The sequence below is a fragment of the Canis aureus genome, chromosome 6, assembly GCF_053574225.1.
Source record: "Canis aureus isolate CA01 chromosome 6, VMU_Caureus_v.1.0, whole genome shotgun sequence".
Classification (NCBI taxonomy): Eukaryota; Metazoa; Chordata; class Mammalia; order Carnivora; family Canidae; genus Canis; species Canis aureus.
Window position 1 is genome coordinate 39250298 of NC_135616.1, and position 68471 is coordinate 39318768.

General features: G+C 53.2%; 3 protein-coding genes and 2 long non-coding RNA genes across 23 annotated transcripts in view; 3 read left to right on the forward strand and 2 right to left on the reverse strand.

Moving 5' to 3' along the window:
* The first annotated feature begins 8443 nt into the window (after positions 1-8443).
* LOC144315846 (uncharacterized) lies at positions 8444-13863 on the forward strand. Its single transcript, XR_013381589.1, has 2 exons — positions 8444-8754; positions 9130-13863. It is a non-coding gene; the product is annotated as an uncharacterized LOC144315846 (long non-coding RNA).
* Positions 11171-55504, reverse strand: ARHGEF2 (Rho/Rac guanine nucleotide exchange factor 2). Of its 12 annotated transcripts, none has more exons than XM_077901031.1 (27): positions 55488-55504; positions 50089-50369; positions 48726-48843; positions 40590-40707; positions 39987-40026; positions 38546-38639; positions 27284-27428; positions 25174-25241; positions 24814-24877; positions 24109-24238; positions 23775-23884; positions 23524-23670; positions 22736-22986; positions 22457-22582; positions 22001-22118; positions 21557-21805; positions 19770-19846; positions 19054-19223; positions 17776-17843; positions 15238-15435; positions 14847-14966; positions 14688-14755; positions 14528-14563; positions 14306-14356; positions 13685-14128; positions 13268-13451; positions 11171-12358 (listed from the first exon to the last, which is right to left on the reverse strand). In XM_077901031.1, the coding sequence occupies exons 2-27, from the start codon at positions 50346-50348 to the stop codon at positions 12285-12287; spliced, it is 3528 nt and encodes a 1175-aa protein (XP_077757157.1). In that variant the 5' UTR covers positions 50349-50369; positions 55488-55504; the 3' UTR covers positions 11171-12284. The 12 variants fall into 12 exon arrangements, with proteins under 12 accessions (XP_077757157.1, XP_077757156.1, XP_077757158.1 ...); XM_077901030.1 differs by lacking the exon at positions 55488-55504 and adding an exon at positions 50526-50543 and having other exon boundaries at positions 23524-23664; XM_077901032.1 differs by lacking the exon at positions 55488-55504 and adding an exon at positions 50526-50542 and having other exon boundaries at positions 13268-13385.
* On the forward strand, positions 50200-53480 carry LOC144315845 (uncharacterized). The gene is made up of 2 exons (XR_013381588.1): positions 50200-51211; positions 51426-53480. It is a non-coding gene; the product is annotated as an uncharacterized LOC144315845 (long non-coding RNA).
* A 5792-nt stretch (positions 55505-61296) lies between the features above and the next one.
* SSR2 (signal sequence receptor subunit 2) overlaps positions 61297-68471 on the reverse strand; it is an 11194-nt gene continuing 4019 nt past the window's right edge. Inside the window, exons 1-7 of one of the 7 annotated variants that reach the window (XM_077901045.1) lie at positions 67663-67783; positions 67021-67175; positions 65851-65949; positions 64712-64820; positions 62936-63013; positions 62397-62483; positions 61297-61853 (exon numbers count right to left, since the gene is read on the reverse strand). In XM_077901045.1, the coding sequence (XP_077757171.1) occupies positions 61743-61853; positions 62397-62483; positions 62936-63013; positions 64712-64820; positions 65851-65949; positions 67021-67175 (639 nt within the window). In that variant the 5' untranslated portion in view covers positions 67663-67783 and the 3' untranslated portion in view covers positions 61297-61742. Of the gene's footprint in view, positions 61898-62396; positions 62484-62935; positions 63014-64711; positions 64821-65850; positions 65950-67020; positions 67176-67519; positions 67565-67662; positions 67784-68471 lie in introns of those variants that run through there. The other 6 variants (XM_077901048.1, XM_077901046.1, XM_077901047.1 and 3 more) reach the window with 6 other exon arrangements.
* Positions 67842-68471, forward strand: part of LOC144315843 (uncharacterized) — a 6839-nt gene continuing 6209 nt past the window's right edge. For both annotated transcript variants that reach the window (XM_077901043.1, XM_077901042.1), the window contains exon 1: positions 67842-68350. The gene's annotated coding sequence lies outside the window, so the exon portion shown is untranslated. The remainder of the gene's footprint in view (positions 68351-68471) is intronic.

Here is a 68471-nt window from a genome sequence, read left to right on the forward strand (position 1 = left end):
GGCAGGAACTGTGTCTGAGTCATCTTTGTGTACCCCATGCCTGCACAGTGCCTGCCACTTACCAGATGCCTGAGAAGTGCCTTTTAGATGAAGATGTGAAATATGAAGCTAGCTGAGGACATGCAAAAGGATTGCTGAGCATCACTGAAGCCTCACCTGAGCCGGACTGCAGACTGTAAGTTGTGGTACAGACCCCAACGTTAGTGTAGAATATAGCAGGGTGTCCCACTGAGGACTTAACTAGCAGTGTCAATTGCTGAAGACTTAAACACTCGTTTTAGGAGAGTGACCCAGGAAGAGCCTCTGCTTAACCCCATGGACAGGAAGCCATCTGCCCCTCCCCTCTTCTCAGGAAGCTGAACACCCGACATCTGAAATGGAAACTTACTCGTGTTTATGGCCTCCAGGCACTTAGAGCTGCAGCCTGGGCAGCCCGTGGAAACATTATAGAGTAAACCTGGGCCAGAGCAAATGCAGTTAGCACCCAGCAAGGGCCGGAGGCTGCGTCCGGAAGGACTTGGCTGCAGTGTGGACAGACCAGCAGTGCTCAACAGGTAGGGAAGAGGAATGGATGCTTCCATGAGGTGAACAGGGAGGGATGGCAGCCTTGGCTTGGCAGCCATCAGGACTCTTTCCTCCATGCTTGTTGGTGTGCGCAGCAGTAACATACCCTGTTTCAGTGTTGAGTGGCATTCCATTGTATGGATTCACCGTTATTTATCCATTCACGTGATGGATAAGTAGGTTATCCATTTGACTTATTGAGCACGTTAAGCTACGTCAAATAGAGAGGCTGTGCACATTGGTCTACAAGTCTTTATGTGAAGGTATATTTAATTTCTCTTGATAAATACCTAGGACTAGAATGGCTAGGACTTATGAAGTGTATGGTTGCTTTTTTTTAAGAAACCACCGAATCATTTCACAAAGTGATTATATCATCTTATTTTATCACCAGCAGTGCATGTAAGTTATGCTACCGCATTTCCTGTCTAGCACCTGGTGTCATCAGTTCTTCATCTTAGGTGTTCTTTTTTTTTTAAGATTTTATTTATTTATTCATGAGAGACATAGAGAGAGAGAGGCAGAGACACAGGCAGAAGGAGAAGCAGGCTCCATGCAGGAAGCCCAATGTGGGACTCCATCCCCAGACTCCTGGGTCACACCCTGAGCCAAAGGCAGATGCTCAACTGCTGAGCCACCCAGAAATCCCTGTCTTAAGTGTTCTAATAGGAATGTTGTATTAGCTTGTTGTGGTTTGAATTTGCTCTTCTCTAATGGCTAATGACGTAGAGCATCTTCTCATGTGCTTATTTGGTATCTCCATATCTTCTTTGGTGACGGATCTGCTTAAATCTTTTGTCCATTTAAAAAATAAAGTTGTGTTATTACTGAATTTTGAGAGCTCTTTAGATGTTCTAGTAACATCCTTTATCAGATCCCTGGTTTGCAAATATTTTCTCTCGGTCTGTGGCTTGGCTTTCCATTCTCTTCACACTGTTTCTCAAAGAGCAGAAGTTCTTAATTTTGGTGAAGTCCAATTTATCAATTTTTACTCTTATACATTATGTTTTTGATGTGTGTAAGAAAATCTCTGCTTACTTAGCTCAAGGCCACACATTTTCTCCTTTGTTTTTTTCTAGAAGTTTTGGATTTTTAGCTTTTATATTTAGATCTATTATCTATTCTGAGTTCATTTTTGTGCATAGTGTGAGGTAAGGATTGAAAGTCTCTTGTACACACTCTTTTTTAAATGTGGATATTCTACTGTTTTTTTTTAAAGATTTTATTTATTCATCTCACACACACACACACACACACACACACACACACACACACACAGGCAGAGACACAGGCAGAGGGAGAAGCAGGCTCCATGCAGGGATTCGATCCTGGGTCTCCAGGATCATGCCCTGGGCCAAAGGCAGGCACCAAACCGCTGAGCCATCCAGGGATCCCCTATTCTACTGTTATTGAACCATTTGTTGAAAAGACTATGCAGGGGCACTTTAGTGGCTCAGTGGTTGAGCGTCTGCCTTTGGCTCAGGTTGTGATCCCAGGGTCCTGGGATCAAGTCCATCATTGGGCTCTCCATGGGGAGCCTGATTCTCCCTCTGCCTATGTCTGTTTCTCTGTGTCTCTCATGAATAAATATATGTGCTGCTGAAGCGAGCACCCTCATGAATAAATAACATCTTTTTTTTAAAAAAAGGCTATGCATTCTTCAATGAATTTTCTTTGCACTTTTGTAAAAAAAATAAAAATAAAAATCTGACTTGTAAGAGTGCCTGGATGGCTCAGTCAATTGGGTGTCTGACTTTGGCTCAGGTCATGATCTCAGGATCCTGGGATTGAATCCTACATCGGGCTCCCTGCTCAGCGGGGAGTATGCTTGTCCCTCTTCTGTCTCCTTCTGTGCACTCCCCTCATGCCCTTTCTGTCTTTCAAATAAATAAAATCTTTAAAAACAAAACAACTGACTAGATGTGTGGGTCTATTTCAGGACTCTCAATTCTGCTGCATTAATATATGTCTGCCTTTTTGCCAATACCATACTGTCTTGACTACTTGCTTTTTTTTTTTTTTTTTTTTTTTTAATTTTTATTTATTTATGATAGTCACACAGAGAGAGAGAGAGGCAGAGACAAAGGCAGAGGGAGAAGCAGGCTCCATGCACCGGGAGCCCGACGTGGGATTCGATCCCGGGTCTCCAGGATCGTGCCCTGGGCCAAAGGCAGGCGCCAAACCGCTGCGCCACCCAGGGATCCCAAAGGATCCAAGTTTCTTTCTTTTTTTTTTTTTAATTTTTTAATTTATTTATGATAGTCACAGAGAGAGAGAGAGAGGCAGAGACACAGGCAGAGGGAGAAGCAGGCTCCATGCACCAGGAGCCCGACGTGGGATTCGATCCCGGGTCTCCAGGATCCTGCCCTGGGCCAAAGGCAGGCGTCAAACCGCTGCGCCACCCAGGGATCCCCTACTACTTGCTTTTTATAGTAAGTCTTGAAATCAGGTAGTTTGAGCACACTAACTTTACCTTCTTGCAGAATTGTTTTGGCGAGTCTATGAAATTGTTTGGCTGTTTGTTTCCATATGAATTCCAGAATCTGCTTGTCAATTTCTATTTCTAAAACGCCTGCTACAGTTTTGATTAGGATTGAAATCTACAGGGCAGCCCTGGTGGCGCAGCAGTTTGGCGCCGCCTGCAGCCTGGGGTGTGATCCTGGAAACCCAGGATCGAGTCCCACATCAGGCTCCCTGCATGGAGCCTGTTTCTCCTTCTGCCTGTGTCTCTGCCTCTCTTTCTCTCTGTCTATGAGTAAATAAATAAAATATTTTTAAAAATAAATAAAATAAAACCTTTAAAAAAAAGGATTGGAATCTACAGACCAATAATAATGAGAACTGACATCTTGTTGAGTCCCTCGGTGCATGAACTCAGTATACCTCTTCATTTATTTCGGTCTTTTTTGATTCTTTATTTACTTAATTTCCGTACGTAAGCAGTCTCTACACCCAGAGTGGGGCTTGAACTCACAACCTGGAGATCGAGAATCAAATGCTCTACTGACTGAGCCAGGCAGGCACCCCGATTCAGGCCTTTAATTTCTTACAGTAGCAGTTTGTCATTTTCAATGTACCAGGATTGTACATTGTCACATTTATCTCTGTTTTTATTTTTTTTTTAATTTTTAAAGATTTTATTTATTTATTCATGAGAGACACAGAGAGAGAGAGGCAGAGACATAGGCAGAGGGAGAAGCAGGCTCCATGCAAGAAGCCCGACATGGGACTCGATTCCGGGACTCTGGGATCAGGCCCTGGGCCGAAGGCAGGTGCTAAACTGCCACCCACAGATCCCCAAGATTTTTATTTTTAATGCTCGACCAGCTTTATTCTTTTTAAAAGATTTTATTTATATGACAGAGAAAGAGAAAACAGGAGCGGGAGAGAGGGGCAGGAGAGGGAGGAGCAGGGAGCCCAATGCAGGGCTCTATCCCAGGACCCCAAAAGCATGACCTGAGCCAAAGTCAGACAGAAGCTTCACCAACTGAGCCACCCAGGTGCCCCAACTGCCAGTTTTATTTTAATGTGGACAATGAAAGAGATGGGTGACAATCACTGCCTTTGTAATGTTTTGTAAGTCTAAACTATTCCAAAATATAAAATTGAGAGAAAGAGAGAGATTGATTTGGAACTTGCGCATGAGCACTGAAGCTACCCACACCCCTTATCGAGACCACAGGATTTTCTGCAGTGGGTCTCAGCAGACATGTGGAGGAGCGGGGAGGCAGCTGGCTGGGTTGATGTGAAGGGGGCATTTGGATTAGAGTCAGGTCTCCTGCTCCTACCATTTGTAGTCCCTGAACACCTGGAGGATCTGTCTCCACCACAAGTGCAAACACAAAGCTTCTTTCTCCTTCTCTCCAGGGTCCTTCCTGCCTCCCCAGTTCCTCTTTGCCGAGGTTTGGGAGTACAGGTGCAGGGATGCAGAGCTGGAGCCCCACAGAGACTAGGGGAAGGGGGGATAGTCAGGTGACCGAGGGGGAGGCCCAGCCATTATAAGTCCTTTTCCTGTTGGGCAGACACCATAATCTACCTCTACAGGTCCTAGGACTCTGAGAGAGAAAACCGGGCTGGTAAGGTTCTAGCTGCTCCTCTTGCCTAGTAGTTGTGAATGAAAACCAACTAGAGAGGAGTTGTCACTGTCCCTCTGGCCACATCCTGGTGCCGTTCCCCTTGGCAGCCTGGGAGCTTCCCAAGGGCAGGTACTGGCACTTGAGGCTGAAGGGAAGGGGGAAGAAATGCCTATGGAATTTTGCGATGTTGTGGAGAGAGCCAGATTCCAGGAGTCAATAGACCTTTATGTCAGATCTTGACTCTGCCGCCACTTCTCTGGGGGCCTTGGCCAACTTACTTTCCCTCCTTATAAACAGAGAAGTTGGGAATCCCTGAGTGGCTCAGCAGTTTAGCGCCTGCCTTTGTTCAGCCCAGGGCGTGATCCTGGGGTCCTGGGATTGAGTCCCACATCGGGCTCCCTGCATGGAGCCTGCTTCTCCGTCAGCCTGTGTCTCTGCCTCTCTCTCCGTGTGTCTCTCATGAATAAATAAATAAAATATTAAAAAAAAAACAGAGAAGTTGAACTAGATGACCTTAGAGATCCCAAGCATCTCAAAAAGCGTATTATACTTTATGAGAAGACCATATATTTGTGATTGTCTCCCCAGCATCTAGCACAGTGCCTGGCACATAATACAGGTTCAAGAAACGCTGGGGTTAGTGAATGATTGAATGAACAAACCTATGAACTAACAAAATTAGTAGAAAAAAGAAAAGGATCCAAAGTGGAGTTCTTGGACGAGCCAGCTGGTGGCATCACCTCTCTACATAACCGCAGGGGTGCAGCTAGTTTCAGACCAAGGAAAGGATTCAGATTAGAAATGAGTAAAGAGAACAAGAACAAATGGTCAGAGGACCTGATATTTCAGATGGATAGCAGACCCCTGGAATCCTTCCATTCTCAACCAAGAGAAAAATAAGTCCAGGGCATGAAATAGATGTCTTTGCTGCCAGACTGGTGAGGTGATGCTGGGCAGCTGGAAGAGTAAACACAGCCCTAACAGAGGGACTCACGGAGAGTCACACAGGAGCAGTCCCTAAGGCCAGGAGGGAGCCCGTGGGGCTTGGACGGGGCATTCCCCTTCTGCCACCCTCTGCACACCCATCCCTTGGTGGAAGACCCAAACATCCTGGCACCCAGTCCAGGTCTCTCCTACAGGGCTCATCAAACCCACTGCTGCTTGATTGTCCTGTAGGGCCCCTCTCCTCCCCCAGCACCCCAAGGAAATCTTTTTTTTTTTTAATTTTTATTTATTTATGATAGTCACACAGAGAGAGAGAGAGAGAGAGAGGCAGAGACACAGGCAGAGGGAGAAGCAGGCTCCATGCACCGGGAACCCGACGTGGGATTCGATCCCGGGTCTCCAGGATCGCGCCCTGGGCCAAAGGCAGGTGCCAAACCGCTGCGCCACCCAGGGATCCCCTAAAGATTTTATTTATTTATTCATGAGAGACAGAGACAGAGACAGAGATGGAGGGAGAAGCAGGCTCCATGCAGGGAGCCTGACGTGGGACTCAATCCCAGGACTCCAGGATCACGCCCTGGGCTGAAGGCGGCGCTAAACCGCTGAGCCACCCAGGCTGCCCAACCCCAGGGAAATCTTAATTAGCCGGCAGAGAGCCGGAAGATTTTGAATATTTTGGAATCCTTGAAAAGGTCTCTCTCTCTCATCTCCGCGCCTCCCGCCTTCTCTTTTTTCCCCATCCCAGCACATTCTGCAAAGGGTTGGCATATGTGCACAAAAGGGGAAGACCCAGTATGGCGTTTTTTTCCAGTTAATACTGAGATCATGGGGAGACAGGATGAGGCATGGTGAGGGTATATCTCAGGACCCATACCTCTGACATGAGCTTGGGGATCGGAGGAGAGGGTGGGCGTGCCTAGGCCTCTGACTCCAGACTGGAGCAGGAAAGGATGACATGGCAGTGGGATGAAAGGCTGGCAGGACTGCTTCATACCCAGGAGCAGGCACAGAACTGAGGGCATGCCACTCAGCTCCCCAAAGGCTGTGCTGGGGGTGGAGGGGCAGGAAGCTGTGACTTCCTCTGCCCTTTCCCTCCCAGCCCTCACCCTCGAGGTCAGTCGCTGCAGTGAATCCTGACCTGTGTTTTAGTTGGCACTCTTCCAGGGGCATGGTGACAATAGATATCTATGCATGCCCAGCTCCTTTCCACGATGGACACCCCAAACTTTCCCTTGGGAATAATCACCATTCATGCAAATAGCAGTGGACAATGTGCTTTTTTCACATCTTTTATCTCACAATTCACACCAATCCTGTAGAGCAGAGATTTTTGTCTGAAAATTTTAAGAAAACTGAGGCTCAGGGGGGTAAAGTGACTTACCAAAGCCACACATGTAGTGAGGAGCAGACCTGGGACCCTGGAATCTCTGCTCTCTTTCGGATCCCATCCTGATTCCATGCTTCCGGGTCCCCCCACCCCTGCCCCCAGGCCCCAAGGGAGCACTTTCTGCAAAGAAAGGGGCCTCTGTCCATGGTCAGGAAGAGGGGGCTCCAGTTTGGTTCCTGGCATTCCTCAGACGGGGTATGTCTGGCCCCTCCCTGCGTGGAGGCCATGGGTGCCCCCCACAGTGGGTAATTCCCCCTTGGCCCCTCCCACTCTATCAGGCAGGGCCCAGCCCCTGCGCAGGTGCACATGCACCCCGCAGCGGTCCTGCTCCCTGGCAGGGTGGGGCAGGGGCAGGGCTCACCATCACCCTGGCCCCCAGGGAGGCACCTGCACCCCAGCCCCCGACAGGGACACCAGGGCACCAGCTCTCACCCCTGGTGGTGCCCACCTCCAGCAGCTCTACCCTGTTGCCTGCAGCCTGGGGTGACGCCTCAGAATCAGTGTGCTGAGTACCGGCCATTGCTGAGCCTGTCCAGTTCCTATCCCTGAGGGTTGTGGTCGCCCTGGTCTGTGGGCCTGGTGGTGGGGCCAGCTTGCTGGGAACCTGACCACACTCTGGGTGCTGGGCAGTTGCGCTCGGGGAGCTCCCAGCCCCCTTCTGACACTTTTGTCTTCCACTTGATCTGGTAGACAGGGCAGGCCATCGCTCTCCCCTTTGGGGCAGCTGAGTCTACCCAGGACTAATGCTGGCCCTTCAGAGGTGCCCTCTGTGACATGGTCCCGAGGGTCAACGTCCTCAACATCCATGCCAGCATCTTCCTCACTCCCGCTCGGTGTTGCCTGATACTGGCGATGGCCACAGCTGCAAAACCAGATGCCCACCCCTCACCCTTCCGGGCCTGTGTGACCCCCCAGGCAGTGTGGGTGGCGGCTCTCCTGGTGACAGTGCCCCCAGCTGTCTTTGGGGCCCTGAGCGGGGTGTCTACTAAGCTTCCCCAGTGGGTCCCATCTGGGGGCCCACCAGCTGCAGAGGACAGTGGGGGCCCTCACGGGTGCCCCCCTGAACGCCATCACCACCCCTGCTGCTGCCGGCCTTCCTGGGCGGAGCTGGGATAGGACAGCAGGTTTGTAGCCCATTCTGTCTGAACCCCGGAGGCCTCCTTCCTCTGCTGCTTCCCTGACCATGTGGCCCATTGCTGGATGTCCTGGTGACATTTGACCTGATGCCCTGGGATGGCATCTTTCTCCACTAGCCATGGCTACATCTGCCCTGTCACCACCTGCTGGCACACCTCCTGAGGCAGGAGGCTGATGGGCCCCAGCAGACGCCTTCAAGAATCTGCGAGCCAGGCTGTGGCCGTGGGGCCAGCGCAAGGTGGAACTGGGGCCCCCCAGGGACACAAGCAGGTGGTGGGTGGAGAGCGCACCCCCCACCCTCAGCAGAGGGGCCCTCCTCCCGTGGTCACCTGGTCACCCTGCTGCTCTGGGCTCTGCCAGCACCAGAACCATTCACCTGGGGAGGGTTGGCATCAAGGCGTGGGGGAGTGTGGTGGGCAGGTCCGGGTGGGGGCCCAGCTAAGCCTAGGTCTTCCTCCATGTGGTGGAGTGCATGGCAACAGGGAGGGGCTTGGAGAGGAAGCCTCTGATCACCCACGACGACGTGTGACCTGTCACGCTTCTACTGTCACTGCAGGGCGGATGAAAGGATTCTCTGTCCGGTTTCTGCCTCCTGTGAGAATTCTCAGGAAAATTTCCCAGGGGTTCCAGAATGACAGTCCAGAGGTTAGTGCCTGTTTCCCTCTGTCTGTCCCCTCACCCCCACCATCACCTTCATCATGGTATTCCCTTGCTCTTGGTGCCAGAGCCAAAAATTCCCCCGCCCTGGCATCTCCACCTCACGCACCTCAGTGGTGCCTGCAGACCTCAGCGGAGGCAGCTGGAGCCCCTGCAGGGACATGCCCGTGTGTAGCCCAGCCCCAAATTAAGAGCTCTGCTTACCTATCCTTAGGTGGGGCTTAGAGAAGTGGAGAGAAGTCAAGGATTGGGGGCATAAGGAGGGGAGAGGTGGGCAGGGATTGGGGGAAGTGGGGCCACAGGTGTGTCCAGAGAATGGGAACCCAGGGTAGGAGACTGGTGTGCGCGTCCCTCCTTTCCTAGTGCGCAGCTCGGATCCGGAGCACCGGCTTCACGTCCCAGCTCCAGCACTAACCAGGGAGGGACCTCGGTGAGTCAATCCACTTCTCTGTCCCGGTTTTCTCATTGGTAAAATGTGTTGAGGACTCAACAGTGCCTGAAGTGGTGTGTTGGCTACTGTTCTTAAAACTGCACATAAAATGGAATCCAAGAGGAGAAATAGGGGACCTCTGGGAACCAGAGATGTCTCATCTGGAACGATGTGTATACTCTGGAGTGAAATCAAAGTTTTAAATCAAGAACTGAGGCATTGGCCCCTCGTGTCCCTCTTGAGGTGTGTTTTCCAGGGCAGCAGGTTCGCCTTTGGTTTCCAGATCCATGGAGACCCAGCAGTGATAAAGGAGAGTAATCAGAAGGGATTTTCTGGGGGTCAGCCCCTGGAAAAAGCTAGACGGGGCAGAGCTCCTGCTTCTGTGGCCCCTAACACCATCCACCAGGCCACCCCCCCCCCCAAGGGCCGCCTCTGCACCAGCTCCTTTGAGGCACCCAGCAGGAGAGACTCCCAACAGCCGCCCAATTCACAACACATTCAGCAATGTTAACAAGATCTAATTAGTTTCTTGATGTTTAATTTCCTCCCTTTCATGTTTAAACTAGTTCCCAAACAGTTCTGTTTCCAGCCAATTCAGGATGGAAAATCCTAAGTAACCTCCCTATTTCTGGCCACCCCCTGCAGCTCCTCTGCGGGCTCCCCTGGGGGGATCTCTGCAAATGGGGCCAGGAGGTAAATACTGACGAATTTAATCAGGTCCGAGTCCTAGATGAGTGACAGGCTGCACACCTCCCCATGGAGAGGAGAGGTGTAGGGGCAAGGGAGGCCCAGCAGAGGACCGGGCACCAGGCCAGGTGCTCCTGGGAGTGGAAGGCAAGTGTTGGGGCACAAAGCTAGGCCCTGGCTCCCTGCAGTGAGTAGCCAAAGAGCTTTAAATCCCAGTGGGAAGGTTGCAGGCCGACTGGGGCTTCTGAAGGCTTAAGGAGGCACCTTGGCCTGAAAGGGGAATGCCACAAGAGACTCCTCCCCAGAAATAGCCACATCAAGAAAGGATGTCATGTCTCGGGTCAAGGAGTGGCAGAGGGACAGTGCTGCTGGGAGCCACCAGTGCTGACCCCTGAGCTTCTCCGCACCTACTCTGGGCCATGTCTCCACACGACCCCTTCTCTTCAGGCCAATATCCTTCACTGGATCTATGTGATAGTGTCAGAGAAGCCTGCCTTCCCCTTTCCTTGTCTGAGTGCTGGTATCAGCCACCCTGGCGGTCCCCTCTCCATTCCACCCTGCCAGGTTTGGGGTCCAGCTTCCAGCTGCTGAGCCACATGTCAGTGAGCTCAAAGCCCAGCATCCGGAGGGAAGTAGAAAGCTGCAGTGTGGAGGGCGGGGCCTGCCTGGCTCCAAGGCCCAGCCTTCCCATTTCCCCATCCACCTCATAGACCCCGTAATAGATGAGAAAGCACCTGCCGAAAGCCAGATACCGTGGACAAGTACAAGAGGGCAGTGCTGCAGCCCCCATGCCCACTCCCCAGGGGATTTCAGTTCCTTTCCCCCACGGATGTGTGTGCGTGTGTCCAGCGTGTTGCCAGCGCCAACCGCCCTCCCCCAGCTTCAGGGGGTAGTCACCAGAAACAGGAAGTAAAATGAAGCAAAACCCAGAAGTGAAACCAACCTAATCTCTCACCACATCTGGAAGAGGTGGCCTAGGGGCTCTGACACCACGAAGACCCAGGGCAACCTGGGGGCTGCATCTGAAGATGAAAGGCTCTGGGGAGAGGCTGGTAGGAACAGGTGGGGAGGGGGTGATAGGCTGATACCCCATCTGAACCAGGCATACAAATGAGACTAAGCAAAGTTCTCTAATTCTGGAATCCCCAAAGTGCCCTTCCAGTTGATCTCTGGATTTGTGCCCGTAGATGCCAACAAGGGCTTATGTTGGGGGAGGCAGCCTGCCCCTCCTCTGGGATAGCACCCCCTCAGCAGCACCCTCAGTGCTTGAAGACACAGAGACAGCACTTCGTGGGGGTTCCAGGTCTTTAATTTTCCCTGCTTTATCGTTTTTTGTTTGTTTGTTTGTTTTTTTAAACAATCAAATTGGCAGAAAATGGCTGGGGCTGGTGGGCACTGGGGGTCCACCAGAAAGTCCCCCAAGTTCACACTGAGGCTTCAGTCATGGTTGCTGAGGTGGGGATGAGGTCAGGGTTCACAGAGATGGCCCAACTCACCCTACAACATATTTTTCAAATGGCTGGAGAAGAGGTCAGAGGAGGTCCCCCATTACTGCAGATGAGGCGACATGGATCCCCCTACCCCTCAAGCTCTTCTGATAAGTGGAGATAGAAGGCTGTGATTTCTAACTGCCTACAATCAGCTCTTAAAAATACAAAACACGTGCAGTTGGCTTTGGTACAAAAAAGAAAACAACAAAAAACATTCTGGTCCCATGGGATTTCCCCTCACACACACACACACACACACACACCCCCAACAGAGCCATTGCAGCCACCTCAACTTCTACTCCATCACCCCCCAACTCTGTAGGGCCAGATGGTTTCCCTGGGTCTCCACTGAGGATGGAGAGACAGGGGAACAGCAGTCAGCGGGGAAGAGGGACATGGCCCCATCCATGGCCCTGATAGAAGGGCCCAAGGTGCACGTGGCACAGCCTATCCTCAAAGACGGTGTTCTTGGGGAGGGGTGTCAGGGCTAGAACCCAGCAGCTGCCTGGTTAAGCCTGAATAAACCCCAGTAGTGTTACAGATCAAGGCCCTCTGATCCCTATGGCTTGGTTCCCATGTCCCTGGTCCTCTAAATCTCCCCCACTCCCTGGGTAACTAATAAACAATAAATAAATAAATTTTCCTAAAGTAGAGGGAAGAAGGCATGAAAAATTGGCATCTGTGGTGTAGCTCCTGGATGCCAGCTATACCAGCTACTCCTGGTGCAGCAGGGGGGCACTGTGGCCCAACTCCCCCAGCTTCCCAACTGGCCCCAGGTGTCCCAGGAGCCTGCCAGTTGGCAGGGACCATCAGCAGTTCTTGAGAATGTTCCCATTGGCAGGTTAGAGTCCCAAGTTTGCCTCCCTCGGTGTGTTCTTCCTGGGGGCGCAGGACGAGGGGTGGGGGCCCCCTTAGCTCTCTGAAACCATAGGCTCCCCGTCACGACTCTCTGTCTCTTCAGGGATGTCTTGCATTCGGGTGAAATCTGAAGGGGGATGGGGCAGAGTCAGGGGCAGAACACAGGCTCCCTCGAGCAGCGACCCCCACACTCCCGCTGCCCCATCTGGGCTGGAGCTGGAAGGAGGAGTCCTTGGGGACTAGCCCTAGGGCCAGCGAAACCATGGCTACATACTTTGTACCCTCCCTGAGGACAGAAAGATACAGTCTGGCTAATAAAATACAAAAATATTTTAAGATGACTACATAAAGTCACACCAACTTTTGGTTATTTTGTATTTCCTAAACCAACTATAAGAACTTTGAAGGTCAAAAAAAAAAAAAAAAAAGAACTTTGAAGGTCTTAGAAAAATTTTACTTAGAAATCTATTTCTAGGGGGATCCCTGGGTGGCTCAGCAGTTTGGCGCCTGCCTTTGGCCCAGATCCTGGAGTCCCGGGATCGAGTTCCGCATGGGGCTCCCAGCATGAAGCCTGCTTCTCCCTCCTCCTGTGTCTCTGCCTCTCTCTCTCTCTCTCATGAATAAAGAAAAAAAAATCTATTTCTAGGGATGCCTCGGTGGCTCAGTGGTTGAGCATCTACCTTCAGCTCAGGTCATGATCTTGGGGTCCTGGGAGTGAGTCCCACATTGGGCTCCCTGCTCCGTGAAGACCCTGCTTCTTCTCCCTTTGCCCCTGCCTCTTCCCCCATGCATGCTCTCTCTCTCGCTCACTCCATCTCAAATAAAAATCTTAAATTTATTTCAGCTTGAAAAGGTTGGCATCACAGACTTACTGGAGAGGCTCCTACAGGCTTTGTTTCCTAGAGGTCCACTGCTGGATCACCATTGCAAGGCAGGAAGTGTGTCATCTGTGTCCCTCCCAAGAGCTCCCGAACCACCCCAAATATTGCCCCGAATGTCCTGTGCACACTGGGACACACTTCCATTCCAGCCTCACCTCGAGGACTGTGGGGTGGGGACAGGCGGCCGCCCCCTTCCTCCTCGCTGCCGGTATCAGGGTCACTGCTGTCCTGCAGCCGCTCCTCGGGGCTGCCCAGCTCCTGCCTCTCTCGGTCCTCAAAGGGTCGATGGACAGAGCGAATGGTCACAGACAAATCCAGACGGTCGTGGCCTCGGCTGGGCTGTGACGGGCCGGCAGGAAAGGCAGCAGGCCAGGGAGTGAGCTCGGCCAGGGGGTCAGGGGAAGGCTGCAGGGCTGGTGGCCCCCGGCCTGTAGCACCACCGATGGCTCTCAACCTCCCCTCCCATCTCTCCAACCACAGCTTCAGGCTTTAGGTGCAAACCCCAGATGGCCCCTGGGCTGTGTCCCAGACCCTCTCACCCACCGAGGTCAGCCCTCCTGAAGCCTCCTTACCTGTGGGGGCGTGAAGCTCAGGTACAGAGCATCGCCTGCAGGGAGGCTGCGCCGCCGAGGGTCCAAGGGCCTGCGGGCCCAGGGGGCCTCCGCCGGGGGCGGCTCACTCTGCCCCAAGATGGCCAGCTGCCTGCGGGCCTCCTCCGCCTCCCTCTCCAGCAGGGCCCGGGCCTGTTCACTCTCGCGGAGCCGGGCCTCCAGGTTGCCTGCCTCCGTGGCGCGCTCCTCGCCCAGCCGCCGGCAGCGCCGCAGCTCCTCCTGCAGCAGAGCATGTTGCCGCTGCAGGAGCGCCAGCTCGGTGGCCTGCTTGTCGGGTGCCACTGGGGCGGGCCCCACTCGGCCAGCCTCTCCATCCCTGGAGTTGGCTCTGGCCAGCTTCTCCCGCCGCTCAGGGCCCTCAGGGAACCGGGCTTCCATCAGGGTGTCCTGCTGGGCCACGGCCGCCTGTGGGTGTAGGGGGCACAGACAAGCGTGTCAGGACCCGTTTCCCTGACCCTTCACCCTCACCTCCCAAGACCTAGGTTCCAGGATGGCTCCGCCTGGGGAAAGGCCCAGAAGGCCGGTAAACGGGCAGCCCTGCTCTGGCTCCAATCTGCCAGCTCCAGCCCTGGGCCCACTGACCTGGAGGCCGTGGAGGAGTCCGTAGAGATTGACCAATCGCTGTAATGCTTCCTGCAGACAGAGGAGAGGGTAGGGGCAGAGCCCAGGCTTCAGGATGGGAGAGTTGCCCAGGAGGTGACCAAAGGCAGCCTCTTACACATAGACACCCCTCCAAATGGGGGTCCCGTTTCTCAGACACAACACCCTCCCTTCAGCCTGCTCCACCCCAGGTCCCCACCTCACCTCCTGGGGGGCTCTCAACTGATTCCCATTGCGGTCCTGCAGAAAGAGGCAAGGATAGGGGAATCACAGGTGCCTGGCCCCTGCAGCTCCGTGTCAGGGATCCCCAGGCTAGTTGCCCCTTCCAGCCCTCTCTTGAGTCCTAACACCTCCCAGGACCCACCTTCTGACTGGAGTCAGAGTCCGTTCTGCAGAGCTCAATGGAGCCATTGAAGTTTCTGGCCTCACCATCTGTGGAGAAGGAAAAGGCAGGGCTGAGCTCTGGTCCCCAAGGCAGTTGGCCCCTCCCACCCTCTGCCATGGCCCCAGCCCAGGCACTCACTGGCTGTGACCCCAGGACTCGTGCTACCGCCACTGTCTGGGTCCACAAGCAAGGCCGGATCCCGCGGTGTCAGGAGCAGCTCTACTCCAGGCCCCACCAGGAGGTCTTTGAGGCCCTCCACTACAGGGAAGGGAGGAGGTCAGGGGATGGTGTCCAGGGGGCCCCTGTGCAGGTGCTGGGGCCTCATTCATGCCACCCCCCACAAGGCAGAGGTCACTGAAAGGCACCAGAGGGACAGCACAAATGTATGCAGGACTCATACAGTGACAGCGCCCATGCCTCATTTCTGCCCCCTACACCCCACACGCCAAGGCGTTTATGGGTACTGGGGCTGGCACCCCCCCAGTCTGTGTGCTTCCAGGCCTGGCCTCATCCCCAGGGGTTCCCTTACCCTCACGGATGGCATCCTGCAGCAGCCGCTCGCCACGAGGGCACTCCAAGGACTCGGAGCGGAAAAGACCCCTGGGTAGGGCGGGCAGGGCCACCCCGCCACTGTCCTCCTCCACTTGGAAATGGGTCATCTCGGCAAACAGTCCCACCTTCTCTCGCAGCAACTCCACCAACGCCTTGTCTTTCTGTTGCAGCTCCACTGGGGGTAAGGAACAGGTGAGCACATAGCAGGGGGCGCGGGGGTGGGGGGACCCCCCTAAGAGCCCACGGTGGGGTGGAGGGTGGCCAGATGGCTTAGGGGCCACATGGGGCTGTGTGGTAGTACTTAATTCTGGAGTATTGGCATTTATGAAAAAGAAAACACTTTTGGGGGGAAAAGTCATACATGCACTTTCCTTTTTATAAGTAAACTCCATGCCCACCATGGGGCTCAGAGTCACGACCCTGAGGATCAAGAGTTGTGTGCTCCACCGACATAAGTGGCACCTTTGTTTTGTTTGTTTATTTAAAGATTTTATTTATTCATGAGAGACACAGAGAGAAAGAGAGGCAGAGACACTGGCAGAGAGAGAAGGAGGCTCCATGCAGGGAGCCTGATGCAGGACTTGATCCCAGGACTCTGGGATCACACCCTGGGCCGAAGGCAGGCCCTAAACCGTTGAGCCAAAGGGATCCCCGGCACCTTTGTTTTAAAACAAAACCAGTGACGTCTGGGTGGCTCAGGGGTTGAGTGTCTGCCTTGGGCTCAGGTGTGATCCCATTCTGGGGATCGAGTTCCACATCAGGCTCCCTTCCAGGAGCCTGCTTCTCCCTCTGCCTCTCTCTGTGTGTCTCTAATGAATAAATAAAATTTTTTAAAAAATGAAAATAAAAACAAAACTAAAACAATCTGTGGCCGGGACTGCAGGTGCCCACCACTTTTCATTCTCCCATCTTCCTTAAATGTAGAATCCTCATAAATTTCATCTGGGCACCTGGCTGCCCATTTAAGACCATATTCCCAGGGCAGCCCAGGTGGCTCAGCGGTTTAGCGCCACCTTCAGCCCAGGGTGTGATCCTGGAGACCCAGGATTGAGTCCCACGTTGGGCTCCCTGCAAGGAGCCTGCTTCTCCCTCTGCCTGTGTCTCTGCCTCTCTCTCTAATAAATAAATAAATAAAATCTTTTTAAAAAATAAATAAAGTAGCCATCAACTGAGACCTCATATAATGCAACAGTCACCAGCAGATTCATGCTCTGTTACATTAAAAAAAAAAAAGACCATACTTCCCAGCCCGACATGAGGCCAGACATTGTCATGGGACCAGACTGTGGTCAATGGACATGAGTGTCTCTCTGGATCAGTCCTTAAAAGAAAGGGGTATACAGACGGGTGCCTCCCCAGCTCAGTCCATGGAGCATGTGAGTCTTGATCTCAGGGTTGTGAGTTCGAGCCCCACCTTGAGTGTAGAGATTACTTAAAAATAAAATCTTAAGGGGTGCCTTGCTGGTTTAGTCAGTAGAGCATGCAAGTCTTGATCTCAGAGTCATGAGTTCAAGCCCAACGATGGGCATAGAGCTCACTTAAATATATATATATATATATGAATCTTAAAAAAAAAAAGATTTTATTTATTTATTCATGGGAAACAGAGAGAGGCAGAGAGACAGGCAGAGGGAGAAGCAGGCTCCATGTAGGGAGCTTGACGTGAGACTCAATCCTGGGTCTCCAGGATCACACTCTCAGCTGAAGGCAGCGCTAAACCACTGAGCCACCCAGGCTGCCCAAAATAAAATCTTAAGAAAAAAGAAAGGGGTGTAAACTCTCCCTGTTCCTTTCCACCTCCCTGCTAGCCAGGATACAGATGTGATAGCAGGAGCTAGAGTAGCCACTTTGGGCAGGTAAGTGGGGAATCTTTATGCTAAAGATGGCAGAGATGTACTGACACCCTGTACTTCCCACTTGTGGACTAAAGAGAAATAATCTTCTATCTTGCTTAAGAAACTGATTTTTGTTGGTCTTCTTGTATAGCAGTTAGTTCACACTCTAATAAAAGTAAAAAAAAAGTAGATTAATGTCTCAACCCTGGTCTTCCTAGCTCCTTTTCAGGAGATACTACACACACACACACACACACACCACATGTGACACAGACCTATCCCCATTATTTTTACACCAGAGTTAGCATATACTCTACATTGTTTTAAACCTTGCTCTTTTTACTCACCAATACATTCTGGTTATGGATCTGCATTAGCCCTCATGAGCTTTCTAAACAGTTCCACAGGGGAATCCCTGGGTGGCTCAGTGGTTTAGCACCTGCCTTTGGCCCAGGGCGTGATCCTGGAGTCCCGGGATCGAGTCCCACATCGGGCTTCTCCCTGAGTGGAGCCTGCTTCTCCCTCTGCCTGTGTCTCTGCCTCTCTCTCTGTGTCTTTCATGAATAAATAAATAAAATCTTTAATAAATAAATAAATAAACAAACAAACAAACAGTTCCACAGTATTCCATCTCGTGGGTGTATTATAAATTACTTAACCAGCTCTGGGGGTGGACTCACTCTTGATTCGGCGCAGGTAAGCCTCGTCCTCTGTCTCAATCAGGGGGAAGTCCTCTCTGGATGGGCATCTAGAGGGGTAACAAGTAGGGTGGGGTTGAGGGATCAGGAATCAGCCTCCTTCCCCCAAACACGCTCTGTGCTTCCCTATAAGACTCTCTAGCCCCATGCCCTGACTTCACTCCTGACCCCTATCATATTCTAGTGGACTATGCACCCTTCCATGGGCCACCTGCAGGGGTAGCACCGTGCAGATGGGCACTACAGGCTTTGGCGTGAAGCAGACTGGCCCAAATCCTGGTCCTGCCATTTACCAGGTGGCAGCTTGTCTATTTCTCATCTGAAAAATGGGTATGACATTTTTTCTCTTCCCTGTTTTTTTTTTGTTAGAATTAAATAAAGAAATGTAACAATGCTTCAAGCATGGCAGAAGCTCAATAAATCGATGACAAAGAATATGAATTATGATTTTCACAATTACAAATATTAATACTGTTCACAGAGAGGCCACCATGGATCCATTGTCAATGGAACAGGTATTTTGCACTGTTTTCCTACAACAGGCAATGTCATACTTTTGTATGAATTTCTGAAAAATCTGTCCAAAAGTCTAAGTTGCAGAAATATAAAAAAGTTTACACATTACAGAGTGGAGAAAATCCATTTCTAAAAGCTAAAAAAAATTACAAATATCCTGACTGAGTTCATTTTTTTTTTGCATAATCTTCAAAAATCCATTTTGAATGTTTTACATGCGTTTTTTTCCGTTGTTTTTTGTTTGTTTGTTTGTTTTTTTAATCACAAGAGACACATAGTCAATGGCCTCAAAGCTTATGCACATCCCACAGAAGCTCAAAGTCCACTGCCTTGGCAGACTGAACAGTTTACTTCTTGTCTCAACTGGGTGAGGTTTGGCTCTAGTATCAATGCCTCATTCCCTCTTTCATTCATTTTTAGAAAATAAAGGTAAAATGCAATACAATCCAAATAATAGCCCACTGCCTCCAGACTGAGATGTTTCTGTGCCTGATACTGTCCTGTTGGCTGGCAGGCGTGCCCCCATGTGACAGCTCAGGGTACCCCTCTGCTTGCCAGCTCAGGCTCCTGAAAGATGCTCGGGGTTGTCACGGTATGTCTGACCATCCAGGATACGATGGCCCTTGCCTCAGGACACTGTGCTTCTCTCCCCCAGCCTCTGCCTCCTGCTCCGAACCCCAGGCTCTTTCCCCGGAGTCTGCTGTGGCCTGGCTGCAGACTCCCTGAGGCCATACACACACTCACACGCGCACACTCTGCTGAATGACCCGGATCCAGGTGCTCCGGTCATCCCGAGATGCGGTGTGGACCTCATACATCTCAGGGGGCGCCGCACTGATCAGAAACATCCCTTTCTCCTGGTTGGCGATGTCCCGTACAATCAGATTCTGCAGTGATACCACTGAGGGCTTGTCCTGCAAGTCAGAATGGAAGGACTCAGCCTGGGAACCTGACCCTGGGATCTCAGGGTCTTCAGTCTTGCCAGAGTACCTGAAGGACTGAAGAGCCAGCCAGCAATATAAATTTAGAGTCCCTGGTTTTGGTGCAGCCAGAGGGGACTTAGGAGTGCATGTGACCTCTGGTGGGTTAATTAACATTAAGGTTTACCAGGGAACTTGGCTGGTTGAGTTGGGGGAGCATGGGGCTACTTCAGGGTTGTGGGTTCAAGCCAAACATTGAATGTAGAGAGTACTAACAAAACAACAACAACAACAAAAAAACCACATAAAAAAAAACCCTTTAAGGTTTCCTCTCCTCATCTATAAGGAGGGATCCTAAGAGGCCCTCCTCACAGTCATAATAACCTGTTAGCTACTTCTATTCCTTATGATATTATAGCAATGGTCACAATAGCCATTTGACTCTGGAGGATTCTAGGGTTCCTTCCAGCTTGGGGAGAAAAGCAAGAAGAGGCTGTGATGCTTGTCCATGCCAGGAAAGGAGAAGGAGGAAGATCTCACCAGGGCAGGAAAGATGTACTTCTGGTCCTTCTCCTGGAGAAATACCAGCACGTCTGTCATCAGGAGCATGAGCACATCTGGCCGAGGGGACAAGTGGGAGAATGGTCAGCAGCAGAGGTCTGGGCAGCTGCCCACCTCTTTCTCAGGGTCCAGGCGTAACCTGTCCGTTCATGGCTCCTGAGGAGCCCCTTCCCGGCCTCTCTTCTCTCCAGGTGCTTCCTCTTACCTCTGTGGCCTCCACCTGCCCATTCTTACAGCTCAGAAATGCCAGGGGAAAAGATCCGTGTGCTACCAGACCAAAGAGCTTCTCGGCTAGAGAAGCTGCAGAGGGACACCCATGCATCTGAAGGAAATCCTCTTTGCCCAGCGGATGCCAATTTCTTAACCTGGGCCCTACAGACCCCTAGTATGTCCACTGCTGGGCTTCAAGGGCTCTGCAAACCTTCTGAAGTTGCAGAAGCAATTTTACATATTATTGTAACGCACACATGCGCTTTTCTGGGTGAAAGGGTCCAGAATTTTCATGAGAGTAAAATGTATTCCCGCAGCGGGAGGAGCCACCCTTTCAATTCTGTGCCTAGCAACTGACATAAGAGCTTTTCGGCTGTCTGACCTAAAATCCCCTGGCCCCCTGCAATGCCAGGGCTCAGGAGGCAGGAGACAGGCAGGCTTATCCACCCCTCCTGTCTTCTCAGACCCCAGAGGCACCTTGGCTGTCTTCTGCACCCCCTTCCAGCCGCTCCAATCCTGAGTCCCACACTTTAACTTGACAAAGGTCAAGTCCCTAAAACTCAGATGGCACAGCCAAGAAAACACAGGCTCACCCTTTGCCCTTGGATATCTCACTCAACTGTGGGCACATAGAGGGGAGGGCTTTCACTAAATGCTTCAGAAATAAAGCTCTCCAGCCCTGCTATTTTTAACCCCCATGGTTTATATTCTTAGTTGCTGTGTGGGAGGAACAGAAAAGAGAAGGGGATGAAGGAAGGCGCCGGTAGGCACCGCCATCCCCCAGCCTGTAAAGGGGGATTTCACCACAGGGACACAGCGGTGGGGGGGGCGGCAGGCTCAGTCCCGGGGTACAGGCCTGCTGTAGCCAGCACTCCTCACACCCAAAGCAGGCTATTCCCTGTGTCTCACTTTAGGGAGGAAAGCTGCAGCCAGGGTGGTCTGGGGACAGGGGCTGGGCAAGTGTGACTCCCCACACACACCCCCATTGCTCTTTTCTCTCATCTCCATGCTGCCTGTCCTTCTGTCCTGCCCATCCTTCTGTCTGTCCTGCCTGTCCTCTCTGTCCTCCTTGTCCTCCCTGTCCTTCTGTCTGTCCTGCCCATCCTCCCATCCTGCCTGTCCTTCTGTCCTGTCCATCCTCCTCATCCTCCCTGTCCTTCCATCTGTCCTGCTCATCCTTCCATGCTCCCGTCCTGCCTATCTGCCACTGGGCCCTCTCTGGCTGTCTTCCTGAAGCACCTGCCTAATCTGCAGCCCGGCTAGCTGCCCCTCTCTTGCCCCCCGGTCCTGGAGATTCTCTGTCTTCCTCATCAAAACTGAAAGCTCTCTGGGCATGCATGCAAGGACCCAAGAAAGAGGCAGATCCTGACAAGGAGCCCCTGTGTGGCCCATGAAATGAAATGAAGAACTGGGACTTTGCTGCAACAGAGACACACATTTCTCTTGCACTGGGCCCCCGGACGGTGTCTGCAGAATGTGGTCCTACAGGCTACCTGCTCGTTCCTCCCTCTCTCTGACTCTGGGCTCTTGCCCGGCCCGCCACACTGAACACTGACCTTTGAAGCGACCTGTCGCTGTCTTCCAGAGCAGGCAACCATCATGGATGAGCTTGCGCCGCAGAAGCTCCTCTCTGCCAAATGGGCCCTTGCTGGGCACTGGGGCCTGGGCCCGAGGGTCCATCCGGTGGTAGATCTCCTGCAAGCGAGCTCCTTTCTCCAGCTCATGCACGTCCTGGTCCACATTGGACAGGAGCTCCTTCACCAGCCCCAGTGCTGTGGTCAGGTCCTGGCGCTCCTCGTCGGTCCCTGGTGTCCAGGGTCGGCATGAGGCACAGTGGGTCCGCTTCAGTCCCACCCCAGCTCCCGCAGAATCCCGATCCCATCTGCAGAGGCCGCCCCAGGCCCCACAGCTTACCTCATCCTTTCCCTGGGTTACCCTGGAGAGCCCTCCCTGCACTCTCCCCGCCCTCCTTGTACTCTTCCCAGGGCCTGCCCCCTCACCATGGGAATGCTGTAGGATCCGGTTGATGAGTACCGGGTACTTGGTGATGCGCTGGGTCACCAGCAGGATGCACTCCTGCACCCCATGACGCTTCAACACAGCCGATCGGGTCACCTTCTAGAAGGGCAGAGTCAGTGCTCAGGGCCAGCCTGCGGACAGGGCCTGGCCACAGCAATGCTGGACTCGGACCCTGCACTCCAGTGATGGCCCCAGTATGGCCATCTACCTCCCATTGGCTTAGGTGACTGCATGTGGGACTGGGGAGCACGATGCCATGACGAGGACTGAGCAGATAAAGTGGGGAGAAGCACTTGCTGTAACATCCCCCTCCATGGGGGTCGGGGAGCACCTGGTCTCCATGTGGCCGCAGCACTTGATGCCCCCCAGGAAAGGGGAGGCCAGGCACAGGCCGCCAGAGGAGGCTCTGTGCATGAGTCCTGGAGAGGTGTGCTCACCCGGATGAACTGCTGGAACCTTTTGTCCCGGGCATACAGCTCCTTGTAAAGCTTTAAGGCCTTAGTGTGGCGGCTGCAGAACTCTGAGTAGGCCTTACGCATCCGCTCCGCACTGGGACCTGAGAACTACACGTCGGGGAGCCAGCCTCAGTCAGCATGTTCCTCAAAGCCACGGCCCATCCCCTGGATGCCCTCTGTCCTCCGCCCTCCAGCTCTCGTGGCTGTGCTCCCCAGACTCTGCAGGTGACAGCACCCACTCTGATCACACCTCTGCCCCACCTGGCTGATGAGCAGGTCTGCCAGGCGATGGATGACGAAGTTCCGGGTGCTTCCAGGGCACAGGGCTTGGCGTCGGCGTTCTAGGAGCTGGCTGAGGAAGCGTGTGTGGATGTCACTGAGCTCATCCACGCAGGGGAACAGACCCTGGACCACTCCGGGCTCCAGCTGCAGCTCCTCTAGCATCCCCGTGCGGAAGAGGCGGGTCATGATCTTCAGCGTCCGCACATGGTGCAGCTCCGTCTGGATGAGCTCTGCGGGCACAACAGTTCATGTGGACCTCATCCTGTCTTGGCCACAACTGACTCGGCTGGGCCCTCAGGGCTCAGTGGGATTTCTAAAGTCCCTTCCAGGTTGACATTCTGCATTGTTATGGTCTTAAGATTTTTTTCTAATCGTTTTCTGTCTTTATGCTCTGCTACATCAAGCTGTGAGCCATTTAGGGGCAAGAACCACATGTTCCCACATGTCCAGACTCCCCACAGGCCCCAGTGTGGTGCCAGGCATGGTACAGGCCAGGAGCAAAGGCAGAGAACCCACTTGAAGGAAGGGGTGTAAAAATGGGGCCTGGAGACCCAGAACCCCAAAAGGCAGGGGCCTTATAGCCACTTGTGGGCTGGGGGAAGGGTCTGGGGGGGGGGCCCATGGACTAATAGGGTCAGGGGGCCTTTGGGCTAAAATGGTCAGGGGGGCCCACAGACTAACAGGGCCCATGGGTTAATGGTCTGGGGGGTGTGGGCTGGCAGAAGAAAGGCTACAGACAACAGGCATGGGCAATCTTCTTGGCTCACCATAGATGACATCCTGCTGCTTCATCACCTCTTTCTTCTGCTGCTGCAGGAAGCTGCTGTCTACTGCCAAGCTCCATGAGTCGGCTGCAAAGTCCCTCTCATCTGTCTCAAAGTCACTCATGAGCTCACTGTAGATCACTTCTGCACCTGGACGCCAGCGGGCCAGACACTGAGCTCAACTCTCCCCATGGGGTCCTGGCCCCTCGGGCCCCTCCCACGCTGCCCCCACCTGTCCCCGGGCCAGCAGTAACCTTCGTCAATGAGGGACTCCACGGATAGGGCTCGGTTCCGCATGTTGAGGGAGTCTGTGGACTGGGACAGGATTCGGCGCAGCCCCAGGGGTGACTCGTCACTGAAGTGGCTGAGGGAAGAGGGCCTGCGTCACCCTGACTCGGGCGAGAGACCCCCCCGCTCCCCCGCTCTGCCAGACGGGGAACCAGGGCTGGGGTCTGAGGGGCACGCAGCCCGAGTCCTCCCTCCCTGTCTCTGGTTCTGAGTTCAGGGTTGGGAAGAAGCCCTCAGGCCTCCTGGTCCCCACTGCTGCTCTCACCCACCTACTGTTCCCTTCCCCAAGCAGAGGCTCACCCGGCAATGTTGGTGGTGGAGACACTCTTGGCTAATGACAAGGAGGAGCGGCCACGGCGGGAGCCGAGCAGGGACTGCCGGAAGCTGTCAGAGGGGTAGATGGCAGAGCTTGGCCGCTCCCGGGGGGTGGCTGCAGGGGGGTAGCCAGCAGGCAAGCGTCAAAGTTGCTGCTTCCCAGACTCCAGGCCTCCCAGGCTCCAGACTAGGAATGTGGCCTCCTCTCCCATCCCATCCTCCACCCAGCCCTGAGTCAAGGAAAGGTCATGGCAGCGCCTCCTCCCTTGGGCACTACTTCTAACGTTTGTCTTGTCTCCTCTCTTCCCCGAAACAAGCCTGTGAGCAAACCAAGGCTCAGGAAGGTTAAGAGACTGGTCCAGGGACTCAGACTCCGCTCTTACTGTGACACCAAAGCTGTCTGAATGGCACTTGACAGCTGCCTGCAATGCTCCCAAGTGCAGTGGAAATGCTCAAACCACCAGCCAAGCCTCACCCCCATTAGATTTCTGCCCTGCCCCTAAGACCAGGAGCCTGGACACCTCTTATGGCTCACCATCCACTTCCAATGGGGGGTGGGGAAAGCACCATGCAGGAAATGAACCTCAAGGGGCAGGAGAGCCCACAGGCTGAGGGGCCTGGGGTCCCATTGAGGGTCCCGGGGAGAGGGGGGATCCTGCACGGGGTCTTCTGCGTGCCCCCACTACTCACTCTTACTGCGAAGGGAAACAGACTGCAAAGCAGTGCTGTTCTTCAGCAGAGCAGCCTTCTGTTGCTGTGAGACAGAGCAAGAGAGACACCAAGGACAGCTGTCACCAGGGGTTGCCCCCACAGGCTTGGGCAGGAGCTGGGCAGCTAGCCCCTCGGGAGGAAGCCAGCACAGCGGTCATGGGCATGAGGGTGGCTGAGCCCCACGCTAGGGGGCAGGTGTCCAGAGCAGCGGGCTGGCCGCATGGGGCCTGGGGTGCAGGGTGTGGGCTGCCCCACAGTGAGGAACACAGAGTGAGGAGTGAATGGGAAGGGCACACTCACTACCCTCTCCCCAGCCCACTGCCCGCCCTGCCATCTCACCTTCTGCTTGACCTTGGTACAGTTGGCGAGCGTGTCTTTACAGCGGTTGTGGATAGTCACATTGCAGGCTGGGAGGGTGGGGTAGAGAGGGTGAAGGGGGGGCCGGGTGGTACAGGAGGGGACACACACCCACAAGCAGGCACCCGTCTCCCCCTGGCCACACAGCCGCTGAGGCACCTCTTCCCAGACCTCACAGCCATGACCAGACCCGTCCCTCCCCTCGCCACCTCTGCCCCCTTCCTTCCAGCAGGAAATCAGGTGAGGGGATAGAGGTGGCGACCACAAGGAAGCAATGCTGACTCAGAGGTGACCTGAGGGGTGGGCCAAAGGAATTGCTGGCTGCCAGAGATGAGCTCAAGGAGCACAGGGGTGGCTGAGAGTGACAGATGGAAGAGGACGCCCACGGGACAGGAGGTGGCATAGAGCAGCTGGGATGGGGGCCAGGGGCAGGGGGCGGTTAACATCCCCGGAGCACATAGCATGTGCTCCACAGTTTCTTGATCCCAACGACCCTTTGGAGCAGATTCAATTTTCCTCATTTTGCAGATGAAGAGCCCGCCACCCCAAGAGGTCAAATCACCTGCCAGAGGCCAGGCAGCCAGCAGCACAGCTGGGCTTGAAACCCAGGTGTGCCTGGACCCAGAGGCCACGCTCCTGCTGTGCACCACACATGCACCCACGAACTATGGCCAGGCCCAAGCATTCAAAGGCTGGTGGACCCACTGCTGGAGCAGGGACAGGCCCTGCCCCATCTGTCTCCAATGCCCACCAGCCTTCCCCACTGCTCCCCTCTGACTCCTATCTTCCCCTTCCAGGCCCGGGGCCCGTTCCCCACCTGGGGCAAGCCCGCAGTTCCCCACACTCCACTGGTTCCTGCCCCATCACCCACCCTGCCACAGGGGGAGGAGGGAAGAGAGGAGCGGTCAGGCCTTGGCAGCAGGACCGCTGGCTGTCTCTGTCCCCAACATGCCTCAACCCTCTGCCCTATCTTGCTTCCTCCGCCACGTCCAACAACACAGGAAACTCTGCCACCTTCTTCAGACAATACCCAGCACCAGGCTCACTTCCACAAATACAAGGCGAGCAGGGTGGGGTGGAAGGGAGGACCGGAGGGGGCTGGGGCTGCCCCATTCCCCTAGAGCTCCCTTCTTCTACCCCCGGCACCCAGTGTCTCTGGATCAAACCTCCGCTTTCCACCTGCTCTCAAAATAGCGCTTGCTGCCTGCCTCCCCGGTTCCCCTGGCAACAAGCTTCCCGATAGGGAACTCTGTCAGGTCTGGAGGGATCTAGACCAGGCTTCCCTCCTCATTTCCCCAGTCTAAGGTGGCTAGTGAGGAAGCAGGAAGACCTTGCTGGTTTTTCCATAGGGAATGAGAGGCTAGGGCCCTGGTCCTACCATCAGCAGCAGGGCCAGAGGCAGCTCAGCTACAACCTGGGGCCGCAGGGGCCTTCTGCACCAGCACGTGGGCATCCCAGGGAAGAATGCCCCGTTCTGACTTCCTAAATACGGACGTGCTGAAGTCGGGAGCTCTGACCCCTCTCCCCCAACAGAACACATTCCTGGTATTTTCCCTCTTTCTCCCTGTCTGTTGGTCACACCAGAAATTTGAGACAGATGGTCCTCATCCCGTCCTCTACTTCAAACTGCAGAGACTAAGATATTTCAGGCTCTCCCCAGTTGATAGAAAGGGAGGAGCAAGGGGTCCCTGAAATCCTGACCGTCCAGTTCTGCTCAGGAAGACAGGCAGAAGCAGGTGCAAGGCTGGCTTGACATCCCCTCCTCCCCAGGACATTCCTGATCCTTCTTTAAGCAGTTCCCGGAACCCTCAGCAGCTGCTCAGTAAGCCAGGGGACACCCAGTGGACGACAGCTGCAAGGGGAGCCACCCCAGCACCACCCCCCGGGCTCCCAGAGAGCCCAGCTTGAGCCCCAGTCCAACCCACCCCCACCCCCCGCCCCTCGGAGGCAAGAGGCACAAGGGATCAAGCATCTGGCCCTGCCAGGGCTCTAAGAGAATGACCCAGGGAATCCAGGGCAGAAAGGACAGATGGCAAGGTTAGGGTCAGTGGGCACTGAGTCAGAATGACAGTCAGGATCCCCAACAACTTACTTGGGCAGATAAGGGCTTCCTTGGCTGTGATGCTCTTGTTACAGGCATAGCACATGGTCATGCCCGAGACGGAGATGGTGGTAAAGAGGTGCCCGTTGGTGTAGCGGGCGTCCTTGGCTTCCTTCATCTTCTCCTTTTCCCGATTCTGCAGAAGGGGTGAGAGACAAGAAGTGAGGCTCAAGATGGCAGGTGCCCAGCGGTGCCCCAGAGACAGGTAGAGGGCAGAGGCCAGGTAGCGATGCCTGACTGGGATTGCCGCAAGGACGGCACTTCCCAGAGAAGGGCCTGCTGCAGAGTGTCACAGGCAGCTGTCCAAGGGTGCCCGGGGCCAGCCCCAAGGGCCTGGCTGGCCCTCACCTACCTGACCCCTGCGGCTAGGCTGCCTCCTGTGGCCACTCATCTCCCCGGCTCTGGCCCTCACGTCCTCCCTGCACTTCCCAGCCCTGCTCTGCTCGCCCCCGGGCTGCTGTACGCTCTCCTCTGAGCTGGGGGAAGATGCGCAGAGAGGAGGGGAGAGCAGGCGAAGCAGAGGGTGCCAGCTCACCAGCGCTTTCAAATCTATGGGAGTTAGCTGCTCTTATAACCATGACAACCAGCATTGGAGCCCAGGCTCCGCCGTCATAGTGGGGGGCAGGAGGGCCCTTAGTAGATTGGCTGGAGGCCAGAATGCCTCCGTGGCCACCCCCAACCCAGAGGTCAGATCCCAAAAGCCAGGGCCTCTGTGAGAGGCTGGAGCCTGGCTTTGGCCTCTTTGAGGAAGGAAACTCAGCCCACAGGTCTCCTTGCTTCCGGCAGGAAGTCTGACTTTTATTCCTTATGCTCCCCTCTGAAACCTGGGAGAGCTCTTGCTCCCCCCACTCTCCCTGCTCCCCCATCTCCCATCTTGAGTCCTTTCTGGCATCTACCCTCCATCCTCTGGCTGCAATGCCATTCTCTGGGCTCTAGCAAGATGGGGCACAGTGTATGGTCCCCAGAACCTCAAAGGCTGGTGGCTCTCATCCCTGCTGCACCAGCCACTGCAGGTCAAGCCACACTCTCCCAGTACTCTCTGGCCCTCAAATCCCTGAGCTTCCCCAAGAGCCTGAGAAGATGTGCGATGCCTTCCTTCTCTCCTATTGCAGGACCTTCCTAGGTAGTCACCTCAGACCCCCAATATCCCTCTGAGATGGTGGCAAACAGGACAGGGCTGGCGAAACCACTCCCCTCTCCTCGACTTCTGAGCTCCTCAGGAAGAGAGCAAATTCCACACTGCTGAGGCCAAGGGCAGGTGCCCAAGGTGGGGGACACTGACTGGCTGGGGCCCTGAGACACAGAATGGAGAACCAGGGGACAGCCCTTGGCCTGAGCCTGACTTGGCTCCCACACACCAGCAGCTGAGAGGCTGGGGGGGAACCACACTGGGCTGGTGCTGGGCAGGCGCTCTGCTGGGACAGAAAAAGGAAGTGTGCAGGAGCTGAGTCAACAGTGTGGGGGCCAGAGGGCGCTGGGCCATGGTACCCTGAGCCTCCAGGCCAGGGTCCTCTGTCCCCTGGCTCCCTGCAGAAGCACCAGCTTTGTGTGCAGAGCCTGGAGCTCTTAGGGTCCTTCCCCACCTCCCCTACTTCTCCCGTCTCCGTCTCCTCCTCTTCCTATTTCCAGGTCTCCCCGCCACCCCCACCGGGGTGGGGCACGGCTTCCCCACTGCCCTTGGCTTCTCCCTCCTGACCTTCCCCCCTCCTGCCCCCATACCCCAGGCCTTGTTAGGGAAGCCTACCTTCCAACCCGAGCCTCCAGTATTCTGGTCTCTGTTCTGCTCTGATACCTACCTATAAGACCACTAGAAAATTCTCCCTCTGCTCTAAATTCCATCTGTCTTGCTCCAAATCACAGCTCTTTAGAAGATCAAATCCTCCTCTGAATGAGGGAAGGCCTCAAAGACCAAGTCCCAAGGTCTCTCCTCATGCCATACACCCTCCCTCCTCTCCTGTACTCCTTCCTGGCCTCCTCTGGGACACAAATAAGTTTGAGTACTCACTACGCTTGAATTGAAAGCAGTGAGCCAGCAAACAGAAAAATCACATGAAAAAGACCATGTCTGGATCAGGATGAATGCCTGAGGAGGGAGGGCTGCTCCTAGTCCCTCTGCCCTCTGCCTTCCTGGAGACTCACCTGGGAAAGAGGTGGGAGGAGGGAGGGGACTGGGCAGCCAGAGCACAGTGTCTCAGGCCCTTCCCTCCCTGGCACCAGTGCCCCACAGATGACCCCAGTGCTCCAGGCCGGCTTCCTCTGCTCCCTTCACTCACCCTCTCTCTGAGGGACCCCGTCTGGAGGTGAGCCAGCAGCGGGCAGCAGCCACAGCAGCACATCCCACCTCAGGCCCTGCCCAGCAGCAACGGCCCTGGCACTGCCTAGCGCTATTGTCCCAGGCGCAGTGTGTGCCCGCCCCAGGGCTCGGCCAGGAGGATGGAAGGATACAGCCTGGTCACTGGGGGTGGGCAGGGGCTGCTCCAAGACGCGGGGACTGGGCTTTGCTCGGTTCTGTCCTACTTCCCCCAGGTATCCTTAAGATGGTCCCACTGGTCTCCCATTGACTTGCCTACCAGCAGGACAGCCCTTCACCTCCATGCCCCAAGTACCATGCAGAGACACAAGCCACTATATCCATCCATGCTGGCTACCCCCAACACTCAGAAGCCCTTCCTGCCAGGGCCAGCCCTCCACCAGCCAGTGTCCAGTCACTTCTGCTCACACAGCCTCAGGGAAGCCTCTCTGGCTGCTTGAGGAAAGGCACACAAAGGCACCTGGCTCAGTGGCCTACGTACAGGCAGGTAGGTGGTGTGCGCTCCTTAGGATGGGAGCTGAGTGGGCAGAAGGATGACAGACACGAACACATGGACATAGACACACAGGTCCCAGCAGCACCCTTGCCCTGCTTGGTCCAAGTCCTCCATCTCTCCATCCCATTCCTCCTCTGCTTCCTTTGAGCTTAGACCCTGCAGGGTTTCCTCCGGAGGCCAGAAAGGGCCAGGCCCAGCCTTTCCTCCATTGACCTTCTATTTCTTGGTCACTTTGAGGAAAGAAATTTCAGATGGGTCAAGGTCGGGGGCACTGCAGCTGGCCTCTCTAAAGCTCCAGGGCAGAGGCCGTCTTCCCCCATCTCGTCTCAGCACTTTGCCTCCCACGGTGACATAGGTGAGGGAGGCGATCCCATAGCTCAACTCCCTGGGCTCCCGACAGGTAGCAGGAGACGGCAGCACCCACCCAGGAGGGCAGCGCCTCTCCCAGCAAGGCCCAAGCGCTCAGCTGCGCCTGCCCCTCCATCAGGTAGGTCCATACTCAGACCTCCGGGGGGGTCACAGGGTGTTCGGAATCCCCTCTGCTCCAGCTGTGACTGGCAGCGGCCCCTTCCCAAGATGGTGAGGCCTCTGTATGGTGAGCACAGGGCCCCGGGGGTTCCACTGGGAGTCAAGTCACCTGCGGCTCAGCAGGCATAGGCTGTGAAGTGCACTGAGTCAGGGGGATGAGCTTTGGGCTGGGAACTGAGGAAACAGTGGGTCCCTGGTCACAGGACTGAGATGAGGGCTCGGGATGGCCTCCGCCAGGCTCTGCTCCCTCAGCTTCCAGGGACTAGATGAAGGGAGCAGGCAGAGGAGAAGGTGGCCAAACAGAAACACTAGTACCAAAGCCAGAAACATAACACAAAAAGCCATCACGGCACACACAAAGGCACTTAATAAATGTTCACTTGATGAATGAGGATGAGCACTGGACAATGGGGGTGGACACGCTGGCAAGGAAGAGGCGCGTTGAGGGCCACAGAGAATAAAATCAGGCCGGGGACCCTGAGACGCAGGCATCCTGGACCCTGGCCTGCCCCCTGCCTGGCCACACCTGTCGGGTCAGGAGAGAGACAGCAGAGGGAGGGGAGTGAGGCAAAACAGACGGGCATTTGTGCAGGGGAACAATAGCTGTGCCAGGACTCCCTGCCCTCCTGGCACAGGGCAGGCCGGCTGACTTGGGAGGGGGCAGCTGCTGCCGGCACCCCCCCTTCAGGAGACACAAACAAACCCAGAAGGGTCCAGCCAGATCCTCTTGGCCATTTCTCTCCCCAGCTCCAGGAATCCTGACCAATCTGCTCACTCAGGGCCCTCACACCAGAGGCGGAAGCTAAAAATGGAACTAGTTCCAGAAAGCACGAGCCCCCTAATCTGGTGACCACCACTCAAAACAGTAACCTGGAGCACGTGGGACAGTGGGACACACATACCCAACACACGGGTCACATGTACACAACGGGAGTCACACACTCAGATCTGTCCCCTCCTGGATCCAAGGCCAGTTCCAGGGAAGCTAGGACTAAGCCCAGGCCCCTCTCTCTCAATCCTTCACTGAACCCAGTCGGCCTTTCCCCAGACAAAAACAGCCTCCTGCAGCACTGGTGACTTGACCCCCTCCTGCCAGCTCAGTCTCGAACCTTCATGACCCCCAGAATCTCCTTCTGTACCCCTAAAAGCCTCAACCTCCTAGGGTCCCTCCTAGGGACCCCCAATTCCTGCAAAACTTCCTTGTAAAACTGCCAACCCTGCCAGCCCCTCCCTGCTCACCCACCCCTCCGCTCCCAGTCCATCCTGCACACAAAGCCAGCCACCTCTCCTTACTCAGAACAAAGAAATCGCCTCTCCCTCTCTCCCACTCCACCTGCCCCACATACTCCAATGCTGGGGTCCTGCAGACTCCAAGGGGACCCCAGCCTCCAGAGCCTTCCTGAAGGCCCCTGCTCACTCCTAGACAGGAAAGGACCCTTTGTTCTGAGAGATTTGTAAAGGTTAGGATTTAGGGGAGGAGGGGGAGAACAGGGGGCCAGAGGGAAAGAGGCCTGTGGGGTTTGGGTCTGGGAAGGTGGGAAGCAGAGCAGAGAGGATGAGCAGTGGAGAGAAAGAGAAGATAAGACCAGAGGCTTGGGGAGGGGGCCACACAGCCCTGGGGAGGACTGGGAGAAGGGGCATGCTCCCCCGAAATTTCTCCTTCTCTAGGGAGGCTCATGGGTGTCAGACAAGGAACAGGGCAGGGGTGTGGGCTCAGGGCTTGGTCTGACCCATCCTTCCGAATAGGTAGCAGGGGAGACCATCTTCCTCAAATAATCTCATTTCCAACAGGGCCCCCTCTACTTCCCACCACAGTATAAAAAGAAAGGAGACAGCTGGTGTGCTGGGGGAGGGGGGAGAGGGGATCCAGGGTTTGTTGGCCAAGCACCAACTCCCCCCTTCTGTAACCACAGCTTTCCGGAGGCGGCCCTCCCCTTCCGACCAACCCAAACCGTCAACCACCCTCCTCCAGCAGCCGCTTTGCCCTCAGATCCACCCACTCAACCCCCCAGCCCCGCACTCCCCAAACCGGCCCCAGGACAGAAAGAGCCAAGCTGCCGGAGTTCCGGTCACCTCATACCAAAAAAGACCAAGGCCTGAGGACCCAGGTATCTGCACACACCCCCCTCCGGGCTTCTCGCAGTGAAAAAGGACCCAGTATCCACCCTTCCAGAGGCCCTCTCTCCAGCCATCTCCAGGTCTGCCCCCCACGGCTCCCTCCTGGCTTTCCTTTTCAGGGTGGAACCAAATTTCCGTGGATTTTAAAAACCTCTCCGCCCCCCCTGGCTCTACTCCAGGGTCTCAGCTCAAACGGTTGAAAAATAAACAGACTTTCAGGGCTGGGGCCTGGCCCAGGCAGGGTTGAGAGGAGCCCAGCTGCTACCCCTCCTGTTCCAGCACACTTCCTGTCTCAGGCCCCACTCAAATCCCCAGTTGCGTTCCTGTTGCAGGCTCTCACCCCAGCCCCTGAAGGAAAAGTTCCAGGATGGAATCTCTCCCAACTTAGCCTCAAGACAGGTAGCCAGGCTAGGAGCTAGGAGGTATGGGGAGGGCTTTCCACCATCTTCCAGGGCTCCCAAAGGTCACTGCCCTCCTGCCCAGTGTAACGGTGGTGGTGATGAACACAGGCTGGGACTCGGGGCAGGGCACCAGAGTCAGAGGGAAGCCAGAGATTAAACCAGACATTGGTGGGGTCCTGGCCCTCCTGAAAATGGGTACAGGGTGTGTGTCCAGGGCAGCTGGGAGGTGCCCTGGGGCAGGTACCAATGCTCCCAGCTCTAACTTGTTCACCTACACCTCATTTCCTGGGGCCTGGGGTGTGCAGAGGTCATGGCCTTTGAGAGAGGGCCTGGGTACAAAGACAGGGATAAAGGATACTTGGGATGGAGTAAGGGCCAAGGGTAATTATACCCCAGACTCTGGAAATGGTAGGTGAATGGGTCCCAGGATGAACAGACAGAGCAGAGGAGAGGAGGAGAAAGAGGAGGAGGAGGGAAGGGGGCACAATGCCTGCTGCGGGGGTCAGCCAAAGAGTTTCACGCCAGGAGAGCAGGGGGCTCTTGGAAGCCTGGGGGCCAGACAGTCACGGGGACCTAGACCCCGAGTCCCAGAAACAGGTGTGCTCAGGGCCCCTAAGGGCGGAGGGAAGGGTCCCAACTACACAAAGACCTCTGCTCCCGGCGCCCGCGGGTGAAGTCTCGGAGAGGAAGTGCGCGGTGCCTCAGCCGCCCCGACCCCAGCCACCCGCCCACCCGAGGGGAGAAGTGAATCACAGCTGGAAAGTCCATCTCCGGGGGGAGGAGGGGCTGACTTTTGTCTCGGAGGGGGGGCGGAGGGGGGGAACCGGGAACCCGGCCCTGCCGGGCCCTGCGCCGGATGGCGGGGACAAAGGGGGCCGACCACGCCGGAGACCGCGGGGCGCGGGGCCGAGGGGTGACCCCCGGACACGCGCACCTCCCTCCGCCCGCCCGGCCCCTGCCCGGAGCAACTTTCTTCCGGGGCGGCCGGGCCGGGGGGCAAGGCGGCGTGATCGGCGCGCCCCCCCGCCCCGGGCCCCGGCGCTCCCCCGCCCCGGCGCTCCCCCCTGCACCCCCCCTCCCACCCCTCCCCGCCCCGCCGCCCGGAGCCCACCTTGCTCGCCAGCTCCCGGCTCCGCTCGGTCCGCGCGCGCGTGAGCGACTCGATCCGAGACATGGTCGGGGCGGCGGCGGCGGGCGGTCCCGGGACAGGAAGGCGGCTCGCGCGCGCGCCCCGCGCAGTTCCTCAAACGTGAGCCTGCCCGCGGGCCGGGGCGCGGGGGGGGGGGGGGCCCGCCCCGCCGCCGCCCGCCGGTCCTGCGCGCCCTGCCCGCGCCCCGCCCGTGCCCGGCCCGCGCCCGGCCCGCGCCCCGCCGACCTCGGCTCGGGAGCCCCGCGGCCCCCGCCCCGCGCGCTCTGCAGGGAGCCCCGCCGCCTGCGCCGCCTGCGCCGCCAGGCCCCGCTCGCCGCTGGGGGCTGGGCGGGGGGGCGGGGAGCGCCAGGAGAAGCAAAAGGCTGGTCTCTACCGGGCGTGGAGGCGAGGGTGCTCGCCCGAGAGCTCTCCCGCCAGCCCCCCGCCCCGCCCCGCCCCGGCCCGGCCCCGGCCCCGCCCCCTCCTCCGGAGGCTGGGAGGCCGGGGAAGTCCTTCCTTGTGTCTAACCCCGCTCTCCAACGTTGCCGCTCAGGCGGGGTAGCAGTTGGGGTCTGGCCAGTCTCCCCGCAACAGGCAGGGTGGAGTGGGGCATTCTTTCAGGACCTTTTGCCGCAGCCTGAGCCAACCTCCACCTGTGTTGAGTTTCCTGATGCTGGACCCCTCCCCCTCCCTGCCCATAACCATCCAAATTGCAGTTCATTTCTGCCTCTCAGGCTGTCCATTTCTCTGGAGAGCCTTGGAACAGAGCATCCTATGTTCGCAGGGTCCTGCCTGAAGGAGGGAGAGGAGGTACAACCCAGCAGCAGCGCCAGGCAGCAGGTTCCCAGCCCAACTCAGCACTCTTGTAGGTGCCAATTTTAGCCTCAGCCACTATTTTGGGCTCAGTGCCTCACCACTGGCTGAGCTGGTTAGGCTCCTCACCCCCCAGCACCACCCCCACACTGCTCCAGTCTCCCTCCTGCTTCACAACTCCTTTATCACCTTCTTCACTGCTTCCACTGTTTAGGATCCGCGTATAGCAAAGACCAGAAAAAAGGAAAGGGGACGGACCCATTCTAGGCTGAATGGAAACTAGATAGCAAAAAGGACTTTCCACGGGCCAGGAGGGAGGCTGGTTCCTGCAGGCTCCTACCTGCAGGGGCAACCTTACAAGAAAGCCCTAGGAGCTCCCCAGAACCCCAGACTTAATCTCCCCCAGTGGGCAGGCAGGGCTGAAGAATGTACTAAATTTAAAAACAGACAACCAGAAGCTACAATCCTGGCCTCACTGCTCCGCCCACTGGGGACCCATAGGCCAGGGGTGGCTGGGATCTCAGCTTTTCTCCCAGGCCTGTGGTGGAAGAGTGCCACAGGCTAAGGGTAGAATCTTAAAAGGACATATTGCAGTCTGGGCACCCAGGGGCACAGCCATGTGGCCAGGACCAGGATCTCACAGTTTGGCAGGGCTTTCAGGCCCCAGACTCAGAAGGTCTCTGAAAGAAGCAGATCTAAATTCCAGCCTTTTTCTGCCTCTGCCCCCATCTTCAGGGGGCTTTGCATCCCAGCTGGCCCCTGACCCTACACACCCACATCTTCCCCTTGGGAGATGAGTGGCCAAGAAGGGGCTTAGGCATGAGTGTAGAAAACCTGTCTATCCTGGGAAACACCTGGGCTTTTACTGAGCTAGGCCTGCTGCCTGACTTAGTAGTCATCTTCTGTATCCCCGGGAACACTTCCAAAACCAAACCACTTGCATCCTAATCCCCCCAACCCCATCCCACTTCTATCCAGTGATACTTCCCAGATTTTCAGAAACTATTTTTTTTAGATGGCCCAGAATGAAAGGCAACTCTAATTTCTGCCAGAATCTCAAAGTAGCCACCACCAGAGCATGTGACTCTTGATCTCGGGATCTGTGAGTTCAAGACCCACTGGGTGTAGAGATACTTAACAAATAAAATCCTAAGGGGCACCTGCATGGCTTAGTCCGTGGAGCATCCAACTCCTGGTTTTACCTGGGGTCATGATCTCGGAGTGGTGGGATCAAGCCCTGCCTGGAGACTTGCACTGGGCTCCATGCTCAAGGCAGAGTTTGCTCAAGATTCTTTCTCCCCCTCCTTCTCTCTCCCCCTTGTCCCTCCCCCAGTGGGCGCTTTCTCTCTCTCCCTCTAAAATAAATAAATAAAAATCTCAAAAATAAATAAAATCTTTAAAATGAATACAATAAAATAGCTCATTTAACTTGACAAATGTGTTCCCCACACTTCATGGGTGGGGAGGCTGTCCCAGGCAGGAGCTTCATGTCAGAGTCTAGGCCACCAAATGGATAGTCAGAGTCAGAAGGATTCCCCGGGCCCAAGTGCTACAGAGCCCACGAGTGTGTGTGGGTTCTTTTTATCGCTCCGGACCCTGTATATTCCAGGACAGGCTGACTGAGGCATAGCTGACTCCAGTGGCCATCCAGCTGGAGATGGTGGAAACAGGGAAGAGGGGGGAAAAGCAGGTTAGGGAAGTTTCCAGACAGAGGCAGAAGCATGGAGTCAACGCTCTGGCTCTGCAATACAGCTCTGCCTCATAATAACTGTGGGACCTCTAAGTTATCTTGTCTGCAAAATGGAGATTAAAATATTTCTCTTTAAAAATAAATAAATAAATAAATAAATAAATAAATAAATAATTTTTCTTTGCCAGGGTGTTATAAGAATGAAATGAGATGACCTCTGGAGAAGTGTTTTGTTCACCATGATGACTCTGGTCAAATAGGAAGGAATAAGCCACTTCCTCTCTCATTGCTGGACTTCTCTCCAGCCCCACCCCCATGTTTACCTGCTCAGGAGCTATCCTAGGCTGGGAGGAGGGGCAGAGGAGGATTAGAGAGGCAGCCACACACATTCAGGAGGGTGGAAGAGGACTGGACCAGAAACCCTGGTGAGTAAGGGCCAGTAGGCCAGGTCTTGACTGCTCTGGCTCTTTCCTGCCACCTGTCTGGGCTCCATACAGCCCACATTCCCCTCCACCTAGTTATTTAACCCGCACCAAACTTGAGCCAAGCCTGGGCAGATGCAGGATCCTGAGGGCCCAGGGCAGTACCGACTCCCCCTGCCCATTCTGACCACAGGAAGAGAGGTGGTTCCACCAGCACACTCTCCTACCCTGAGCTGAGCTGGCAGGTTGGCCCTAGGCCCCAGGTCTCCCCATTTGCCTTGTTCCCAGAGAGCTTGGCCCCCACCATGGGAGAGAAGAAGCCTCCCTGCCCCACTGCCCTCACCCACCCCAAACTTGAAGATTCTCTGGTTGTTCCTCCGCTTCTCAGACCACCTGGTCCCATGCCTCAAACTCCCCACTGCAGCATGTGGTGAGAAGCTGCTAGCAAGCGGGTGTCATCTCTGCCTTCTCGGTGCACCCAGAGAAAGAGGAGCCCTGGCTACAAGGCTGGCAGAGGAGCAAGTCCTGGCACCGGGGGTGGGGCCAGGAGGAGCCCAGCAACCTTTCTGGGTGAGAATCCCATGCTCCCCAAGGTGAACAGGAGGATGTTTTCTCTGGCACTCCTCCCAGGGCTCAGAAGCCACCCCAGGCTGGAAAGTACTTGTATACCTGGGGAGGCTGTGAGAAGAAAAGGGGATGGCTCATTCTGCCAGTAAATGAAGAAAGTGGAAATGCATTCAAGCAGCAGGCAGAGCGCCTGGCTTCACGGAGCTGGGGTTGGTAATAGAGGAGAGAGCAGAATACCTGCTCCTTCCTGGGGTCCGAACTGGTCATGGCCCCACACACAGGGTGTGCATGTGTTTCCATAACCACATACTTTCCAGGCCTTCCATTCTGCCTGTGGTCTAATTTCACTCCGTCAGCTGCCACATCCACCCATACAATTAGAAGTGTAAAAGCACCTTGCAAACCCTAATACTCTGCAAAGTAAAAGGTATTGCTATAATTATTATCATGATTTTATCCAATGCTTAAGATCTCTGCTGCCCACCTCTGTAGCTACTGGAGGCCTTGAGGGAGGGAGGGCTGGGCCACAGCTTAGCTTCTGAGGCTCCTTCCCTACCCCCTCCTTCCAGCCGTCTGCACCAGGAGAGCTGAGGAAATGTGACTCCGGGGATGTGGGACAAAGACTGGAAGAACTGGCAGGTGGCCCCTCAAACTGAACCACTGCCTTGAGTGTCTGTCTCCCCAGGAAGCTGGGGAGGGGAGCGGATGGTGGGGTGAGGAGGAAGGGAAGCAGGGAGGGGAGGGGGGCCAGGCCTCCTACTTCCCCACCGACTCCTACCTTAGCCTTTCCGGTCATGCTCAGGAAGAAGCTGAAGGTACGCTGCAGCGGGGAGCTTACCCAGGTACCCAAGCCTCCTTCCAATTGGCCACAGCTGCAGAGAGAAAAAGAGGTGAAGAGGTGGAGATGGAGACGGGGAAGAGAAAGATGATGCTCCCATAGCCATGGCTGGTGAAGGTGCCGGGCCCAGGATGGGAGAAAGGAGGTCCAAGGACGGCCTGGAGAGAGACCCCTCAGCCCACCCTCACCTCCCAGACAGGACAGATGTGGACAGGACACTGTTGCTCAGGCCCTTCACCTGGGAGGGAAACTCCAGGCTCCTCCCAGATAAAGACAGACCACCCCCTTCCTACCTAACTCAGGCCCGATCTCTTCTTGCACTGCTCTCCCGTGAAAGATATGGGGTAAGGGCTCTCCGGGGGAGGGCATGTTCCCCTCAAAACACAAGAGCCCTGTGTACGACCCTCTGTGCTGTTTGGAAAGGGCCTCTGGGCCTGAAGCCAATGAGGAGTGGATTTCCTGGGATTTCATCAGCCCCATCCCATGAGCTAATCCCAAACGCAGAGCCAGCAGGATGTGTCAGCTAGAGATTTTCAGGACCACAAATCAGAGCTTGGCATCTTAAAGGGCCATGGCAAGCGCATCCAGCCACACTGTCCGGGGGCCCAGCGGCTCTCACCAGGCTTCAGCGCCAGGAGCCAAACAAACAGGTGCCGATTTTGTGTGCTTTATTTTCCTGGCTACAGAAATCTCCCAGACTCCTCCATGATTCCTGAGCTAGGCCCACAGCCCCTGCCCCCCACACAAACCCCCAGCCACCAGAGCTCTCCTTAGGGCCACTCTTCATTGGTCAATTATCTGAACCTCCGAAGCAGATCCATGGGGTCCTTGGTCCCTGTCTCTCCGTAAGACTGTCCAACAGCCAATCTGCCCACTCACCTTTCTGGCACTGACAATAACAAGCAACTCCCCCTGTCTTACTCATCTGTCCACCTGGGGTCTGGATGCTGCTTTTCCTTTGGGGCTACTGGGAACCTTCTAAACCTTCCCTGGCCAATGAGGGAGAAGGCGGTGAATTCTTGTGTTGCTCAGGGAGAAAGATATCTGGAGGCTTTGATCAGAAGTGCTAAGGGGAGGGGCGCCTGGGTGGCTCAGTGGTGAGTCCCACTCTTGATTTTGGCTCAGCTCATGATCTCGGGGTTGCAAGATTGAGCACTCCACACTCAGCAAGGAGTCTGTTTGAGATTTTCTCTCCCCCTTTCCCTCCACCAGCTTGCACACCTGCTCTAAATACATACATACCAACATAAATACCTAAGGAAAACATTAAGTGGAACAAGATTTCAGAAAGCAGAGACCCCGGGAATCACAACATCCGTGGTCCAGTCCCATTGCCCCTCTTCTGGCTAGGCCTTTGAAGGGCTCTGGGTCTCGAACTCACCTTTGGCTAAGGTCAGTGGCAGAGGACTGGTATAAATTCCCTGCCAACACAAAAGGAGACAAGAGGTGTCCAGCTGAAGCTGGACGAAGTGATCCAGGCTTGCCTCCCCCACCCCCTCCACCTGGATCAGGGTCCCAAGCTGCAGGGCTGTGCTGCCTCAGAGGACTGGCGCTGGGTGGGGTGGGGGTGGGGGCAGGGAGGCATGGGGTAAAGGGTGGGGCCTGACCCCAGCAGAGTTGAAGAACTTAGGGGCCCGGGAACTGAGAGAGCGCGAGGGCTCCATGGAGCACAGGCCTCAGGGCCTGAGGTCTCAGCTGTGTTTCTGCAGAATGGAGAGAGCAGAGGTTTCACCACAGTGCCCAGTGCCTTGTCATGGGGACAAGGTACATCACAGGTAACTGTCCTCCATCACCCATGACAGAGGGAACTGCAGAGCCACAATCTCTCCTATGTCCTCCTTCATTGGAAGGAGAGTCTCAGAAGCCAAAGTCCTGAATTCAAAGGGTGTGTGGTTAACCAGAACCCAGGACATGCAGACTCAACAGCTGGCTCTGAGGGGTAATGGTGAGACAGGTGGGGTGCCTCTCCCTCACCCCTACTCACCAGCTGGATCAGAGCTGCCCAAGAGGCAATTGATGCCACTCATGGATACAGACTTGGAAAGCATGCCAGTGGCCGAGTGGTCCAAAGGGTCAGCAGATGGATGACAGCAACTCTGACCCTAGAATCATGTCAAGAATCCTCACACAAAGTCAGGCCTCATCCCTCTCCTGCTCCCACTCTCCATGCTCCCACTTTTCCGCAGGGGGTCTGTCTTCAAGTCCTCAGGTCTACAGCCCTCTGCACTACCCACATCCTCAACATTCCACCTGAATCACTGGCAAGTCATTTCTGCCAGCTCTCAGCACTCTGCTGCAGTCTAAGCCCAATGCAGAAAATATCTTAGAAAATATGTAACCCTGAAGAGTTTCCAGGCATGACAAACTCAAACTATGGAAGCCAGTCAGGTAATAGAAAGGAAATGATAGACCTGGACAGTCTGGGTTTAAGACAAAAGGGAGCAGGAATATTCATGAGCCATACAACCAACCATTAGGAAAGAAAGATTTTTCTCAAGCCTACATGAAGCGTTACAAAAACTGGTCACATATCAGGCCATAAGGCATATTTTAACACATTTCAAATCATCCATATCAGAGAGATCACAGGTAACAAGCCAGAAATCCCTTCCTAATGGACTGGATAAGGAACTTGTGATATATTTATACACCAAAATACTAATCAGCAATGAAAATGAACACACCACAGCTCACCTGACAATATGGATGAATCTCACAAACATAATAGTGAGGGGAAGAATCAAGACACAAAAAATATATGTCCTCTATGGTCACATTCACGTAAAGTTTAAATACGCAAAACTAGGGGTGCCTAGTTGGCTCAGTCAGGGGAACATGTGATTCTTGATCTTGGGGTTGTGAGTTTGAGCCCCATGTTGGGTATACAAATTACTTAAAAATAAAATCTTAAAAAAAAAAGTCAAGAAAGTGGTCATTCCTGCCAGGAGAGAGAAGGTTATGAGTGGATTATGAGTGCGGAGGGACACAGGGCATCTAAGTTTTGGTGATGCTCTGGTTTTTCTTAGGTAACCTGGAATGGTTACACAGCTATTTGCTTCCTAATTGTTCATTACTTTGTACATGTAAGTTTCATTTCCTTTTCTGTATGTTTGTTATATTCTTTCTTTTAAATATTTTATTTATTTATTTGAGAGGAGAGGGAGAGCACGTCCACAAGTAGGGGGAGAGACAGAAAGAGAGGCAGACTCCCCGCTGAATAGAGAGCCTAATACGGAGCTAGATCCCAGGACCCTGAGATCATGACCTGAGCTCAAGACAGATGCTACACCAACTGTGAGCCACCTGAGTATCCCTGTTTGTTATATTTTAAAAATGTGTTGTTTTAAAAAAAAAATCTCTATAGATTTAGAAATGTTAAAATACTCTTCTAAGTAGGGACATCTGGGTGGCTCAGCGGTTGAGCATCTGCCTTTGGCTCAGGGCATAATCCCAGTCCAGGGATTGAGTCCCATATCAGGCTGTGAGGAGCCTGCTTCTCCCTCTGCCTATGTCTCTGCCTCTTTTCCTATGTCTCTCATGAAAAAATGGATGAATAAAATCTTTTTTAAAAAGGAATCTGTCCTCTTAAAAAAAAACTCTTCTGAATAGAGTTACTAGACAAAGAAATTGTAATAGAAATTAAAAGATATTTTATGGGGCACCTGGCTGGCTCAGTCAGTGGAGCATGTGACTCTTGACCTCAGGGCTATGAGTTCAAGCCCCATGTTGGGTGTAGAGAGTATTTAAAATCTTAAAAAAAAAAAAAAAGTTATTTTATAACAACAATAGTGAAAATACTATAGAACTGTAGAACAAAAGTTGTGAGACATGGCCAAAGTGGTATTTCTGGGGTAATTTATAGCTTTAGAAATTAAAATGCTTACATTGAAAAATTTTAAAAGCTGAAAATTAATGAACTATGCCAACTTTAAAAAATTAGAAAGAGAACAACAGAACAATGTCCAAGAAAACAGAAGGAAGGATACAATAAGGAGGAAAGCAGAAATCAGGGCACCTGAGTTGGTGGAGGATGTGACTCATGATCTCGGGGTGGTGAGTTTGAGCCCCGTATTGGGCAGAGAGATTACTTTAAAAATTTTTTTTAATTAGGGAATCCCTGGGTGGCTCAGAGGTTTAGCACCTGCCTTTGGCCTGGGGAGTGATCCTGGAGTCCCAGGATCGAGTCCCACATCGGGCTCTCATGAGCAAATAAATTTTAAAAATAATAAAAATTTTTAAAAGAAATGGAATTGGTAATTTTTCTTTTTCTTTTTTTTTAAAGATTTGATTTATTTATTCATTCATTAGAGACACAGAGAGAGAGGCAGAGACATAGGCAGAGGGAGAAACAGGCTCCCTGCAGGGAGCCCGATGTGGGACTTGATTCCGGAACCCTGGGATCGCGCCCTGAGTTGAAGGCAGATGCTCAACCGCTGAACCACCCAGGCAGCCCGGTAGTTAATTTTTCTATAAACAAAACAAGGACGCCTGGGTGGCTCAGTGGTTGGGTGAGTCTGTCTTCGGCTCAGGGCATAATCCTGGAGTGCCAGGATCGAATCCCATGTCGGGCTCCCTGTGTGGAGCCTGTTTCTCCCTCTGCCTATATTTCTGCCTCTCTCTCTCTGTGTGTGTCTCTCATGAATAAATAAATAAAAGCTTTAAAATAAAATAAAACAAAACAAAACAAAACAAAACTCACCAGGCCAAAAACATTTTACAGGCAAGGCACAGATATCTCAAGGACTAGAGAACAGAAATCCTATGTAAACTCTTCAAAGAATAGAAATGAAAACTCTCTAACTCTCCCTATAATGTGAGTATAACCTTGATTCTTAAACTGCACACAGACAGTGTGACCAAGATTTGGGTACAATTTCTCTTATTAACTTAAGTACAGAAATCACTAGCAAACCAAAGCAGATTTTCAATGTCTACAAAGCATTTGCTGCTGCCTCCACCAAGGAAGTATCCATCCACTCCTTGAACCTGGGCTGGCCGGTGACTCTACTAGACGAATAGAATGTGGTGGAAGAAAAAAAAAAAAAAGAATGTGGTGGAAGGGGCTTAGATGATTTTTGAGCTTTAACCTCAAGAAACCTTAAAGGTTGGGGCACCTGGGTGGCTCAGTCGGTTAGGCGTCTGCATTTGGCTCAGGTGGTGATCTCAGGGTCCTGGGATCCAGCTCCACATCAAGCTCCCCTCTCAGCAGGGAGCCTGTTTCTCCCTCTCCCTCTGCCCCTCTCCCTGCTTGTTCTTTCTCTTTCTCTCTCTCTAAAAATAAATAAGCTCTAGGAAAAAAGAAAAGAAAAGAAACCCTGAAGCTTGCACTCTTGTCCACTTGCACTGCTATTTCCATGTGAACAAGTCTAAACCAAACTCTGGAGAGGCCATGTGAATGACAACCAAGGTATCGCAACTTTCAGCCTGACAAATGGCAGATGTGAGTATGGCCAGCCTTGGCCACCAGCCATATGCAAGCCACCAGCCACCTGCAGCCATGTGAGTCCAGGTGAAGTAAGCAGAATACTCAGCTGAGGTCAACCCAAATTATTCACCCACAGAATAGTGAGAGGGGGAAAAAAGTAATTTTAAGCCATTAAGTTTGGGGTTGTTTTGTTATGCGCTGTATAAAAAAGATAATCTGGGGGATCCCTGGGTGGCTCAGCGGTTTGGCACCTGCCTTTGGCCCAGGGCATGATCCTGGAGACCCAGGATCGAGTCCCACATCGGGCTCCCTGCATGGAGCCTGCTTCTCCCTCTGCCTGTGTCTCTGCCTCTCTCTCCCTCTCTCTGTGTATCTCATGAATAAATAAATAAAATCTTTAAATAAAAAAAAAGATAATCTGTCATGACAAAGTTGGATTCATTTTAAAAATAAAAGGGTGGCATATGAGAAAAGTCCTTACAGTTAATTTACCTCAGTAATATATTAAAGAAGAAAAACATATAACCATCTCCGTAAAAGCAAAAAGCATAGAATAAAATTCAATACCCACTTACTGTAAAGTGAAAGCCTTAGGAATCAAAGAAATCTTCCTTAACCTGATAAAAAAAAGTGTCCTTTATAAACGTACAGCCAAAAATCAATATCAATAAGATGTACTTCCTCTGAAGTCAAAGACAAGGATACTATACTCATGAAAAGAAGCATTAAAATAAACTGCACTGGTGCTATTTCATTAAAAAAGAAAAAAGACAAGGATACCCGTAATCATATTTCTGCCCAACACTGCAGTAGGATCCCAGCCAGCAGAGAGGGCAAGAAAAAGAAAGAAAAGGAATAAATCTTGGAACAAAAGAAACAAAGCACATTTAAAGATGACATAATTGTCTACTCAGGAAAAAAAAATCACAGATAAATTTTTATAACAGAAAACAAGAGAGAGCTTAGCAAGATAAGTGAGTATAAGACAATTATACAAGGTCTAATTTATTCCATTTCTGTAAACGAAAAAAGTTTGGAAATGTAATTTAAAAATAAGAAAGAAAAAAAAAGCATTCATAATAGCAACAAAAACTGTAAGTTACCTAGAAATAAATATAATAAAAATTGACAAGACCAGTATGAAGAAAACTCATGCTTTGATAAAAGACATAGTTTTCTTTAGAATACCTAACTAAATAGAGACATATATTATTTTTCCTGGGTAAAAAGATTTAATATTAAAAAGATGTCAGGGGCACCTGGGTGGCTCAGTGGTTGAACATCTGTCTCCGGCTCAGGTAGTTGATCCCAGAGTCCTGGATCAAGTCCCACCCACATCGAGCTCCCTGCAAGGAGCCTACTTCTCCCTCCTCCTATGTCTCTGCCTCTCTCTGTGTGTCTCTCATGAACAAATAAATAAAATCTTTTTAAAAATTTGTTAATTTGTCCTAAATTAATTTTTGAACTCAGTATAATCTCAATAAAAATGCAACAAGAGGGGCACCTGGGTGGCTCAGTCAGTTAAGCAACTGCCTTTGGCTCAGGTTATGATCCCAGGGTCTTGGGATTGTGTCCCACATCAGACTTCCTGCTCAGAGGGAGTCTGCTTCTCTCTGTGCCTTTCCCCTGGCTTGTGCTCATTCTGTCTCTCTCTCTCCCTCTATCTCTCCCTCTCAAAAATAAATAAAATATTTAAAAGTTTTTTAGGACAGCCCAGGTGGCTCAGCGGTTTAGCGCCACCTTAGGTCCAGGGTGTGATCCTGGAGTCCCAGGATCGAGTCCCTCGTCTGGCTCCCTGCATGGAGCCTGCTTCTCCCTCAGTCTGTGTCTCTGCCTCTCTCTCTCTCTCTGTGTCTCTCATGAATAAATACATTTAAAAGAATAATAATATGTTTTTTTAAAAAAGTTTTTTAGGGCAGCCCTGGTGGCGCAGCGGTTTGGCCCCGCATGCAGCCTGGGGTGTGATCCTGGAGACCCCGAATCGAGTCCCACATCGGGCTCCCTGAGGGGAGCCTCCTTCTCCCTCTGCCTGTGTCTCTGCCTCTCTCTCTGTGTCTATGAATAAATAAATAAAATCTTTTAAAAAAAGTTTTTTAAAAGAAATATAAAATAAAATTCACATGGAGATGCATAAGACCTAGAATAGATAATATGGTCGTAAAAGGAAATAACAAAATGGAGGATTTACACTACCACATGTTTAAGGTTAACAATAAAAGCTGCATTAATTAAGACAATGTGATACTGACATAGGGACACCATGGCAATTCGATGGGAAAGAAAGGTTTTTTAATGAAGCAACTGGATCTTTATATATAGGGGGGAAAAACACAAAACCTTGATTTCTACCACACTCAAGAATCTAGATAAATCATACAGCTAAATGTGAAAGCTAAGTCTATAAAGCTTCTAGATGAAAACACTAGAGAAAAATCTTCACATTCTTGGGATAAGCAGGATTTCTTTTTTTTTTTTTAGTCTTTATTTATTTATTTATTTATTTATTATTTTTGTTTACATTTGTTTTTATTTAAGTTCGATTTGCCAACATATGGGATAAGCAGGATTTCTTAAAAAGGACCCAAAGCACTAACCATTAAAAATTTAATAAATTGGGGATCAGGTGGGGAAAAATAAGTTGATATATTGGCAAAAAAATGTGATAAAATTGATTTTATCTAAATGAAAACTTAGGCTTATTAAAATACACTATTATTTTTTTTTTAATTTTTTTATTTATTTATGATAGGCACACAGAGAGAGAGAGAGAGGCAGAGACACAGGCAGAGAGAGAAGCAGGCTCCATGCACCGGGAGCCTGATGTGGGATTCGATCCCGGGTCTCCAGGATCGCGCCCTGGGCCAAAGGCAGGCGCCAAACTGCTGCGCCACCCAGGGATCCCCTAAAATACACTATTAAAGTAAAAATGCAAGTCAGAGGCTGGAGGAAATATTGACAGTACTTATATCTGACAAAGGACACAAATCCAGAATATATAAAGACCTCTTGGGGCACCTGGGAGGCTCAGTCAGTTAAAGTCCATTAGGGCTCCAACTCTTGATCTCAGCTCAGGTCATGATCTGAAGGTTGTGGGATCCAGCCCCACCCAGGGCCCCGAGCTCAGCAGGGAGTCTGCTGCTCTCTCTCTCTCTATCCCTCTCCTCCCCACCCTGCCCCCTGCTTGTGCATGCACATGCGTTCACACTCTCTCAAATCAATCAATCAATCAATCAATCAATCAATCTGGGACGCCTGGGTGGCTCAGTGGTTGAATATCTGCCTTTGGCTCAGGGAGTAATCCTAGGGCCCCAGGATCAAGTCCTGTATCAGACTCTTTGCATGGAGCCTGCTTCTCCTCCTTCTAGCTCTCTGTTTTTCTCTTTGTGTCTCTCATGAATAAATAAATAAAATCTTTAAAATAAATAAATAAATAAGTAAATCTTTTTTTAAAAAAATAAAGAACTCTTACAAATCAATAAGAAAAAGAGAAGCTGTTAAAAAATGGGCAAAAGGTTGGGGTGCCTGGCCAGCTTAGTCAGAGGTGTTGAGACTCTTGGTCTCAGCAGTGGTTTGAGCCCCATATTGGGTACAGAGCTTAATTAGAAATAAAATCTTTTGGGGGCAGCCCCGGTGGCCCAGCAGTTTAGCACTGCCTTCAGCCTGGGGTGTGATCCTGGAGACCCGGAATCGAGTCCCATGTCAGGCTCCCTGCATGGAGCCTGCTTCTCCGTCTGCCTGTGTCTCTGCCTCTCTCCCTCTCTGTGTCTGTCATGAATAAATAAATAAAACCTTAAAAAAAAAAAAAGAAATAAAATATTTTAGGACGCCTTGGTGGCTCAGTGGTTGAACATCTGCCTTTGGCTCAGGTCATGATCCTGGGGTCCTGGATTGTACTGCATTGGGCTCCCTGCAGGGAGCCTGCTTCTCCCTCTACCTATGTCTCTGCCTCTCTCTCTATGTCTCTTATGAATAAATAAATAAAATCTTTGGAAAAAAAAAAAAAAGAAAATCTTTTTAAAAAGTGAGCAAAGGCTTGAACAGATATTTCACAAAGAAAGATATGTACATGGCCAATAAGAATATGAATACATGGGGTGCCTAGGTGGCTCAGTCTGTTAAGCAACTGAGTTTTTTAAAAATATCGAGCAGGCCCAGGGGGGCCTCCAGAGGCCTTGTGTATCCTCAGGGGTCCCTAGGTCCTGGCTTGGGATCCCCCAGATGTGCTCCCTTAGGCCAGAAGCCTGGGCAGACTCTATACCCTTTCTCACCTGATAATTCTATGATTATATCCTTAGAAATCCACTGTTTTTCAGGGCACCAGATACCTCATTTCATCCCACACATCGAAAGTTCAGCTCCAATGTTGAGAAACGTGGGGTCCACAGAAAGAAGTGGATGTCACAGTGAGGGGAACAGAGGCCTTTTCACATCAGCGCAGAGCTCAGACACAGAAAGATGGAGACAGAGAATCGTGGAGAAAGAGGCAGAGACAGGGCACAGAGACCAGGGAGGCAGACAGAGAAGTGCAGACAGTAGACATGGCTTCAGCCAGATGGAGTCAGAAGGATGCCTGGGCACAGACAGAGCCACAGCTGGCAGGACGGAAGAGGCACAGAGTAGTGGCGGAACAGGCAAGGGGGCAGGGGTGGGTGGGTGAGAGGAAGGCGCTGGCCTCCTTGGGGACTCTTGTCATACCCCGCAGGAGGGCTGGCCACCTTGGCGCTGCAATCCCAGAAAAGCGTCCAGCTCCTCTTGGCTCTGCGATGAGGGGGCCTCCTGGCAGCCCATACATCCCGAAGCCTGCAGTTCGCTCCTGAAACACACATCACCACCACTGCCCTCTGTACCTAGGGGCTAGTGCCAGGCACCAGAGAGGAACACCGCTCAGCCCAGCCCTTCCTGTCGGCATAGATGTGGCCCAGACCCGTACTGCCCGCCCGCAGGGCTGCACTGTGGCAAAGCTGCGGGCAAGGGTGGCCCCTGCTGGCCACGGGACAGAACTATCCTCCAGAAGGAAGCCAGACTTGGCAGAGGCCAAGGGCAAGGGCAAGCTGGAAACTCATTCCTTGCCTGGTTTCTGATGCCCAGCTTTGCCCTCCTCAGCCCAGGACTCCAAGGGGCAGAGTTAGTGCCTGGTGGTGAAAGGTGACCCCTCAAAGACCCTGAGATACAGCTGGCACTACATGAGGGGCACCCATGGCATCTCTGCCTTCAGCTGGCTGCTCTCGGAAAGGTTCCATGACCCCGGTGGACAAGACTTCCACCTGAGTTGCCACCCAGGTCAGTTCAGGGACACGGCACAGAGTCCTCCCCTTCCGCCCAGCTCAGCCAGCTGTGCCAGGAGTGACTCACCTGAGCTAAGGGAACCTTTCCGTGGGACCGCAGCCAGAGCAGAGAGTCAGTGCCCCTCCATGGCTGGCGAGCCCTCTCAATGACCACCCACACTGAGCTCTCCACATTGACCCCCAGATCTTCTCTTTCTGACTTCCTCTGTCTTTGGGGAAGTGGTCAGGGGTTTTCCAGAAGAGGAGGAGAGCTGGGCCCTGTCTTCTGCCAATCAGACGCACAGGCCTGTGAGCAAGAGTTGCTACTCCTCTACTGTGCAAGGGCTCTACTGTGATGTCCAAAACATCCCAGGGCTGCGTCAGCCTGGAACCAGCAATGCTCCCCCCTACCCCGGGGGCACTTCTCAGGAACCTCCCAGTTGTCTGTGCCTCGCTTTCCTCTGCTGTAAAGTGAGGAGTTTGGGCCACATAATACCTGCATCCCTTCCAGCTCTGATTCCTTTTATGGTTCTATGAAACCCAGAGTGGGAGGTGGAGGCGATATCTCCCCAACCCCGTACCTTCCCACCAGCCCCTGAGACCAGGTGGAGGAACCAGGACCACAGGAAGAGCTGCACTTTTAAAGGCAGGTCATCCTCAACAAGAACCCCAGAGACACGGGGTCTGGACTGTCCAAGGAGTGCCCAGGTGTCCTCAGCTCCAGGCATGCCTTCCCAATCACCTTCTCCTAGGTCTAGGTCTAGACAGGAGGCAGGAGGTCCCCCGTGGGTTACCTGCTCAGTGGATCCCGGAGCTCCCTGCCTGGCCCCCAACTGTGTCTCTTGAAGGGGTTGTGGTTGTGGGCGTGGGCGCGGAAGGCCCCCGATCTTCGGAGGGGCATGGGATGAAAGCCATTCCCCTCCTCCGTATTTCCCTCCTCCTCTTCTTCCTCCAGCTGCTCTCCAGACTCAACCACAGACAGGCAGCGGCGAGTGTGGCCTTGGGGCACCAGGTCTCCACCGGCGAGGAACACCTCTGGGATGTCTCCGTTCATGGGAGGCACACACAGGCCGGTCTGTGTCAAGAAGACAGAGATTGGGTGAGAGGAGTTCTAGAATCCTGGAACCTGGAACTGAGGAGTGTCATAGCCGGCTCTCCCTTTACAGAGGCACAGCACCAGACAGCGGCCGGCTCCAGGACACATGAGCGTCTAGATGCCAACTTCTCTGACCTGCAGTCTAGTGTTCTCTCTGGAGCGTGATGACATCCTCATTCACTCATTACCCTTCTAGCTCCTGGGCACCGCTACGGCAGAGAACCTAGCCAAGCAGAGAGAGAGATAGCATTCCTGTCCTCAAGGAATTCACAGTGATGTGTGTGCGTGCGTATGTGCATGTGCGCATACACAGAGACCAAAGCCCACATCACAAATGACTAAGTGGCCAGAGTGGCTTGTGCCACAAGAGAAGATGCAACAGAAGGCTTTGTGCATCCAAGGATGAGCCATTCGGAGAGCTCAGTGAGACAATGGAAGGAAGGCAGCAGCCCCTGAGGGCCTAGAGGGTGAGAGGTAGGATCTGGCCAAGCAGGGCAGGAAGAGCCTGGGTGGACTGAGGAGCAGCAGGAAGGCTCACAAGAAAGTGTTCTGGTTTCTTCCTTCCAAGGCTGGTCATATGGGAAGTGACAGAGCAAAAAGTTCTTTCTCCAGGGAGAGGAGAGAAGGCACTGCCAGCAGCTCACAATCTCTTCTCCCGTGCCTCCCCACATCACCCCAGGGGTTGTTCTGGTCACCCAGCACTCCTGGTGGCCCCCGCGGCCTGTCTCGGTGTGTCTCGGAGTTAAGAACCCTCAGGAACTCTCAGAGTTGAAGTGATAAGCCCCACTCCAGAGAGAAGTAACAAATACCTGAGTACAAAGGTGCTTGAGGGGGGCTGGGGCCTCTCTTCTATCATGGCAGGCATCCGTGCTGCTCACTCCTGGCCCCGTCTCTGGTGGCCTTTTGCAAATGAGGCTCCCCTTCTTCCTGGTCCCGGGGCACCCCCAGCTCCTGAGCTGTTGGCAGGGCCTAGAGGGCCCAGGAACCACTGAGCCAGAGCCTTCCACCTCCTCCCAGGCTTTCTGCCTTCCCCAGGTCCTGTATTGTTGGAAAGTTGATCCTTCAAGCCACTTTTCCTACTGTCACCGCCACCTGTCCACTGCTGAGAGGCGCTGCACCATCCCTGTCCGCCACAGGGAAGGAAGTGGCTGAGCAGATGGCCCCTGCGGCCCCACTATGGCTCTGAAGACAGACCAGGAGAGGCCTGGGAAATCAGTCCATGCTCCCCACACCTGGAGGCCACGTAGAGGGCCCCTCGGCTGACCACCAGGACAGGTGCCCTCTGTGTGTCTGTCTGTGACAAGGCCTTGTGCCATCTGATGTGCTCGGGGGAAATGGGAGCTCCTTGGGGAGCAAGCAGTTTGGAGGGCCAGAGCCCAGGCCTCCATCCAGTGGTCCCCAAAGCTGATACTCAGGGGCAGGGAGGGTGGAGTATTGTGAGAGCCTGGGGTGGAAGCCAGAGGAGGAACCGGGGTGCTCACCAGGAAAAGAAGAACAGAGGCTGGAAACAGGACAGAGACCTCACGGAAGTGGCAAACGCACTGGAGTTAGCCAACCCCAGCTTCTGCCTGCTGTTCCTGCCTAGTGGGGTCCGTGGGGCTGGATTGAGTGAGCTTAGTGAGATGCATGGACTGAAGCCTTGCCCTCTCCATCCCCAGGGATATTGCCGGCTGGAGAGAGTACTTGCTGCCCTGGCCTGCTGGGCACATATCTCTGATCCTGAAATCTTGCCCTTCTTCCTCTAGCTCAAACCAGCTGGAACTTGGCCTCTTCTGGGGACCCACCTTTTCCCAGCACTCATGTTGTTAATTCCTGGCCTCCGCCCTCTGTGCAAATGGAACCTGTGCGGCTCCTTCTGCCTCATATCTTCATGCCATTTCTCTCCATATGTCCTGTTCTCTAAACTCCACCCGTCCCATCCATGCTGCAATATCAATAATTTATATTCTGTCCTTCAAAGAGATGAAGTATAGCAAAGCTGCCTCAACCTCTCCCAGAGACATTCCTTGTCCACTTTCTGAAATGCAAGCTGGCTTCATGGTTGTGTTCTCTCCCTGACCTCTCTTCTACCAGCTCCCACCAGGGCCCACCTGTCTCCCCCAGCCTTCTGAGCTTAGGAAATGGTGCAGGGCAGCAGCCAGGGCTGGCTCTCACACAATGGCTTTATTTAGCACCCAGATGAGATCCCATCATGTCACATCACTGCTTCCACAGATCAGAGATCAGAGATTCTGAAATAGGTCTGGGGTCAGATGCTCGAGAGGAAGGCATGAGAGGAAAGCAAGGAGTCTTCTTATCTCTGGATTGAATGGCTTCCTTACCAGCATCTCCTGCCCCTGATCCGATCAGTGGATGGTTGGGCACGCCAGAGTGCTGGGGTCAGAGCACACAATACTTTAACAGAGAGAGAGGAGGGGCAGGGAAGAGACCTCCGTTATTCAAAATCCTGAGGCCATAATTTCCTCATGGTGCTATTGGGGCTCCAAAACCCATTGGGCTGGTTAGCTCTGCCACTTTCGTGAGCCACATGACCTGGGAAACTTGCTCAGCGCTTTCGAGCTTCAGAACCATCTGTACAATGGGAACGATACTGACTCTGCAAGTTGAGAGGCTTGATGATACTGTGTACAGAATGTGACTGACGTGGTGCTGAGTGTGTGCTGGGGAGGGACATCAGAAAGGCTGGTCTCATGGTTTTCATTTAGAGGCTGGGAATGGAGAATCAGAGAGCTAGGGACTGAAAGGCCCAGGGAGAAAGCAGAAATAGGCATCAAAAGATAGCCATCCCGCAGCTCTCTCTCAGAAAAAGGACAGCATGTTGTGGGCTGATGGTAATGCAGCTATGATGGGGACTCCTGGCCCTGAACAACTGCTGATGGGAAAACCTGGAGCCACCCGCATCCAACACATCCAACGAGAAGGGCCGGGGACCCCCACCAATCAGCTCCTGATGGAGGGAGGGCTGCTCTGGTAAAGAGGTGGTGGCCTGCAGACTAGAGGACTGTGGGCCAAACCCATCCTGCAATCTTTTTTTTTTTTTTTTTTTAATGGCTGGGGAAAGAATCAAAGACAGAACACTACTTTGTGATACATAAAAATTACATGAAATTCAAATTTCAGTGTTCATAAATAAAGGTTGTTTTGGAACACAGCCATGCTCATTCACTTACATATGGTCTGTGGCTGTTTCTGCATTACGACAGCAAAGTTGTAGCTGCGACAGAGACCATATGGCCCACAAAGCCTAAAATATTTATTATCTGGGTCTTTACAGAAAAAGTTTGCAGACTCCTGATTTAAAGCAACTGGGTCTCAAAATCTCAGGAAGTACGAAGAAGAGACCACAGATGTTGAGGCTCAGTGCACACAAAGCAGGTGTTGGGTCACAGGCTGGAGACAGAGGCTTTGAGGTCCCCAATGTCCATTTCCTCCAGCATCTGGAGCCTGCAGGAGAGTGGGATCTTCACAGCCATCTCTTGAGATACACTATTATCCCCATTTTACACATGAAGGAACAGCACAGAGAGGTTCCCTAACTTGCTCAAGGTCACGGGGCCAGAGGAGGAGCCAAGTCCTCAAAGCACCTATGTCACACTACAGAGCAGGAGCTCTTTCCTCACCCAGAAAACAAGCTCCTGAAGACAGTACACGGCTAGCTTTGAAAGAAATGGTGCAACAGTGTTCTTCACCATCACCCCCATACCTGTCCCTCCATCAACACAGCCAAAGAAAGGAAGCAATTAGATGGGGGTCCTAGGGAAATTAAGTTTGTCCTTTTACTCCCTCTGCTGTCTTGGAAACCTGAGTGAGGTGCTGGGGCAGGTGGGGCTCTGCCAATGTGGGCTGTCAGCGAGCACTGGGGTAGGAACCACTCCCTGCAACCACCCCAGCTGCCCTGCTAGGCACAGCGACTGCCTGGGGGCTTCCTGGGGCTAGGCCTGGGGCCCTAGGTCTCCTAAAGGGGGACAACCAGAGGAAGATCCCCAAAGAGCCGGATAATAAAGAATGGGAAGAAACAAAATCTTTAAAAAAAAAAAAAAAGGATCCCTGGGTGGCTCAGAGGTTTAGCGCCGCCTTTGGCCTAGGGCGTGATCCTGGAGACCGGGGATCGAGTCCCGCATCAGGCTCCTGGCATGGAGCCTCCTTCTCTCTCTGCCTCTCTCTCTCGGTCTTTCATGAATAAATGAATAAAAAAAATCTTTAAAAAAAAAAAAAAAAAAAGAATGGGAAGGAAGGAAGAGCCAGATACCCTGATCCGCTGCCTTCTCCCAGCCCTGGCGGGGACAGGGACACAGAAAACCCTTTGATGGTTCAAAATTTAACCTGCTTGCTCCTTCCCCCTGGAGAGTAAACCATTAATCCACCAGGGTCCTGCAGGCAGGGCTAGAGCTGGGCTTCTCCTAGCCTCAGATCAAGAAAGCCCTAGTAAGCACAGTTACTTCCCGCCCTACTCCCCAGACACCCCGTTCCATGGTAGGTACCCAACACCCCCGCCCCCTGACTCAGCTGTAGGGGCTCTGTCTCTCAGTGTGAGGCACAGGAGATTTTGCTGTGGGCAGAACAGGGGGGTCCTGAAACTCCCTCTCCTCCTCTGATCTGCTTGTCAATTGCCATAGACTAGCAGCCCAATTCCAAAAGTCGAAAGGCCAAACAAACAAAAAAAAGTCAAAAGGCCAAAGGCATAAGCAGAGGGCTAGTGGTCATTCAGCAGGCGTTGCTTGGGCACCTACCAGGTGTCGGGCATGGAGAAGAGGACCCAGGAGGGTCTATGCCGGGCACTGTCCCTTAGTGGCACAGGGGTGAGTACAGACAAAAGCCACCTATCTGTCCACATCAGCTTCCAGGTTGGCATTTTTTTTTTAATTAAAAAAAAATTTTTTAAGATTTTGTTTGAGAGAGAAGGAGCGCTTGCGCATGAGCTGGGGGAGGGGCAGAGGGAGAAGCGGACTCTGCTGAGCCGGGGTGGATGGGTGGGGACTGGGCTCCAGGCTCCATCTCAGGACCCCGGAGATCATGACCTGAGCCAAAATCAGCCGCGAAACCAACTGACCCCCCCCCACCAGGTACCCCCCAGGTTGACTTCTGAGAAGGACCTACCTGCTTGCAGGACTCACAGGACAGAGTTACCGATTTTATTGCTAGTACTTAATTCCGGAAGTGCAAAGCCCAGGAGCCCAGCGTCCCTCTAAGGCAAGCACACCTCCCTGTACTTAAGACAGCAGTTAGGCATCTATCTCAAACACCCGCCCTAAGTCACTCCCTCCTCTTGGATATGCCAGGCTCACAAATCAGTCAGGAATTGTGCTGCTTTGGGCTTCTAAGTGTGACCACTTTTTAAAATTGGTTTGCCCCGCCCTCTTCCTTCCCACTGGGCCTGTAAACTCATCCTACCAGGGTCTCATCTGACTGCAGATGTGGGGCAGGGCCACCGTCCTCTTCCATCTCTGGCCCATTGGCTCCTTGGCATGCATTCAGGATATTGTGCCAGAAGGGTGGGGCGAGAGAGGGTCTGAGGTTCAGAGGGACACACCTGAGAAGACTTTGGCCACTGCGTCCCAGAGAATTAACCCATCAGATCTCAGGGAACAGCTACGGTGGCAGGTGGAGTGGGGAACCCCTCAGTTGCGGGGTGGGGTGACCTAGAATCTGGGCTTCCCTAGCTCTCAGGTGTGAGTCGGCAGCCCCTTAACCCTCACAGTTAATGCCCAAGGATAAAGGGAACCACATCAGACCCAGGAGAGAGAGGACCCTGGATGAATGAGGATCTCGAGGCTCTAAACTGGCAGCAGGGCCAGACTGCCTCCCATACCTCCTAAGAAAAAGAGATGAAACAACATCATAATGGACTTTGGTGTCAGATGGGCTTGTGTCTGAACCCCCAGGGCCACGGTTTACGTCTTCATTGTCTGGGGTTATTTAACTTCTCCAAACCTCTTTTTTTTTTTTTAAGATTTTATTTATTTATTCATGAGAGACACAGACTGAGAGAGAGAGAGGCAGAGACACAGGCAGAGGAGAAGCAGGCTCCATGCAGGGAGCCCGATGTGGGACTCAATCCTGGGACTCCAGGATCACACCCCGGGCCGAAGGCAGGCACTAAACCACTGAGCCACCCAGGGATCCCCAAACCTCATTTTTAACACAGGGATGACCATATATCAACCCCACAAAATCGTAAGGATGAAGAATGCACATAGAGGGTTTAGCATCACTTGTCACACGAGTAGTGTTAACTCTTGGCCGTGCTTGTGATTTGCTGTTTACACACTTGCACCCCCCCCCACACACACACACAACAATCTCTAATTAAAAGTGGGAGCTGAGGGATCGGCCTCCCTGCATGGAGTCTGCTTCTCCCTCTGCCCGTGTCTCTCTGCCTCTCTCTCATGAATAAATAAATAAAATCTTTTTTAAAAATGGGAGCTGGGGCAGCCTAGGTGGCTCAGCGGTTTAGCGCCACCTTCAGCCCAGAGCCTAATCCTGGAGATTCAGGATCGAGTCCCATGTGGGGCTCCCTGCATGGAGCCTGCCTCTCCCTCTGCCTGTGTCTCTGCCTCTCTCTCTCTCTTTCTGTGTCTCTCATGAATGAATAAATAAAATCTTAAAAAAAATAAAAAAATAAAAAATGGGAGCTGAATGCAGTAGGCTAGTGGAGAAGCTACAAATTGCTCTGCCACTTCCTGGGTGTTGAAGGGTTCTTTAAAAAAAAAAAAGATTTTATTTATTTATTAGACATAGAGAGACAGAGACAGAGAGAAAGAGAGGCAGAGACACAGGCAGAGGAAGAAGCCGGCTCCATGCAGGGAGCCTGACGTGGGTCTCGATCCCTGGTCTCCAGGATCACGCCCTGGGCTGAAGGCGGTACTAAACCGCTGAGCCACCCGGGCTGCCCCCCCCCTTTTTTTTTTAAGATTTTATTTATTTATTCATAGAGACACAGAGAGAGAGAGAAGCAGAGACACAGGCAGAGGGAGAAGCAGGCTCCATGCAGAGAGCCCGACGTGGGACTCGATCCAAAGTCTCCAGGATCACACCCTGGGCTGCAGGCAGTGCTAAACCGCTGCACCACCAGGGCTGCCCTTGTTGAAGGGTTCTTGAGGAACTTGCTTCCAGGGGTATCCACGTTCTTGGGGTGAGGACCCAGGGAAAGTGAAGAGGGAAACTCACCGGATCTGGGAGATATCCCCGTGGGGGCCCTGCTCCTGCTCCCACTGGCAGCTCCAGTACAGGGAATAGTCTTCTTCAGGGAGCCCCTCTCAGAACCCAGTCCAGCACCTCAGTGGGGGCACCTCTGTCAGTCCTTTTAGGGTTACTGCTCATGATCCAGAAGTTTGCATAGGAGACAGGGGGCACTTCTTCCAGCCCAGACCAGCTGCCTCCTCAACTGCTCCAGCCCTTCCCTGCCCTGCCCTACTTCAAACACCCCAAGGATGGTGCTGGTGCTGTGCCCAGGCCTTTAACCCCTTGGATGCCATGGCAGGTGTCAAGGATCCCTGGTCCTCCTGTCCTCAGCACTGCCTGAACAAAGGGCAGGCACTGGCCTTAGGCCCATGTGAAAACAGGTACAAGAAGCCAAGATAGGGTCACCCTGAGACCCTGCAGACACCTGATACCCCAGGGAACCTCTACCCTCCCTCCAGCGGGACAGAGTGAACTGAGGAGGGGAGAAGGAGAGCATCCTGGGAAGGCCCACAGCTGGAAACCTACTCAACCGCAGGGTCCTCCTGGGACCCTAGGAAGAAGGGAAGAACTTTGCCTGCTCTCGAATTTGTCTGCAAAATTGCTGTTGGTCCCTTTAAGGGGCAGATTACAGGGTAGGGGCGATTAACTAGGCAGCATCAATTACCTGGAAGATGGGCTTGGGCCCAGCCCCCCCAACCCCTTCCTCATCACAGCTTCTGGGGGGCTGAGTCCCCTCTCCGCTTCCCCGCTTCCCCGGCTGGCAGAGGACATCCTGACCTAGGGGCCCTCCTGGCCTCCTCCTGTGGCCTGGTGGCCAAGGACACATCACCATCCGCGAGCCGGGGCCTCAGAGCCACCTCGCAGCCTCTCTCCTAGTCTGCCCAGTGCGAACCTTGGAGGGGATAGGTGCCTACAGTGGGACACAGACATTTGGCGTGCAGCCCTTGTCAGGAAAGGTCAGCTGCCCCTCGCTGTCATGGGACCTGGGCGAGCCCTGCTGTCTCTGTGTTTCCTGGGCTAGGAAACCAGAGGATGGAGTTCAATGATCCACAGTGGATCCCTCCTCTAGGTGACAGGAGGGCAGTTGCTGCCCCACATGGAACCTGTGTCCTTCCTGCTGGCTGGCCCCCAGACCACAAGAGCGATGGTGGCTATTCCTGGCCTTGTAGGAACTCAGGGGGACACCACCTCATTTTACTGGTGTGGAGGCCTCGGAGATCCTCTAAACCTGGTAGCATTCAGATAAGGACACGGGCTCAAGGCAGGTGTGATTTACTGGCTGTCACAGCGTAAATCCCAGAGGACCCAGGGTGGCTGCCTGGCTCCCAGGGGATCAAGGCTTGAGGCTTCCCATCCTGCCAGCTTCTTGAGAATTCCTAGACCTGCTCCCCATGGACTTTCTTCAGCCAGAGTCCCAAGGCCTAGTATATAAAGTGGGTGGAAATCTGGGCACCTGGCTCCTCCAGGCACCAGGGAAGGGTGTGGATGCATGAGCCGGTGCCAGCTAGACATCTGTACGTCGTGGGAGGATAGAGGGCTGGTTTCCAGGGGGTGGAGGGCATCTGGACCACAGTGATAGCTAAGTCACTAATTGTACTGCCTTTTTGGGAGGAGGCTCTCTGTTTGGTACTCAATCTTCAGGAAAGGTATGGGACCAGCACTTCTCTCCATCTCCCTCACAGACCTGCAGGCAGTCTCCAGGTCGGGACCTCCCCAGGATGGTCTCCATTAGGGTGGAAGAGCGCTGTCTGCTACTCACTTCCCATGAAATCTCTTCGAGAAGCTCAGAGGGCTCAATCACAAAGCCAGCTATCCCAGCTCAGCCTGTCTATAGGTTTCACCGGCTCTTATATTCTCCAATACTCCATGACTTACGGGAGGCTCACATTCCACCCAGACTCCAGGGAACCTGATCTCTCCAGATGAAGTGTCTGGCTCTGGCCTTTGTTCAAGGTGCCTGTGACACCAACTGCCTTCACAATGCTTCTCTTGTCACCTGCATCAGACCTGGGTTCCCCCAGCTGCCTCCTCCACACTGAGTGCCAGGACAAACACTGCGGAGCTCTATGGAAGGAGGGCCCCAGCTTTTGGGAAAGGAGTACCTCCTCGAGTTCAGACTAGGAAGAAATCTCCCGGGGCACCTTCCACAATTAGCAATTTATCCCATCTTCTACCCAGAACCCCTCACACTGCAGGTGAACTCCTCATTGTTTCCAGTAGAGACTACAGACTACTCGGACATATTGTTCCCTCTTCCAAAGGCTGACATTCCAGCCCCAGATGATGCCTATCCAACCAGCCCCCTGCTCCTTCTCTGTGGAGCTTCCCCACTTTCCCCACTCTCCTGAGGAGGTCCCAGGTCTCCCCCAGAACACAACGAATGAGCACAAATGTATGGTCCTCGTCCTCTGACCTGACCAGTCCTGGGGGGTCCGAGCCGCAGCCCCTGAAGCAGGGAGGTGAGCTGGTGGAGGGCTACTCCATTTGGAGCCTCCCGATGTCTCCATGTCCTTTTCATCCTTCCTGGGGCAGGCTCAGGCACTCAGGCGTGCTGGGCCCAGGAAAGGTTAAACCGGTTGGGCAATCTCTCCCCTTCTCACCCCCCCCCCCCCCCCCCCCCCGCCACAACCCCAAACAGCATCTAAACTGGGCAACTTGGTGGCAGGAACAAAGCCGGTGTTTGTTGGGTTTCCCTCCTGCCTGGGAGGCTGTTCTCGGACCACGGCATTCCTGGCCTGGACAGAGTCAGCTCAGAGTGGCTTCTCCCGCTGCTACAGCAACAATCACTCCTCTCCACAGGCCATGCCCAGGTCACAGCTCAGAGGGCTGCAGGTGCTCCCACATTAAAATGAATTTAAGTCAAGAAAAGCTAGTTCCTGGGATCTATGGGTGGCTCAGGGGTTAAGCGTCTGTCTTTGGCTTAAGGGCGTGATCCTGGAGTCCTGGGATCCAGTCCCACATCAGGCTCCTTGCATGGAGCCTGCTTCTCCCTCTGCCTAGGTCTCTGCCTCTCTCTCTGTGTGTCTCTCATGAATAAATAAAAATTAAAAAAAAAAAAAAAAAAAGCTACTTCTTGAGATGCCCAGGTGGTTCAGCTGGTGGATCCTGCAACTCTTGATCTCAGGGTCATGAGTTCAAGTTTGCACACTGGATGTAGAGATTACTTAAAAAAAAGCTACTTCTTAGGCAGAATAAGGCCTAGAACCAGGCGTCGACATAATAGCTTTTTCGGGACGCCTGGGTGGCTCAGCAGTTGAGCATCTGCCCTCGGCCCAGGGCGTGATCCTGGAGTCCTGGGATCGAGTCCCACATTGGGCTCCCTGCATGGACTCTGCTTCTCTCTCTACCTGTCTCTGCCTCTCTCTCTCTCATGAATAAAGTCTTAAAAAACAAAAGACATAGCTTTTTCAAGGTCAGTGAATAAATCAGATCAGAAGGTCTCACAAGGCCTAAGAACAGCTGCACGTGCACCAATCTTCCCTCTTCTCATCTTGCATCCTCTAGCTGTGGAGAGGACTCATAGGCCAGGAAGGGTCAGGGCGAGATGAGCTAACTGGCCAGAGCAAAAAGGAAGGGATGGATGGAAGCAAACGTGTTCAGGGGCAGACGTCCCTTTGCGAACAGGACCACATACCTGCAGCAAGGAGGCGGGAAGTCAGCTCACTTGCCCAGCACCTGGGTGCCCAGTGCCTGAGCTCACCCAAGTGACAGGAAGGCAGACAAGTCAGTGTGGCATGTTTTTATTAGAAAACTCCATTTGGTCAGAGCTCCCCTGACCCAGAACAGAGATTGGGTAGCCTCCGAGTCACTTGGCCTTCATCTGATCTTCCACCCTCTTCCGAGAGGGGAGAGCAGGGGATGGGGGTAGAGTCAGGCAGTTTCCTTAGTGCCCCCTCCTGGGCCCCTCAGTTCACACTGCAGCACCACAAGGCACACAGATGAGGTCCCGAGGCTTGTTGCTGGAGGCATTCCTGCTCGTTCTTGCTCATATGGCTTTGGGACAGAAGGAGGAGGCTTTCACAGACACCGAGGCCTGGTCCCCGACTCTGGTTGAGAGCAGGCAGGATCCTGGAGAAGGTGGCAGGGGCTGGGGATGAGAGACCGCACTCCAGAGGCCCTCCGGAGTCTGGAAAGCACCTGGATCTCCTAGGCAGCGGCCTCGGAAGCCCCTCAGTTCTTCTTGGACTTGGGAGTGTCATATTTCCTCTTGCTGGAGTACCACAGCAGCAGGGGGATGCCGATGGAGGGCAGGGTCATGACTCCGAAGGCTGCCCAGTCCAGCTGTGGAAGATGACACAGGCCCTGCTTACAAGTCTGGACGAGGCCTGGGAGGGCCAGAAAGGAGGCGTGTAACGAGGAAGGGAGCAGCACAGCCCAAACGTTCAGCAGAACCTCAGCAGAGAGGCTCCTCTGACCGCTCCTGATGGGAAGGCTCTCTACAGACCCCCCTATCTTCCAAGCTACAGAGCCCAAGGCCTTGTCCGACCTCACCTAGACTGGAAGAGAAATTCTCTCTTCCATTCTATCTTTGAGGGAGGTGATGCCCGGGTCCTGCCCTGACCGCCAAGCCTCCTGTGAGCCCAGTCCTGCCCATACCCCAGCCCCCTCTTCAAGTCTTACACCTCCCTTTCTGCCTTTTTGCCTTGAGGTACTAGTTGCCGAGCCTTTTTCTCCCCCAAGCCACTCCCTCTCCCTAAGATGCCTGCCCTGACTTTACCTCCTCTGATTGGTTGAATGCCACCTCCCCCTGAAAGCCCTCCAGGTCAGAGGCTCCCCCAACAGCCTGTCTGTGGTCTCAGTCACGACACTTTTCTCCCCGCTGACCTGTCCTGAGGTCTCTACAAGCCCAAGATCTTTATGGGAAGGGAGTGTGTCTTGTTCACCTTTGTCTTCCTCAAGCAAAGCACAAGCCTGGACACAGAATAAGGAGCTTCATGGTTATTCACAGAACGAACACATGGATCTCCTTGGTTAGTACTTTAAGCAAATTTTCAAAGAATCCTCTCCCAGACTAGACCACAACAGTGCTCCTACCCAACCTCCCCAATGCTCTACAACTCTCGGAGTCTAAACACATATTCTGTTAAGATTCAAAATAGACCCAGGACTCCAACATGGGACTCAACTCAAGGCCATGTAGTGAAAAGGGGCAGTTTTTTTGGTTCCCTGGTAATTGTGAGCTCATTGGCAACAGTCTGTCATCATGGGTAAATCAGGACATTTGGTGGCTGTGTCAGACCCCCAAAAAACCAATATGATGAGAACCAACAACAAACTAAACAAATCTAAAGAGGCGAAAAGTTCCCACAACCAAAACCCGTTATCATCCTGGGGGAAGGGGAAGAGAACACTGCGGAGCTTACAAAATGCGGGGAGAATCTCCTATCAAACTCCCGCTGGGCCAGGATCCCTCCCTGTCCAGGGGCGCTGGTAAAGCCAATCTGAAAGGAAGACAAGAATGATGTTAGGGCAAACCCAAGTCCTTCTCAGGTGAGGAAGGGCAGTCCCAACCGACCCAATTGGAAACATGACATTTTCAATTTTCAAAGGTGTAAGAGGCTTTAAGGAGACGCGCAAAAGCTTTTGAACTAGAAAGAGCTGGATGATTTTCAGCATGTCGTAAAGAGGAATAAACCAGAAACCAGAAGACACAGGAGGAGCTTTTTCTCAACAAGGGAGGCCAGGAGTGCAGGTGATGTTAAACCAGACCTTTCCTCTTTGCCTCGGGCTCTGGAAAGAGTGGCTCACACCCCAAGCCCCTCTGCAGGACCAGTGTGTGACAGAATGACTGTCCTTGGCAATCGTTTACCTGTACCTCCAGTGGAAATGCTCATCTACACCTCACAAATTGACACGAGGCTCCAACGACATAAGGAGCATTCTGAGAAGCACGAAGCCCCACCCAAAGGCACACACTAGAGGAGAGGCTGGGGCCGGCAGCATTCCTGCCCCAAGAGCAGGCCAGGAACTGGAGCACACTGCAAACAGCCTTGCTCTCAAGTGGCAGCTGGGCCTTTGATTTTGTGTCTTTTAACCTATCAACTACCAAGGAGAATCAGAGTTCTATAGTTGGTTCTGATATAGATGTGAAAACCTAACTAGGATTATAAGAATGCAGTTCCGTGTGGTTTACAAAAATAATCTGATAAGTGTGGTGAATGTCAGAGACTCCTTCAGCTGATGTGAGAGTCTTCCCTGCTGGGTACTCAGTATGCAGCCTACAGCCCACCTGAAGGTCTTGTCAGACGCCTTCATAAATTCATGGCCCCAGTGTCCCAATCTTCTCCCGGCACACTCTGGGGCTCAATGAATGTCTGTTGACCTTTTCAACAATCAACCAAAGGACTATTTACTATTGATTTTCTATAATATATGAGAAACAGAGACATCTAAGACAAAGTCCCCAGGCAGGAGGAGTTTATGATTAAACTGGGGAGGGGGGCATGTAAAGACCTACACAGAAGAAAAAGGGGGTACTGAGACAGCTCACAATGAAATGTTTGAGTGGCAGAGGCTGTCAGGGCTCTAGAAGTTTCGATGCAGTCAGCAAACGCTTGCTGAAAGAGGACAAAATCGTGAGGTGTAAAAGCAGAAGACAGAAACGAAGGCATGCAGTCCACAGCTCGGCCTGGAGAGGGGACACTTCTAATAGAGAAAGAATAAGAACGAGAGAGGATGGGGAGTGAGGAAAGAGTGCAAGGCCTCTGTGGGAGGAATGTGCCAGAAAGCTGGAGGTAGAGAACAGCTACCCCACCAGAGTGTCTGTGGCAGGAGTGGTCCAAGCCAGAGAAAGACACGGACACAGCGGAGACTGGGAATGAGCCAGTGGCGGTGCAGAGAATGGGGGGGTAGGGAGGTGGTAGTGGGCCGGGCAACCACATACTGGGTGGCAAGTGGTGAGGTCCAGATTAGAAGCAGAGCAGGAAGAGGAGGGGAGGTTACAGTTCTCCCCTCCCACCATCTCAACTGCTTCATTCTGGATCTCTACAATTTGAAACCTCCTTCCTTCCTAAGGGCAGCATCCCAGCTTCTGGTCCTTCTCACCATTCTCAGAATTTAATGGGTGCCTTGGAAAGTTTCTGCAAGGTTCCAAAGACAAGCGGATCTTGGCCCATCCAGCTAAGGTTTGAGGAACTCACCACGACAGGCCCATCCTCCTGAGCCAGGTAAGTAACAGTAGCCGAAGTAAAGTTGAAATAGCCAGCCTTGAGCGGGCGCAGGACCACGGTGTGGGAGACATTGCTAGCACTGACCTAACAGTCAAGGAAGCTAGAAGAGGAAGCTGAAGTGGAAACATCCTTTCAATGTATACACTAAATGCACCATTCACAAAACAGGCAGCCCATACATGTGATTTAATACCTGCCATCCTCTGCAGCAATAATAAATATATGCCATCCTCTAAGCCTGGTACTTCCCAGCCAAGAGGAAGGGGTCTCGGAGATACTCAAAATCCAGGCTCTTCACACTGTACTCAGGACTGAGGTTCTTCAAGTCAGCTTTCAAAGCAATACATGTTACAGATGAAAAATCCTTCTTACAGAAACTCTTTCATTGACTAAATGAAGGAAGACTGAAAATACAAAATGAAAACCAAAAATATGGGATCCCTGGGTGGCGCAGCGGTTTGGAGCCTGCCTTTGGCCCAGGGCACGATCCTGGAGATCCGGGATTGAATCCCACGTCGGGCTCCCGGTGCATGGAGCCTGCTTCTCCCTCTGCCTGTGTCTCTGCCTCTCTCTCTCTCTCTCTCTCTCTCTCTCTGTGTGACTATCATAAAAAACAAAACAAAACAAAACAAAAACAAAAATACCACTAAGAGAACACTGACCCTTCCCAGAAAATCTAAACATTTTAATTCACAGGGAGAAAAGTTTAATTCCAAACACTCAGGAAACAACTGGTGGATGCCAGTAAAAGACACACTGAGTGAGGAACACCTCCAGAGGCCACAGGGGCTGGGGGGCTCCACACTAGTGGCCAACAGACTTTCTTCCAAAAGCAGTCTATGTACCCTCGTCCAGCCACAAACAGCCTATTATGTGTCTACATCCTCCCCACACAGTGTGTCGTAGGGCCTTCTAATCTGAACTTGAGGAACCTCCTTCCTTTTTCTTAGGTCTACCCTCAATCACGCCCAATTCTCTCTTGTCCCATCTTATCCAGAGAGGTGACAGAAGAATGGCGGGCCACAGCCAGACTATGTGAAGTAACCTGCTGCTCTGAAGGCTGTGTGTCTTCCCCAACTTCAGGCTTTATCACCCACTGTCAAGGATACGGGGCAATCCGGTCCCATTTGACATTGAGCATTCCAGACACAATGCCAAAGTCCTCTGGGGGAAAGGAATCATCAGATAACTCCACGTCTAATGCAGCACTGCAAAATGGAGTGACAAACAGGTTAGTAAGTGGGGCACCAGGGTGGCTCAGTGGTCGAGGGTCTGCATTCAGCTCAGGTCATGATCCCAAGGTCCTGGGATTGAGTCCCACATAGGGGCTCCCTGCAGGAAGCCTGCTTCTCCCTTTGCCTGTGTCTCTGCCTCTCTGTGTCTCTCATGAATAAATAAATAAAATCTTAAAAAAAAAAAAAAGGTTAGTAAGTAATGATGGGGGGCTCCTGGCTCACTCAGTCAGGGAAGCAGGCAACTCTTGATCTTGGGGTTCTGAGTTTGAGCCCCACGCTGGGTGGGGAGAGGACTTAAAAATAAAAATAAAACCTTAAAAAAAAGTAATCGGCAATTAAATCTGCCTGCTTGTACTAAAAAATCATCAGGGATACCTGGGTGGCTCAGCAGTTAAAGTGCCTGCCTTCAGCCCAGGGCGTGATCCTGGAGTCCCGGGATTGAGTCCCATGTCGGGCTCCCTGCATGGATCCTGCTTCTCCCTCTGCCTGTGTCTCTGCCCCTCTCTCTCTCTCTCTGTTCTCTCATGAATAAATAAAATCTTTAAAAAATAAAAAAATAAAAAATTTTTAAAAATAAAAAATCATCACGAGAGAGATAGAAGTCACATAGTAACAGGTTTGTTGCACTGAAGAATCTAGGTCAAGGACTGGATTCTATGGCTAAAAAGCACCAAGGAAGGAAAGAGCTTAAATTCTCTCTTGTCCCAATTTCTGTGTCTACGCGTGTAGGTACAGAGAGAGAGGATCAAGACACATATGGAAGAGAGAATGAGAGCGAATAAAATTAAAGAAAGGCAACACGCATGCTTACAGGTTGATGAAAGAAAGGAAGCTAAAACCTGCAAGCCCCATTGCTTCTTCCTCCTCAGAAACTCTTCCAGCTCCAGAAAGTGGGAGAGGTTTCTCCGAGCTTAGGTGAAAGCAGGTCCAGAAGGGCCGGCACTCACAATACCTGTTGCTGCAGGAACCCCAAAGCTCTCCGGTCCCGCTGGGAAATCTTAAGAATCGTTAAAGGGCCCAACATGCAGCCCCTGGCCCCCTCACCTTGAGCCAACATTGTAGATGTTGTACTGCAAGGTCAGGTCTCGCCCCTCCACGGCGTATCTGTTCAGCAGTGACTTGGAGGCCAGAAGCCGGGCTCCTTCCTCCGCATGACTGACAGCAAACAGGGCCAACAGCACAGAAGCCAGAAGCCTCATCTTGGGGGGACGGGGGGGGGGGGGGGACGTCAAGTGGGCAGTCAACCCAAACATGGAAGCACTCGGCCACCTGCCTCGTAGCGCCCCCGCACCAAATCTAGCATTACTCTCTTAACCTCCTCAACACTGGGTCCTCCTTCCCCAACAGCCGGGAGGGCTGAGCCCCCGCCAGGACCTCCCACATGTCCTCCCCGCCGCCCTCTTCCTCGGCTGGTGGGGTCGACCGTCGCACCGGCCTCTTCTGCTCAGCCCCACAGGGTCCGCCCCACGCCCCCTGCCTGGGCCCCCACATCCCAGCCGTGGGCCCCTTAAGGGCTCAGTCCGCTCGGCCCTCCCCCTCTTGCCAGGAAGACACGTCCCCCACCGACGCGGCGCGCCTCTCCCGTCCCTGCCGCGGCTGAGCGGCCCCTCTGCCGCCACCGCTACCGTCGGGCGCCGTTCCGACCCTAGCGAACACCCGCCCGCGCCCCCAAGACTCAGCGCTCACCGCGCGCACCCCACAGTCCTTTCAGGGGACCACCGAGACCGGAAGAGAGCGTCAGCGGCCCAAAGGCCGGAAGTGAGGTCGGGTCGGAAACCCGGATGCTCCGCGCGATGCCTCCTGGGAATCGTAGTTCCCAGCCACACCCCACCCCCGGCTCTGCGGCGCCTGCACGCGGCCGGATGCCTCTGGCCTGCGCTTTCAGTTGCTGCCACCCGGGCCAGGTGCCCCGCGGACCCCATAGGAATAGAGACTGAGTGTGCAGTCTGCAGCGCCCGGTGCGCCCGCGGTCCTGGAACCAGGGGAAAGCTCTTTCTCTCAGGGCTACCGGCATCTTTTCTGCTTGCAGAGGACAAACGTGGTCCGCCCTACATCCAGGAAGCGCCAAGCCCGGAGCTTTGCTTACAAGCCCTTGGAGAGAAAAGCGGTCCTTTCTTTTCCGTCCAGCCTGTAACCGCTCTGGCTCAGGCACATCACTGTGTGCTGTGTTCTCTGCAGTGGGCGCCCTGTCTTGGCTCTTTCCCTGCCCTTTCCATCAGCTGCCAGACAGATGCCCACAAACAGCGAACTGGAAAAGGATGTCCGTGGGGTTCCGCGTTCGGTTCCGCGTTCGTGAATTCAGGTCTTAAGTCTGCTACTCGCTGGCTACCTAACCTTAAAACAGCTGTCACCACTGTAAAGCCTTGCTGCTCAGGTCCGTATAATGAGATAATTCCAACACTCTCCAAGTGTTGGAGGTCAGATAATGTTTTAGTGTAAAACACTAAGCATATTGTCTGGCACAAGTATGTGCTTGGCAAATGCTGACTACCAAC

What these genes read in the sequence shown, in the direction of transcription:
- ARHGEF2 (XM_077901031.1), bottom strand. Translation starts at nt 50,348, where the DNA reads ATGAACGGAGACATCCCAGAGGTGTTCCTCGCCGGTGGAGACCTGGTG. An exon ending in GATCCTACAGCATTCCCATG is followed by an intron (nt 21,806 to 22,000) that starts GTGAGGGGGCAG and finishes CCTGGACACCAG; the next exon opens with GGACCGACGAGGAGCGCCAG. An exon ending in GACTCCTCCACGGCCTCCAG is followed by an intron (nt 14,129 to 14,305) that starts GTCAGTGGGCCC and finishes CTACACCCACAG; the next exon opens with GCGGCCGTGGCCCAGCAGGA.